The 72,089-nt window shown below is 34.0% G+C and overlaps 1 pseudogene; it reads right to left on the reverse strand.

The window, feature by feature from the left end:
• Positions 1 to 10,749: 10,749 nt before the first annotated feature.
• On the reverse strand, positions 10,750 to 26,168 carry LOC102511865 (annotated as a pseudogene).
• Between the last annotated feature and the right edge of the window lie 45,921 nt (positions 26,169 to 72,089).

The raw sequence follows: 72,089 nt of genomic DNA on the forward strand, positions 1-72,089 counted from the left end.
CTTAACTTTCTTGAATAATGCATTGCTAAACACATTTTATAATGGTACCATTTAAACAGTGAAACTAAGTTTAATCAGCAAAATATTTTGCTAGAGGAAGCTGTGCAGGAAAATGGAATATTTCTTGCCATAAATGGAAGAGTTATTTCCATGTAGTGAGATGCTAATTCACGTGAATTGATGATTATTATTTTAATTCAAAGCTAAACTTGAGTAACTAGTCATCTAAGAACTGTCTCGATTCTAACACAGTAGGTGACAGAGAGGAGAAAAACTGGGGAAATAGGAAAGGTCAACATTAGATAACTTTCATAAAAGATTCAGAGACTTTTCTGGGAGAAAATAGTCCAAATCTCCAGTAATTCCATGCCAATTAGACTATTTTGAATAAGAAAAGGAAATGGAGCTGAAATCACAACACAAAAGAATCTGGAAATAGTTACAATGTAAATTATTAAAATCTACGTCATTTGAACATTACCAGAGAATATAAGATGTCAGTGGTAAGTCTTGGCATGAGAGATCAAGTTTAAAAATGAATACAAACATTTAAATATTAAAATCCACCATACAACATTTATTGTGTAAAACACTGATTTACGTTGAACTTTGAATACATTATTTTACTAAGAAATTATGGAATTCCTAGCTGTCAGTCTGATTCATCTAATTACCTAAAATTTCAGGGAAAGATCTGTTGCTACCATACTATTTAAAGCTTGCAATAAGTAGTAAGCCTCAATCACTAGTAACCTATTGATTCTCATTAATCCTGTAGTGATTAAAATGCATTAAATGATCTTAATGCACTCAGTTCTTGAATTTCTAATGTAAATTGAAATTCAAAAAATTGAAACAGAATGATACGGCGGGGAGGGTATATAGCTCAGTGGTAGAGTGCGTGCGTAGCATGCATGAGGTCCTGGGTTCAAACCCCAGTACCTCCATTAAAAACATAAATAAGTAAATAAGCCTGAATACCTCCCCCCTCCAAAAAAACTAGCCAAAAAACAAAAAACCCAAAACAAAATGATATGTGAACTCATTTCAGATATTCTGAAAAGGGTTTTAATATTTTCTGCTTTTGTAATTCTTGGTGAACATCAATCTGTAAATGTAATATTAAATTTCAAAAGACTAAATGTAAATCTTTTATAAAAGGCTTTGTCATTTTATATGTGTACTTAGGAGATATTTAAATAGTATAGCTAAGAGTTTACATTTATTAAGACACAAGACTCTGTCTATTTAAGACTTTTTTTTAGAGCAGTTTTAGGTTCCCAGCAAAATTGACAGGAACTTAGAGATTTCCCGTATATTCCTTGACCCGACACGTGCACTGCCTCCCCCATAAGCAACACCCCACCAGAGTGGTATATTAGTTACAACTGATGAATCTACATGGACACATCTGTATCACCCAAGGTCCATCGCTTACATTACAGTTCACTCTTGGTGGTGTACATTCTGTGGACTTGGAAAACTGTCTAATGAGATGCATCAAGCATTATGGTATCATATAGAGTATTCTGACTTCCCTAAGAATCCTCTGCCCTTTTATCCCCACCCCTCCACAACCCCCCGCAACCACTATTCATTCACTACCTCCATCGTTCCTTTTCCAGAGCTCTGTAGAGCTGGCATCTCACAGTGTGTGGCGTTTGCAGATTGGCTTCTTTTCTCACTGATGTGCATTTAAGTTTTCACCATGTTTTCTCACAGCCTGATAGCTAATCAGCTTACCTCTTTTCAGCATCAAGTTCTATTTCTATTCTATTGTCTGTAGGTGCCTCTGCTTATTCATCTGTTCACCTACTGAAGGACGTCTTGGTTGCTTCCAAGTTTTGGCAAATATGAATTAAAGCTACATGAATAAACACTTCTGTGCAGGTTTTTATGTGGACCTAAATTTTCAACTGCTTTGAGTAAATATCAAGGAGAGAAATTGCTGGATCGCATGGTAAGAGTATATTTACTTTCATGAGAAACCACCAAACTGTCTTCCAAAGTATCTGTACCATTGCTGCATTCCCACCAGTAATGAATGAGAGTTCCCATGCGCCACATCCTCACCAACATTTGGTGTTATCAGTGTTCTGGATCCTAATAGGTGTGTAATGGCATCTTGTTATTGTTTTAATTTGCATTTCCCTGATGATAAATGATGTGGAGCATGTTTTTATTTGCTTGCTTTTCATCTGTATAGCTTTTCTCCTGCGGTGCCAACAGGTTTTGGCCCATTTTTTAATAGGGTTGTTTGTTTTCTCATTCTCGAGTTTTAACAGTTGTTTGTATATTTTGAAGACTAGTCCTTTATCAGATGTATCTTTTCCAAGTATTTTCCCCAAGTCTGTGGCTGGTCTTCTCATTCTCTTGACATTGTATTTCAGGGGGCAGAACTTTTTAAAGTTAATGAGGTCCAGATAATCCACTATTTCTTTCATAGATCATGCCTTTGGTGCTGTATCTAAAATCATTGTCATCCCCAAGGTTATTTAACTTTTCATCTATGTTATCTTCTAGAAGTTGTATAGTTTTGCATTTTATGCAAGACTTTCTTTTCTAGACACTTTCTCATTCTTAATGTCAATGGTGCACATGAAGGTGTTTGTGAACATGAATGAAACATGTTTTTATGAACATAAACACAATATAATAATGTTTTGATCTGTTCACTATCTCACCACATATATTTGTAAATATAGTTTAGTATTTGTATCAGGAAAAATCTATTGTAAATATGTTTGTAGAAAATGAATTTATTTAAATCTTAAATGTACTTAAGCATAAAAAATAGTGCAACACTTATAATTCTCATAAGATACACTCAACATGCGTATTTTAATTGAGACAAAAAAGCTAATTCAAATCATCATAATTTAAACTTTTTACTTAGGTATTTTCATTGACATCTTCTGCAAAATTATATCATGTACAGTTCTCAGATCTCAAGAATGCCCAGAGCTCCATGTCAAAACTAATTAAAGTTAGGTTATAAAGCCACAATTGAGATTGCTAAATTAATTGGTTATTTGGTAATTAAATCTTTTACAAAAATACTTTCTGAAGTTTTTATTTTTCTTATTTTAATATATAATTGATGTTTCAGTAGTTTATTTCATTAAGAAAAATGGCATTTTAATGTGAAAATGTTGATATGTATAAATGAGTCTAAAGTAGATTATTTTATAAATGCAATAATTCTCCTATACAGAAAAGAGTTATTGAAAGTAATGAACTGTGATGACATTAGAATTAGAATTAGAATCAATATGAAATATGGAAGCAAACAGAAGCAAATGTAGGAAAAGTAGTATCTTGTAGGTCCCAAATATCACAGCCTATTTTAGAAATATTAATGTATATATGAAAATAAGATATTTCTTCCAAAACATTTAAGTTTGAACTAATTTTAGATTTAAAGAAAAGTTGCATAAATAATAGATATAATTTCTGTATAATTTTCATCATCTTCCTCTAATAGAAATGAGTTTTTTAATGAGTATATAATTATCAAGAACAAGAAACAAACGCTGGTGCAATATTATTGACTAAACTGTATACCTCATTCTAATTTCACTATTTTTCCTACTAATGTTATTTTTCTGTTCTAGGATCCTACTGAGGATCTCACATTGCATTTCATTATAATTTCTCCTTAATCTCTTCCAGACCATACTATTTCTTCAGACTTGCTTGCTTATTATGATCCTGAAACCCAGGAAGAGTACTGATCAGTTATTTTTAAATGTCCTCAACTTGGATTTGTCTGATATTCTTCTATGATTGGAATAAGGCTATGCATTTTAAGCAAGAATACCACAAAAAATGATATTGTGCCCTTAGTATATCATAGCTTCAAATTCATAATGCCTGTATGTCTTGTTACTGAAGATATTTTATTGATTACATGGATAAATTGGTGTCTGTTGGGTTACTCAACTGTAAAGCTGCCACCTTAACATTTACATTTAATAAGTATCTTAAGTACATGGATGTATTTTTTCTCTTCCAAACCTTTGTCCACACAAAACAACCTGACTTCAATTATCTGCTCTTTGAGGATGCCCAGAGTCACAGTGATTATGGCCATGTTTCTTGCATTATTTTAAACCTTTTCAGCTCTAAAAGTGTCACATCTTACATCTGCACCCTGGGTATACATGTAGCTAGCTCACTTCATCTAAATGTATTTGAATAAATTAGATAATTCAAACTACAACCATGTATATTTCATCAAGATTTTGGAAGTTTTATATTTAAAATACATTTATAATATTATTTGAATATTTTTATTTGGTTCTGACATACACATGACAGTACAAAGTAGCTATTTATACCCCCTCTTAATAGTATGAGGTATTGAGACTTGCTAAAGAAAAATGAGATTACTAAAATCACAAGCATAGGTAACATGTGATACTGAAATTATCTGAAAATTAATTCATCTGATTATGTGATTGTGATTTTTCCTGATAACTCAATGTTCTATTTTTTTTTTTAATTTTGCATAGTAAAATGGATAGGAATAGTATGTGTTGCACTAGTTGGTTACTGTGTTACAGGATGAATGCCCTGGACAGGTACAGAGTTACACTGGCGGGTGCACATTCAGCAGGTGCACTTGTGTCCTCAGGGCTCCTTGCTGCAGATGTGCTGCAGATGTGCACTGCGCCTGGGTGGTTGAGGCGGACAGAGTCACAGGCAAATCCAGGCTGGAGCTTTAATCTCTTTATCATTTTTTCTCTCCTCTGTTCACTGTCACTTAGCACTTCAAATTTTTTTTCCACAGAGTCTGCTCCCATCACTTTTTCACATGTATTTTTTTGTGTGTCTTCTGCAAAATAATCACCAGACTTTATTATTTCTCTACAGTTATGTGGCCTTGATACCAAAAGCTACTCAGAACATTCCTTTCCTTCAGAGCTATAAATAAGACTTTCACTGTTTGTGAATTGTTCTCTATAATATTTGACAGGTTTTGAATTTGTAGATTGTTTAAATTCAGAACGTTTTAAACTGAATGCTTATGAGCTTAGTGTCACCCCAGACATGTAAATGTTCTAGATTTGGGACCTTCTTTGTCCTCAGGATTTTCCCTGTCCTTTAACTTCAGATATTTTCTGATTTGTTTCCTCCTCACTGATCTCTTCCTCTTTTTTTTTTTTTTTTAAACATTCATCTTTTCTGGCAATTACTTAGTTTAGTGATTTACAGCCTGTTTTTAAAGGATAATCTAGTGGACACCAATTTAGCTCTACTCTCTGCCTCTATATATACACAAACTTCTTCCTCAATGCTTTTATTTCTTATCATTTTTCACTGCTTTTTAGGCTATTTACCCAAGTTTGTTTGTTAATCATTTGTTTGATACCCAGTATTGCCTGCTTTCTTCTTTACTGCCTCCAGTGTATTTTAATTTAGCTATTTTGAGGGGTTTTTCTTTGAAAATCTTATGTATTTTTCCTTATTCTTGGTTATATTATTCTGGGTATTTTCATTGCAAGTTATTGTCTCATAGCATTCTGCTCCTTTTTATAAGGAGAAGGGTCTTCAGAGTTCTGTTGAGGTACTGCATGAGTTCATATCATTTTCCTTTGCATCCTTAAGATGGATGTTTTTTCAATTTAATTTTTAGGGGAAGGGTATAGCAGAGTGGTAGAGTGAGTGTTTTGCATGGACGAGGTCTTGGGTTCAAACCCCAGTACCTCCATTAAAATAAATAAATAAATAAACCTAATTACCTCCCCCTCAAGGAATAAAATATAACTTTCAGAGTTTCTGAGTCCTTAAGTTTCTGTTCTTTCCTTGCCCTACTGGGTATTCCATAGAATGCAAGTTGTTGTATACAGCACTGTTTTTCATTTAAATATCCCTTCATTTAACTCTTAGCCAGTTGACATGGTTTTCTGCGTAAACATATGTGTAACCGTGTGCATCGGGCTTGGGCCAATGTGGAGTGAAATAAATTTCTCAAATCTATAGATACAGGTTGTTGTGAATGGAAATCAGCTCATTTCTGAGTTTCAGATGCCTTTACCCTTCTCAGTTTCTTTTTTTCTCCTCATTCTTCTGGTACCCAGCAAACATTGCTACTATATATATTTTTTCAGGTTTAAATCCTGAACCCCAGAGTTTATTTATTCCATTATGTTTCCTATATATATATATAGTAGAAAATTTCATTCTTCCTTCTCTCAAACCTCTGTAGCAAGTCACCTCTGTGTCTGTCTTCTTTCTAATAGTATTTCTGTGTCAATGTAGAAAGACACTGGGAAAAGTGCTCTGGCAACAAAGCACGACTCACATGGAAAATTTATGCATACCAATATTTTTAGTTTCTAGGAATGACTGTCTTCAAGTAGAGGTCAGAGACTTAGAAATGTACAAGACAGCTTTGCCACTCTTTTTCATAAAATTTTCTTTGATAGTGTAAAAAACATCTAGGTGTGCTGTTCCATTTTAATATAGTATAAATAATTTTACAATTTTATGATTAATAGAAATCTATGTCTGCTGCCTCCTTTTGAATTCTAGAACCTTTATCCTTTATATTTATTAATTTTATGTTTCCTCTATTTTTGTAGGTATTTTTGTGCCAGTTTGAGAGCAGCTACTGTTAAGATGTCATATTTATCCAGAAATGTTTATATTTGACATTTATTGCACTGGAAAGTTATTCAATAAGCCAATAAATTTGTTTTGTTTTGCCACTATCTCATTGATTTGCACTAACTAGGCCTCTTTGAATGCTAAGTGTTTGCCTTTACTACACAAAAGAGTCTTTAAAATTCAAAAAATATCTCCTCTGGTTTTATTGCACAGTGTAACATAGTAGCAAAAATAATTATTATAAATATATTAATATATACTTTTAATAAACAATTGAATAGCAGCCTGCTATGCTAATTACTTTTGGTACGTGAAGACTGATTGCATTTTCCTAATTAAACATTTTTTCATAGTATTTTTTACATTTACATATTCATGAGTCATGACAAGTATTAGTTGAATTTACTTTGCTGTTTCTAAAATTCATATTTAAAAGCAAGAGGAAGTAAAATATGTAATTTTGTCTTCCTATAACTATCAGTAAATAAAATATGCTAAAAAATATAAATACTGCACACTAGATGATATATTGACCTAGGTCAAATTAAGGTCATAATCAAGTCATTTTAAATTTTATGCAGGTCTTAATTCTAAGAAGTGGGAAGAGAAATAACTTACAAGATTCTGATGAAACATAATACATGAGAATATTTTTATTTGTATCATCAGTATTTAACAAATAGTTTTGTAAATATAATTTGTCTAGGTGTTGAGAATTCAAAAGTGAAATAACATCTCAACTAGTCATGCTTCATAGGATGTGAAGTAGGAGACGCCTAAGTTTGCATGAGAGAGAAAGTAAAGAATTCCAAAGTATAAAGCTTATGGCCTGAGGCTTAAAATACAAACAGGACTTCACTGTGATAAAGGATGGTGGATTGAGAAAGGCAATTTTAAGATAGAGCAGATTTTGTGCAAACAAGCAAAAAAAAATGTAATTGCAGAAAATTTCTGGCAACTCAAGTATTTCAATTTGACTACAAGAGTAATCAAGCTAAGAAACTGGAGTTGTGAGAGGTAAAGGAGATATAAGAGGTCAGGTCATCAACATGTTTTCATGTCAATTAAATAATTTAAAGATTATTATCTTACGCATAATGAAAATAAAGAACACCTTTGAAAAACTTTTGAGTTGGTGATTTTATTATAGAAAATGTACACTACATGTGATGTGCAGAAAGTACAGAAAGGGTGGAAAGAACTTGTGGGAAAGAACAGATAAGAGCAGGGAAACTAGGAGAAATATCTTTATAAAATCATTGGTGAGACTACCCTTCATCCTTTCCCTATTGGATATTCTTGCAACTTTTATTGAAAATTAAGAGACTATATGTTTTGGTTTATTTCTGGGCTTTCTATTCTGTTCCATTGGTCTATGTGTCTGCATCTATGTCAGTACCATACTGTTTTGATTACCATCGCTTTGTAATATAATTTGAAATCAAGAAGTATGATGTCTCTATATTGGTTCTTCTTTCTCAGGATCACCTTGGCAACTAGTATTTTTTTGTGAGTCTGTAAAAATTTTAGGTTTGTTTGTTCTATTTCTGTAAAAAAAAAATCATTATAAGTTTTATAGGGATTGTTTTCAATCTGTGTATCACTTTTTAAATTTGGAATTTTTTTTACAAAAGAAAAATGGCATTTTGTTGAAATGTTTTATCAAATTTTATTAAATTTTCATAAATGTTATTAGAACAAATGTCAAAGGTAAGAAAATGCTAACTTAAATTTGTAATTAACTTACAGCAATGAGTTTATTTAGAAATAATTGATTTTTTTTTCATGATGTTCACCTAAATATCTAGACCAGGTTTCAGACAATTTAGAGAATCTTGACATCCACAACCATTAAAATCAAGTCCACATAGAGAAATGGATGTGAATAGGTGCTTGGTGGAGTGATAGTCAAAGGGACTATTTCTGAAACAAAAATAAGTCACCTCCCATTAACATGGTGATATCACCATCTGAGCCTGAGTAGAGGGAAGATATGATTGTGTTTTAAACTAATTCCATCTTTAAAGGGCATAGGGTCCAATGGACCTGAGACTTGATTCAGGATAGAGTTCTTCACAGTTGTGCTAGAGGATGGATTTTCCTCAAGATATTACAGGTCTTCTATAAAGGTAGCCAAGCCAGAGCCCATTAGGGAAAAAATGACTTAAAGTATCAGGAACACCAAACACAAATACCAGAGGCCAAAGGAGGGGTGTCAGAATTAAAATTCTAGTTTATCTATTCAACATATATTTATTTTATTAAGTGTTGTATGCCAGGAATTACGAAAGTTGTCCTACATTCTGGTGAGAATGTAGATAGTAAAACATTTATATGCATGCATATGTATTACATACACAGAGAGAGTTAAAATAGTTGAGAGAACAAGAGATGCACATATCCATAAAAATCATATTCCAGAAAGAGGAAAGGAATAAGTTCAAAGGCAAGGACACAGAATATGCTTGGAATGTTAAAGAAACATAAGCAGACGAATGTAGCTGGAGAAGAGAAAGGCAGAGTGAGTTGACAGATAAGGAGGTCAGAGTGGTGGACGAAATCAGATTCTGTAGGCTTTCTAATCCTTTATATTGATTTTGCCTTTTCCTCTATTAACATGGGAATCCATTTAAGTAACCAGAGCACAAGCACTACATGATCTAATTTAAATATTAAGACGATCACCTTGGACCTTGGCTGGCACAAAGGAATAGACTACAAGGGTAAGAATGGGAGCAGAAAGAATAGTCAAGAAGCTACCAGAATAATTATGTTATTAGATGATAATGTCTCAGAATAGAGTGGTAGAAATGCACATTATGAATAGTGATTAGATCCTCATTATATTTTGAAGATAAATTTGGCACAATTTACTAATTTTTTCATGTTGTTTGGAAAAAAAAGAAACAACTAAAGAATGACTCTCAGGCTTTTGAGCCTGAATAAAGAGATTTTACTGAGATTGAAGAGATGGGGAGGAGGGCAGGTTTTGGTGGAGAAAACTTGATTTTGGAGATATTAAGTTTAAAAGTTAAACACATAAGATATGACAGGGAAGGAGTTGTATAGATGTTTCTGAATTTCAGGATAAATATCTGGCTAGAGGTACATGTTTGAGAGTTGTTAACACATCGTTGGTATATGAAGCCATCATTGCAAGTGATAGGATGTGTAAAGATGGGGAGAGCAGTATTGATTGAGTCCCATGTCAGTCTAACATGAATACATCAGAGAGACAGTAAATAAAACAGAGCAGTCACTGAATTACAATAGAACTAGTTGAAAATGGCGTTTTGGAAGCTAAGGAAATAAAGTATTTCATGGAGGAGACCATGTCCAATTGTCACATGCTTCTGATAGGTCACATAAAATGACGACTGAGAAATGATTAACGGACTTGGAAAACTGGATGTCACCTGTGACTTTAATAAGAATACGTTTTCTGAATATCTAACTGCAGTGGTTTCAAGCATGATGCAGAAGGAATAAGGACATAGCAAGAGTAGAAAACCGTTCTGAGGAGTTTTTCTGCAAAGCTGTGCTGAGAAACACGTAGGTAGTTATAGATGGGATGTGAAATCATATGATTTAATATGAGGGATATTACATGGCATGGTTCTATGCTGATGGAAATGAAACAATAGGGACTGAGATATATATTACCGAAGAGAGCTGGAACAATTATTAGAACCATATCCTTAAGTAAGCTAAACGTGTGGAAGCTAGGACACTGAATGAGCCTGGCTGTCGATGAGAAGGGGGAATTCACCCAAAGTAACCAGCACAAGAGTGTATGATATAGTGAGAATAAGGGAGATGTGTAAAAAGGTTACTGAGAATCGATGGACAGTGAATGGAATAGGAATTATACAGAATTCCTAAGAAGTATTTAACGTTAGTTGAGGTATTTCTCTGGTGTTAAGCTGCTTATCCATAGGGACAGAGTTAGCCAAGAGTTGAACTGAACAAGGGTCAGTATTCTCACCATTTAAAGGACAGGGAAAGTGAGGGACAAGGAGATTGGAGAGCTCTGCCAGGGAATGATTATGGTCATGGACAACAGACCATATCCTGCATAGACAGGGAAATGAAAATGTGTACCGGGTTTGTGTGTGTAAAGAGGGAATCAGTTGGAAACACGGGGCAATTGGTGCCCCTAGCACATCTAGTGAGTGTTAAAAAATTGCAGCAATTAGGTTAGTAGAGGGGCTGGAAGGGACAGAGACGACGGATGATTATTTTTCCCCCCAAGGCCACTGGGTGAAGTTTACTGTGAACGCCCTCCGGGTGGAGGACGGAGTGGCCAGGCCAGGGCAGGGCGGAGGGCGCAGGCGGGCCCCGGGAGGCTGAGCCAGACACCTCTGGGCTGTCCTTGACATCAGTGCTCTCTGTGGTCTCGCTGACCTCGCTGAGGTCCTGGCTGTCACCGCTGCTATCCTCAGCAGTCAGGCCCTTTTCCTCACGACAGGCCTCTCCGGAGCTTGGAAGTGAGCTGCCCTTGCTCTCCACCTAGTTGATGGAGACCAGCACCACGTGCCTGCCCTGCTCGTTCAGCTCCAGGTGCGCCCTCAGCGCATGCGCCATCTGGGCGAAATGCCGCTTCGCCACTTGTGCTTCGTCCCCGTCTGCGCAGTATTCGGCCTCCACCTTGCTAATCTGAAAGTTGAGTGTGTCGGAACAGAGGTGCAGGGCGGCCCGGTTACTCTGTTATAGGGATGTTTGCAGTTCTAAATGTATTGATGCGGGCTAAGAAGATTGAGATGGGTAGCTAAAACAGGTTAGGGGCAAGGTCTTAGGGGGAGAAGACTTTGAAGTCTAGGCTGTTGGAAAATCATGTAGTAGAGAGATCTAGAAAGAACTGTATGCTAAAGTCTTTAAGAAATGAGTGTAGATAATCTCTGGCTCTGTGGATAACTGGAAAGAATAGGGTGTATTTCCTAAGAGGCCCTAAATATTGAAATATACTATTGGTATACACATTGGGAAAATAAATTATATAACAAGCTTTTAAAAATAGCATCCATATTCAAGGGATCTTGAAATGGCAATCAGGAACTATCCTGAGGGAATACATGTGTATTCTAGTAAGTGAAAGGCAAAGATGGGCTTAAGAATATATATTGTATATATTTTCAAGTTAAGAAAAAAATTCTCTCAAGAAGAAATTGAGTATGAAGGAGAAGTCTTAAGTGTATGAAAAAGAAATTTTTCACTGGAATGTAGAAACCGTTTTGCTGTTTATGACCCAAATTGCAGGTCTTCATAATTAAATATCTTTTAAGATTCTTATTAAGATTCGTCTGTCATTTTTGGTAGACTAAAGAAAAGCGAAAGGACGTATGTGACCACAAAGTTTCTTTGAAGTGTTCAAATATATTTTCTGAGTTCTGCATAAAGTTTTGTTACCTACTTACAACTATTTTAAGAACTGTAATCAATGTAATTTATTAATGTAATTTCTACAGTTAACATTGAATAATAGAAAAACAATAAACAGCTAATGTATATGGATATATGTCATCATTATAGTTGCTGCTTAATTTTTTTCTGCTAGTGGTTGCCCCTGCATAACTTCTTCAAAATATATCTAATGGTTTCTATTCCTCACTTTGTATTTATAAAAATTTCTGCTCTTAAAATGTTTTTGAACAGCCATAGCATTCATAATATATTATGGCTAGCTTTATGGAAAGACTAGCAGTAGGAATTTGTTATGAATAATTTATATGGTGTGATCTCCAAAACAAAGTTATAAAACATAAACTAAAAATAAAATGGTTTTGTTTGGCCTGAGGTAAGACAAAAAAAAAAAAAAAAAAAAAAAAAGGTTAGACAGAAAACTTGTAAGCTACTTAAAGTTACATAAAACAGTAAAAATACACCCTTCCTGTACGCTGTTTATATGTCCTTACCATAAAAACAAGTACAAGTTTTCCTCGTAGTTTCCTATAATTCAGTATTATTGAAATCTGTTTCAGTTTTCCATTAAACATATTAAAAATAGTGGGAAAATAGATGAATTGACTGGGGCAATTTCTTCTGCCCCGGACTCTTTAAATCACTGGGTGGGGGTGGGGGTGAGGTTTGCTCAAAATACCTGAAATTCTTTCCTGTTAGCAAAATGGAATCAGCATGTATGACTGTAAAAATAATCTGAGGAGTAAATGGAGCCTCCTACTCTAATGAATGTGCTCGAGAAAGCTGCCCCTGAAAAATGAAGTTTCCTGCTTAAAGCAAATGCACTGTGGGAAATGAAACTCTTAATCTCCAGTTGTTTCATACTTGGGCAGAAGCCCAGAGCTCCAATAGATAAATTGTGAAACTTCTCATTTTATGTTTGTTCTTTCAGACTGGGGAGACCCAGAGGCAGCAAGTGTTCCATATACAATCATTCTATACATAATCATGTCTAATTTTAAATTTATAATGATGATAATAATAATGATAATAAACCACAACTAATTATTTTTTTCCTCCAGCATGATAGCATCCCTTAGCTAGTGAACCAAAGGTGAGATATTTGATATGATTTGATGGTAATTTATTGTAATAAAAACAATAACAATAATACAGCAAAGGCTTATTAAGGATCCAGCATATGCCAGGTACTGATTTGTAAATGTTTTAACATAGAGTGTTTTGCCATCCTCATCATAACCCCACGAGATAGGTACTGTTATTGGCTATATTTTACTAATGTGGACACTGAGATTTAGAGATTTGGAGAAACCCATATAGTTAATCTATATAGTTAATCATTTCTTGATATTACATCTCAACTCTGGTAATATAACAACTCAAATCTAAATCTATGATTGTACTCACTGCACCTACTTCACTCTAATAAGACCATCAAATCAATTTAAAAAAAAATTTTGTATAGGATTTCTAACTACATAATAATAACTCTCACCTTTCCTTGATGTAGTTAGTATAAGTAAATTACTTCATGTTGGTCCAGAAATAGAAAACAGTTTCTTACAATATAATTTGTGGTAGCTGTCTTCAGTAATGTGAGACACAGTTAAGAGATTCAGTTTCCTAAGCTTCTCTGCTTAGCCTATGTAAATTTTTATCTCTAACTCAGAAAATCGTTTAAGTACTTTATAAATCTATTCCTATTTTTAGCCTGTTTAACTTGTTTGAAAAAATAGGACTTGAGTTTGTTACTTACTGTATAATCCTCTTTACCACATCTTTAAAAATTTATTTTAAGGAACACTTTCTTTGAAATGTGATGGTTTAACCAGGTTTAACCATAGGTCTTATGTTCTAAGACTTGATAAGCAAATTCATATTTTTGCATTCTTTCAACAAATATTCAGTAATTGCTGTCTTAGAGCTAATTACTGTGGGTTTAGTACTAAGAATGTGATTACCATAATTCTCTTCTACCATTGCCCTCAGATTCACTAATAGTGGATTTTTCATCTTAATGATCAACGAACTTAATGGCTATATCCATTGCACACTTATACTCTTCCCTAAAGCTTTTGGCACTGTTAATAACAACTCACTCCTTACAGGAATTTTCACGCTAAGAATCCATGTCACTATATTCATTTTCCTTTCGCCCATCTGTTGCTTCAAAATATCCATTCTGAACTGCTTCTTCTCTGTCTTTTGTAATGTATTGTCAAGACAGTTCTAGTCATCTTCCATTCTCACTCTTCTCACACTCAGTAAGAGATGCGATCTACAGTGTGGGAAATAAATTACTTACATACTGAGATGTGTTAAACCTGTATCTCCTCCCTAGAGCTCACTGTTGAACTCCAGGTCAAGTTCCTCTTGGACATCTCCACTTGACGTACAAAAAGCAAATCAAATTCAATGTGCTAAGGAGTGAGCTAATGAACGTCTCCCTCCGCAAAATAAATCTCCTCCTTTCCGCACACAACTTTAGCCTTTGCCCAAACCAATTCCGCATCCTTTTTTCTCATTCTCCATAGGCAATTTCATCACCATGCCCAGTTGATCCTACCACTGCAAACAAATCACCAGTCTCTTTACTGAAGTCTATTGCCTTCCAAATGATGACAAATCCATTTACTATTTGTTTCTTACTTCTTTCTCAATATGGCCGCCCACATATCGTGCATTTGACATTTCTACCGCGGTATACTACCCGTGGTTCCTCCAGTGAGTCCCACTGTCACTTTGTTTAAGCCTCTTCCTTGACATGGTGCACTCTTTTCCACCCCTCACCAACCCTTCCCATTCCTGTCTCTGCCTTTTATCCATACAGCTTTCATGCATACCTTCAGTCCACAGATAAGAATGTCTACCACAGAAGGCATTCCTTGATATTTGAATACTGCATTAAGTAACCCTCTCTAGTTCTCTAATGAAAATTAGTTTTTCATACATTATTGACTAACAGATACATTAGAATTACTTTTTTTGGCTATTGTGATTTCTTGGGAATCCAATGTCTTTTAAGGAAAATAGAATAGTTTGCCATTAAATCTTCAGTATCTAACCTAGCAAATTTTACATAACAGCTTTACAAATGTAATAAATAAATTAGAAGAATAAATGAGTCTCTTTCTTCAAACAATTCACAGCCATAGATTCTGATTTTAAATAGTCTCATAAACAGCACTGAAATTAATGTGAGGATTTAATTTCTTTTCTCTACTGAATTTTAAATGTGAAGTAGGTAAATAATTTAACCCTACCTCAGAAATCATTCTTTAAAAAAATACTGGATGATAAAATCCTTGTGTCTTTTCTTTCTTCCTTATTATTATTATTATTATTATTATTATTATTATTATTATTATTATTATTATTATTATTTTGGTGGGGGAAGGTATTTAGGTTTATTCATTGATTTATTCTTAGAGGAGATACTGGGGATTGAACCCAGGACCTCATGCATGCTAAGCATGCACTCTATCACTTGAGCTATATCCTCCCCCCAAATCCTTGTTTCTTTATTGCCAATGCCTCTATATGAACTTTTAAAGATTCTGTTATTATAGAGACTTCGCATTTCAGAGAAGCATGTCTATTTCCAGGACCACACAATTAACCAGTTTCCTTTCTTCCAACTTAACCCTTAAATTTTCTTTTTAGGACTGAATATTTACTCTCATCTTGATTACTCATTGCATATATACATACTATTATTTTAAAATTATTTTTATGATTTTTGATGACTTGAGAGTAAAAATTTTAGATTAAATTGTAGACAAAACTTTTAGGAAAAGAAATGCTCACAAAGGGCAGTTTTGTGTCAAATATTTAGAAGAAATCTTGTTTCTTTTCTTTTTTCTGGATAAAATAATGCCTAACTTTTTTCAGGTATAAGAAACACAAACATATGTGAATACATCGCATTAAATAAAAAATTTCTTTACACTCTGGATTCAAATATTTCCAGTACATTAAAAATTAAAGTGTTGTTCTAAATGTTCTTATGATAGCATTTGATAAATGCTTATGGTTATTTATAGTATTTGGATTTAATAAAATATGATATAGAATACATAATAAAGTTGATAGCAATAAAAAGGAGTATTTTATTTTCTGATATATGAAAACAAGTGTAACACAAATGCTCCCTTATGGACACACTAATTTGAACATCTCTAACCTAAAAAACAACGTGTAACAAATACTCATGTCACCAAATGTTAGCAGTTTCTGTGCAGTTGGAGATACTGGGCTTCACTTTTGACCAAAAATGTAGAAAAGGAAGATTCATAATTGTGGAACATAAAATTCCAACCTCACTTGGAAAACCAGAAGTTTCTACTGCTATGATATAGCAATATTTTTTCATTCTGAGACTTCTTTATATTTTATAAACAATTTTCACTCAAGAAAGAAGTTTTCACAAGAGTCAGTTAAGAGAAAGCAAACACAGTGCAATGAAAAGGGTGATTTGGTAAAGCCTGGCAGACGTGGATTTCTGTGTTTGCTTTTCCACAGACTAGTTATGTGATCTTGGCCAAATTATATAACTTCCCTATGCCTCCATGTCCTGTAATATAAAGTGAGAGTAAATTGCCTACCTCCACTGTGATGTGAGAATTCAACTAGATAGCGTGTATATTATGAGTCTTAACATAAAATGGGCACTTTCATGAGTCTCTGTTTCTTCTTACCCTCTTAATGGTCTGGATTTTAAATTCTAAATGGGTGAATAGATTTATTTTGATTTTAACTTCTGGAGAAACAATTACCTTTTATTAAGTGTAGAATTATAATAATCATCAAATAAGATAGCTGATAAAAATAATTGGCAACTACTTAAGTAATCAGGGACTACTTTTTAATTATATCCATTTACTTCTTAATTTTTATTTTTATCATTACTTTTGATACATACTTCTTAGTTCATGACACACTATTAACATAGTATTCTTAAGGGCACCCTGTTATTTTATTCTTTCCTTTCTTCTTGAGTCCCTAATAGCAATCTGTAAGCAAAAATAAGCAATAGTAGGCATCCATTTACTGTGAATTTATATATATATATATATTTACATATATATACACATTATATGTATAATATGTATATAATGTATATATGACTATATATAAAGGTACAATGGATATTCATATGTGTGTATATATAGATATATGTCACTCAAATATAAACACTCATGATTGTAGTGTGTATGTGTGTGTTTAATTTACATAAATCCTTGATGCTATGTTGTGTAAGTCAAATTAGTTGCTTCTTTTCTGCCTCTTTGCCACCATTTATTCACCCATTGTATTATTTAATCGCCCATTTTTATCAGTATAGATACTTGCAGATACTCATTTTATTCACTGAATTATAATCCAATACTATTGCCATTTCTTTGGGTTTAGATTTGGCCATTGGGAGCTCACTGTATTTGGCTCCCATGTCCTGGTTGTCCTTGTGGTGTTCCCCATGCCCTGTTTATTTTTTGGTTTTCTCTTGCTTTCTGGTATTACAAGATGCTCTATGTTCATCTTGTAATTTCCCTGCCTCAGCCCTTAAATTCTCCATTTCTCTAAGGGGGCCCATATCCTTTTATTGGAGAACTACCTGTGTTTAAAAGCAAGGAGCCAGGTGCTGGCATGCTGGCTGCCATCAAGAGGCTGTGATCTCTACATCCTTTCAGCAGATACACCTAGGAAATCTACGTGTATATACTAAACCACTATACATACAATTCAATGTGGATTTCTCTGTCTATTCATGTGCATGAATTCTAAAATTAATATGAATTTACACAGCTATGACTGACTCTGATTCATCATCACACAGGTCATTCAAGTTTTTTTTCTTATATTCTAACAATGTAAAACCTCTTGTCTTCTGTCACCTAAAATTTATTATCTTATTTGTTCTTTTTAGAATTTGAGTGTATGGGGATTGGAGGATAGAAAAAAGAAAATTATATGTTTTCTTTTCTTTAAGTTTGATATCAAATAATTTCATACTGTATATACATTTTAGATTAGGACTGTTCCACTGTGAATGAAGTTTTGGCTCTGTTCACCCAGCCATTGCTTTTTCCCACTCAGGTCTAGAATTCGAAGGGCTTTTCTTCGTTGTAAACACTGTGAACTTCAGACCCAGCATTTCTTTAAAAAGTTGCCTCTTCAGCAACTCAGGGGTTCCTTGACCTCATTATTTTTCCCTGCTTTCCCATCTAGACTTCAAACATTTGAACTTTGCAGTGTCCGAGGACTCTGCCACCAGCCATGGCACCAGCTGTCATCCTCTGGAGGTGAAACCCTCTCTGGACCCTCCATCTGAATCCTTCTCTAGATCTTGGGATCCAAGGTCAGATCTGGACAAATGACCCTGACTTCAGCAGGGCTGGTGCTTCTGAGTCTGGATTGAGCATCTACAACATGCAAAGAACACAGCACACAGGCCACCCTTTGTTCCAGAAACTCTGATAAATAAGAAAGAACTTTTTTTTAAATCAGGGCATAATGAGTGAAATACTATATTTGGACACCAGAGTTCTGCCGTATACCACCTCTCTTTGTCTGCCTCCAGCACACTTGTCAATCCAAAATGAGTGGTTTCTTATCCGTTTGGAGGTTCCTGCTTTTCTTTGCTCAAGGACTGTCATCCATAAAACGTATGGTTTCCTGCTGACATGTGTATGTGAATAAAATTATTTGATATAAAATTTTTAAATGCAAATATGTTATTTTCTTTGTACATACAATTTTACATTGTGCAATTTGTACATATAGCACATGGACATACTATTGTTTTTTATCTATCAGATTTATTCTGGAAACAGCAAGAGGTATTCTGCAAACTCACTTATTTATTTCAAGTAGATACTGTGTATATTCCATTGTAATTTCTTCAGCTATCAGGTCACCTGAAAACAGAATCAGTGCTAACAAAGAGAGTTTAATTATTTCTTATGAACCTGAATAATTTTTTACCTCAGTTGCACTGACTAGGTCTCCATTGGCACAATGAATAGAAGTAGGGAGAGCTAACATCTTTGCTTTGTTCCTGAGTTTAGGGAGAGATATTAACTCTTTTACTATTAAGTATGGTGACAACTATGAATTGTTTTGTAAATGCTCTTTATCAGTTTGAGAGATAGTCCTTCTATTTGTTGGGAAATTTCAGTAAGAATTGATGTTAGATACTTGATAATTTTTTTTTCTGCATCTATATAGGTAAACACATTTTTCTTTTTTTATTCTGTTTGTGTGATGAATTATGCTGATTTTTAAATGTCAAAATGACTGAATTCCTGGGATAAGTCCTTCTTGATCATGATGTATTAACTACATGTACTTGGGTATGATTTTCAAAACTCATATTTGTAATTTTGCGTATATGTTCATTTGGTATTATTTTGTCATCATTTCTTTAGTTTTATAATAAGGGTATCTCATTAATGGGGAAAGTATTTCTCCTTTATAGTTTTATGAAAAAAATTGTGTAGAATTGTACTGAATTGTATTATTAATTTGTTTTAAAGTTTGATAAAATTTATCAGTAAAGCCATATGGACATGGAATTTTATTTGTAGGAATGTATTTAAATAATCCAGTTTCCTTATAGTTATATTGCTACCAAAGTTATCTATTTCTTTTAAAAATAGCTTTATTAATAAGTGACATATCATAAACCTTATGTGTTATTATTTATTGTATACTGTAAGAAGTTACAAACATGTACGTACATATATATATGTAGTCAACACAGTGATAAAGATATTATAACCCAGAAGAGTTTTTTTGTGTGCTGATGATGTTCTCTAAGCTAGCACCTTCTCTAGAAAGTAACCCAAATCTTGCCTGGAGTGTGTTTCACACCTCTTGTTCCTACCTGTATCTGATTGCTCAGATCTTTTATTACAGTTTACTATCTGACTCTTCAGCCTATTGGTCCAGATTTCAGTTGACCCTCTTTTGGGAAATGCCAGTTTCAAATTCCAACTCAGGATAAGTCTTTTCATGCTCTCTTGTTGCAAGGACAGTAATCAAAAAGTTGAGAACTCAATATTAGACATGGTGATCAGAGGCGTCTCTCTCGCTTCCACCTATTGATTCCTCTGACCACAAAAGAAACAGCATCATAGTCCGTTCACTGATTCAGAATATATCTCCTGCTGCAAGAGAGAAATCCAAGCTCATACGTTCTTGTTTTCGATCTGTTACCATAGCCAAGTCCTATATGAGTAATTATATCTTTCTGTGTGATCACCTGTTTATCAATGATGGGGTATACTTTCTGCTATGAAATGACTTTCTTGCTCAGAAGCAAAGCTGTAAGAAATGACATACCTTAGAATGATGCTTTTCAGTAATTCAGTGGTTAACAGAGCATGGGAAGCATGGCAAGTAGGGGCAAGGCAAATCATACCCTGAACAAGTATGTATTCTAAGGTGAACATGTTATTGTTCCTTCCAAAACAGAAGACATTAAATAAAATCAACACTCAGTCACGTGGCTGGCTGTCCCCTCTCTTTTCCCTCCACCTTGGTTATCATGTCTTTTTGGTATTCACATTGGTTTATGCTGCTGGCAGAGTGGACAAGCAGTAGCAATGGTAATCGGATCAGCGGTCGCAAGGATGGTCCACCTGTTTGATTTCATGCAACTACTAAATGTCTGTTTCCGACACATAATGGTTTCATGTAGTCACCACAAAACTTTGGTGGATGCAGACCAAACTCCATTTACCACCTAAACCCTGTAAGTCCCCACTCTATGACCGAGGAAATAACATTCTCTAAAGTCAGCATCCAATAATCACTGGACTTGTTGACAACTACTTGTTGACATGGAATGAAACTTGGGTCAATGGTTGTCTATCCTTTGGAGAAGGCCAGGAAGAAGATTTTTGTGATATTCCGGGGGGGTTCCCCAAGAAGATAAAAAGGCTTCTTTCAAGGAGCTTTGCATGTATTAACCAACTCAAGCATGGAGATGTTTGAGGCACCAAAACTGTCACGTTAACTAATGATTATTTTCTGTTAGCCACAACTATGGATTTTTAAAAATTTTTTGTGCTGTTGTCTGTGTTTTGGGGACATTTGAGAGTTGTCTACAAAACTGGGGACATCATAAGCAGTTTGCTACTTTCAAATATCCCTCCACGTCAGAGCATAGCATTCTCATCATTGCACTGACACTGCTGTCTATGACAATGCCCATCACTACTGGTACTAAGGAGCTAAAACTTTACTTCTGCAAGCTGCGATCCCATGTTCACTAAAATCAGAGAGACCCTTTTAATAGTAATATCTCCTGTATTTATCTCAGGACTTTGTAGAAAAGTAACTGTGATTCTTCTTTTGTTAAATAAATTGTTTAGAATAATTTTAGATTTCCAGAAAAATTGGGAAGAATGGCGTCTTCGTATCCTCCATGCAGTTTTTCCTATTATTATTATCTTACATTATATTGTACATTTTCATAATAACTGAACCAATATTGATACATTATTATTAACCAAATTCCACACTTTATTCAGATTTCTTTAGTTTTACGTAATATGATTCTTTTTCTGTCCCAGGTCCCCATCAAGGAAACCACATTATAGTTAGTCCTCATGTGTTCTTAGGCTCCCATGACTCTGAGAGTTACCAAAGTGCTTTTCAAGGTTATTGAAACTACTCAAAATATCTATATACATGTTAATGCCACTATTAAGGGAGAGTCTTTTGACCTCTGTAATGGACATAATTAATGAATAGATTAATAAATTGGCTTTCACTCTCCCTTAGTTCAATATAGAACAAGGCTGAGTTTATGCTTTAATCAACCAACCAGGTAAACCATTGGAACCATTCCCCATTAATCACGCTAGCACAATACATGGAAATTCATCTTTAAGTGTATCCATATTGATAAAGGTCTTATATTATGTTCCTCTCTGTTTTGTGCAATATTCACAGAATCAACTCTTGTATATATTCCCTAGATTTTTTTGCCCGAATAAATGGGAAACGTGAAGTTGGTTTGCTATTCAAAATTTCTCCTGACATTGACTTTATATGGTTCATAGTGGGACACTAGGATCTGGGCTGGTGATGAGAGTTTGTTGTGATGAGGCCTGAGGGAAGTTGACATTTTCTTGTAAGATATGCCAGTGAAGGTTTAGGCAAGGAAGCAAAATCAGTATGAGTATTATAGAGTAAGGATCTTTTATGGGAATAATATCTTGCACAAATGTGGAAGAAGCTAAGGAAGTAAAGGTCTGCGAGGGAAGGTGAAGGATGAAGGGTAATTTATTCACCTGCCCTCCTGTTCCCAGGTATGTCAGAGAAGGATTCTGAAAGAGAAATGATGGACTTGTGAGTGGAAGCCCATTGCCCTGAGTTGTACATTAGAGTTACTGCTGATCAGCAGGGACAGCAGTAAAGGAGGACAATTAGATGTAGACTGTTGTAGACAGAGGACAAATGACAGTCCACTGGAATTTCTGCATCTGTCTGTCTCCAGGGAGACAGCAAAGACCAGCTGGAATCTGGTAGCATCTCCAAATCTGTCACTCATCACCTCTAACCATCATGGCTTTCAGAGAATAATATCGACTGTTACTCACTCCTGCTTTCTGAATCTCTTGCAAATTTCTGTTTTAATAAATTCTAACCTAGAAGGATGTAATAAAGGGGCTTCTGGGAATTTTAGTTTTATCGTAAGCAAATTGTCATAGTATTAAACCGTCACAAATTCCACTTTAGCACATCACATGAACTTGAGCTGTATCTGAACTACAGGTCTGCAAGCTCTGAAGTAGAATAACAGAATATTTTAGGACTGCATTCGAATGTCCATGGCTTTCTGACTCTGAATCGAGCTGACAATTAACAGTTTGAGCCTAACATCTTTGCTTTAAATCCTCTACTGTAGCTAGAAGCAAGCAGCCCACTCCACCATTCTTATATCCCTTGGCTCCACTGCACCAGCCCCTTTGTCCAGCAAAGCTTGTCTTCAATATACTTTATGTGGCAAACTATAGGTGTTAATTTAATAGTTTTATCCCTGAGTGTCCTGAACTTCCAAAGTACCTTTTTTTTTTTTTTAAGATTCATGGATTCTCACACCCTTCAAACAACCCAGGAAAAATAGTTTTCTTGAAATCTGTTACAGCGACACACTTCCATATTCTAGTTATTTCATTAATGGGCATTCTTGGTTTACAGGTTACATGATTCTATGTAGCAGTTTAAGCATGAGGAAGTATTTTGAGGTATGTACGGCTCAAATCATCATTAAGAACATTAAAAAAGGAGACTCAATATACGTATGTATATGTATGGTCCGGGTATTGTGCTGTACACCAGAAACTGACACGTTGTAACTGACTATACTTCAATTAAAAACGATTTTTTTTTAAAAGGAGACTCTAGATGAGCTTTTAGAGATGACTCACAAAATCACACCGTAAAGGTGGAGAGAGAAGACAGCTTCTGCCTCTCACCATCAGGAAACTGCTAAATCAAGTTACCACTTCCCAGAGCCACATCACCACTACATGATCTACACCATCAGTAAGGATGCTTCACACCCCCAAGTAACTCAGCGCTGAATCCAAGTCTCACGGAACTAGATTCATTGTCAGAATTAAACTGAGTACCCTTTCTGCACAGGAGACATCAGAAATGCAGCTTTTCCTTTTGCAGTCTCTTCACTTCTTGCCAGAAGGAATTTCAATTCAATTTCAAGTCCTGCCAGAAGGTAGTTTGGGGAGCATGCTGAGCGATCCACACCCTGGAGTTGCTAAACTAGGCTTAGCCAACCAAATACACCAGCTGCCTGCTGGAGTCCTGACCAAGTGATGCAAATAAGCAGAACAAGGACCAATTCCTTTCTAGATGTAGCGGTAGCAGCGTGCTTTTTTTTTTTTTTTTTTTTTTCTTTTGGCTCATCACTGCTGGCAAACTGGTGATTCAGAGCCAAGAATCCCAGTGTGCGTTGTAGTTTTCAGGGATCAGCTGCAGCTTCAGTCAGCAGTGTTCTCACCACCCTAATGTGCAGCCTCATTTGGCTGAGAGTCTGGCTCCTTTTTGTGATTCTTATTTTCCAAAATCTGTTCTTCAGGCTTCTTTAGAATTTTTTAAGCTACACAGTACTTTTTAAAATTATTATTAAATTGCTTTTACTGTTTCTGTTGCTTGCAAGTAAGTGATGTAAGTGTTATAAATTGCATATTTTTAACCTTTCCTAACTGCTATAGAAACCATCATCAACAGGAAACAATGATAGTTAACTTTCTCTGCACACAGATTATTGTCAGGAGAATGGGTTAGTAAAGCCACCAAAGACAAGCCCTTTAAAACACATGACTATTATTTTGTCGATATTTTATTGACACATGTTATATATTATTTATCATGTAGATTTTAGATCATATTTATGATTCTCTTAAGTTGTCATTGCATGCACATTTTGTACCGGTGCTGTTCCTACACGTAAGCCTCATGTATCATTTTTCTCAGAACTTTTAAAAGGGAGTAACAGAGTCATACAATGCATGACTGCAAGTAGAATGATGAGGGTCTGAGAAGTCAGTTACATCATACTGGTTTCAAATTTCCCATCTTTATGTGAAGTGAGCAATTGGCTGATCTTTAAAACATTCTCTCAAAAATTCTATAACAACGTGTAATTTTAATAATTTAAATGATTATTCACTAAAGTGAGTTTCAAAAACTACAAAGTTGTGTGTATCAATCCTATTGTGTATGTGCTATGGCTTGGGAAAGATACTTCTGTATCATTATTTTATAAGAAATACTTTGTTTAAAATGAGAATTTACCGATTTCCTGAAAGCAGTTGGCCAAAAGCGGATTGGTCACCTGTTCTAAGCTTAGCCTGTTTCCTCTGAAACCCATTTCCTTCCTTGCTGGTCGGCTTGGTGTCAGGAGCTGACTGGTTCCTACCGGCTGTCGCTCTTGAGCTGCTCTGTCAACAAGCGTGCAGCTGAACTCAGCCAGCGCCTTCCAAACCGTAGGGCGGGAGAAAGGTCAAAATGAGCTTTTCTTCCTCTCCGTGTCTCTGTCTCTCTGTGTGTGTCTCTGTCTCTATCCCTATCATCTCTGTCTCTGTCTCTCTCCTTGACCTTGAACATCAACTCTGGCAGCTGCCAGACTCCCTCCTTTGATTCTTGGCTAATTTCATATCGTGTAAATCTTTCAATAACTATTTTATGGCCACTTTTCACAAAAAAAAAAAAAATCAATTCACTTGGTAAATTTAACACTAGTAAATACAATAATTTTCAAAATCCTTTGTACAAATGCGTTTATTTAATATTTTATTCTTTATTACATCTGAGCATTTTGGTTCCAGCAAAGGAGTAATTAAATGTCTGGAATCTTTGATGAATATTTCATGGACATTATTTTCCTTAGAGAAAATACACTCAGCTGACTAGTAAATAATAGAACTGCAAAACGCTTTCCACAGTAATGATTTGTATCCTCTAGGGAGCAGTGTCGCCACCATCATTGTATCGTAACTAATCACTGTAGTGTAGGAAGGCTGAAATTCTCTTAAGGTTGAGCAATGCTTCATCCTTACAGTGAGAATATCAGTTAGTGCAAATGCAGTTAAACGTAACACCACTTAAATGTGTTAGACTAAAATTTATACTAAATTTTATGTGTGGATTCAGGTCCAAATTGTTCCTTATTTCTAAAGCAAAATCTAGAGTCATTCAAGAGGAAACATTTTCCAGAGTCATTTTACAGTTCAAGGTTACCGTACCACCCCTATTTAATTAAAAATGCACTTCTCTATTATTTACTCAGTGAAACTGTGTTAAATACTATATGCTTTCTATTGCCGTCCTAATAAGTTACCATAATGTGACAACTTACAATAGTACCCATTTATCATTTCACAGTTATAAGTGTTGGAAGCCCAGATGGGCTCAGACAGACATTCTGCTTAGGGTCTCCCAAGGCTGGAACCAAAATACCAGCCAACCTGGACACTTACTGGAGGCTTTAGGGAAGAATCCACACGTAGGCCTTTTCGGGGTTTTGGTAGAATTCGATTCCATGTGACTGTAAGATTGAAGGCTCCTTTGTTTGACCAGGGAACCAACAATTGGCCAAGGGTCATTCTTAATTTCTTCAACCCTCCTGCACCCCTTGACTATGGCCTCTTGCATCTTTACAACCAGCTGGGGTGCAGTGGATTTCTCTGACTTCCGTTTTTTCCACATCTCTTTAACTTCCTCTCTCCTCAGAGCCTAGAGACAGTTCTGCTCCTAAGAGCTCCTGTGAATACATTGGGCCTATCAGAATAATCTAGGACAATCTCCCTACTATATTAAGGTCTACTCATGAGTAAATTCAATGGCATCTGCAAAGCCCCTTTTGCTAGTAATGTAACAACATATTCACAGGTATGAAACTAGGGGGCAAAAGTCATGGGGGCCAAAATTCTGCCTACCACATATATAGCTTAGAGAAAAAATGTGTTAAAATAATAAGCTAGACAAATACTAGGAATTTTTTTTAAAAAAAAACAGCTAATATAATGGATTATTTGATGAAATGGGAGACTTTTTGAAGGATTTAGTATGTGATTATACAGTATATTCTAAGAGCTATTTGCTAAAGAAGCTTTTATAATATCTATTTTACTGTAGAAACTTTTTTTGACAAGTACATTTAAGAACATTTCTACGGCATTCAATTTTAGATCACTGGTTTCTGAATCCCATATATGAAGTGTATATGCTAAATTCTTAAATAAAATACATGTGTAAAATAGAAAAAAATCCCTTAAAGAAAGCATTGGCCATGGTTAAGTAGTGTTTCTTTAGTTCAAGATCCTAAGGATGATTCATTTTGGTCTAAATATCAACATATTACTGGTTATCAATGAATGAATGATTTCAACAGATGCTAAAAAGACTTTTAATCAAATCCAGTACTCACACTTAATAAAGAAATTCTCTTAAAAAAGTAAAGCATAAACTTATGAGTTTATGTATGTGAGGACTACATATCTCATACTAATAGCCAAAATGGTATTTAAGGTTGAAAAGGTAGACATATATCATACTAATATTAAGAAAAAAGCAATGAGGTATGCTGTCGCTATTATTAATTATTGCTGTGCAGAAGGTGTTCACCAATGTTAATAAAAGAGGTGGAATACAGATAAGGAATAAAAAAGACTTCCATCACATTCCACAACGCCAGTAAACCACCTTCTTTCGTGTGTTTTCATTGCTCCCCAACTCTCTTGAAACAGGATTTGCTGCGTTTCAACATTTTCAGCCTATGTAACTGTGTCCATTTATTTTTGTGATACTTGTACAACCAGCCTCACTTCCTTTATTACAAGTTTCTACCATTTATTTTCACTTTATTTCAAACTTGGACTTTCTGTTTTCTGAATACCTTCCTCTTGCCTGTAGGATTCTCCAGAATGAGAGAAGAAGTCAATAATTTCTGGATCTGAAAAAAAAAAATCTATTATTGAAAGAGATCCTCTCCATCTTCCCCTACCTGAGTAGAATTATCACACACGGTTGGGACCATCTATCAGACAGAAAGTAAACACATGCCTGGATCATATTTATTGTTGCCCTGTCTGTTCTCCTCTTTGGTTTTTCTCTTCTCACCTATAACTGTCCTTAGAGGCCAAACTCAATAAATTTCTCAGATGTGTTCCCTTGAGGGAATAAGCCAGGTTCTTCCTCCTTCCCCCTGTAGTAACTGTGTCATCTAGAATCTCATCTAACCTTGCTGAAAGTATTTCAGGTGATCTGCAAGCAATCTCTCACCACTCTGGTCTATTGTTAAACCACCCAGTATAGATTTCTCTCATCAAAGGGCAGACTGTCTTTTGTTTCCTTGCATTTCATATGAGGGTCTAGCAATAATTTATTGACTCCAAGTTTCCTCAGAGATCCCCAACCCATCCCTTTTATTGATACAGGCTTGTTTGAACCCTAGTCAACTTTCATGTTTTTTGTCATAGTGAAAATAGCCCTCTTTCCTAATTTAACCATTTAGAATAGTTAGATATGTTACCATTTCAATTTTTCTTTCTTTCCTGTTTAGCCTGGCCATCTAGACCTATATTTATTTATTTCTTTCTTCATCTCCTATTCCGAATTAAAAAGTCAAAACCCGTGTATATGTGTATTGTTTCTGCTTTTTTGTTTGTGTTTATTTGATTTTATAGCTCTGTTTCTACTCCCTTTTTGAAATATCTAATTGCTAGATTCATAGTATATCAAATGGAAGACCTTTTAAAAAGTTTCTAAAAATGAGTTAAAGTTTAATTTGTCCAAAAAATATGACTTTCCTTCATAAAAAAGGGCTTTTCCAATCAGCTCTGTGTTTTAATAAACTCCGTCACACATCTACTGCTAAAAACCACTAAAATACTGGGCATCACACTTCAACTTAGGTGCTGCTAATTTGACACTGTGGGATCAATAACTCTGCCCTGGGTATACAATAATCAAAAGAAAACCTCAGCACCACCTGTACGTTTACTCTCTGCATCCTTAAAACTAGCACCGTGATGCCTGGTGGGGCGGGGCAGGGCAGAGCCCATGGCCTCCGGGTCTTCTAATCAGGAGGCATCAGACTGCACAATGCCTTTCAGGGAAAATTAGCAGCGCAGTCTTCCAGCACCAGGGTTAACCATCTACACACGTCTTCACCATATGAATTTTGTGTTATGAACTTTTAAAATCTGTTTCTACGGTAAAGGAGTTTGAATCATTTTTCTCATTTTTAGAAATCTGTATAGAATAAAAATCACCTGCAAATTCCATCAAGGCAAGAAAAATAACTTGGAGAAGAGGGCTGAAATCCTTCATCTCTGGTCATCATGGCAATCATGGAACAACTAAGGTAGAGTTACTGTACTCTTGATGATTTTTTTTTTTTTTTTGCCTCAATCAGAAGCCAGGGACAGAATTAAATGTAACCTGATAGCAGTCATGAAGGAACCATCCCCATTTTTTTTCCTGAAAGGGGCAATCTTAATTTTTGAACTTGGGACCTTAAACCCAAAAGTTGGGAATTCTTGAATGAGAATTGAGCCACATTCTCTTTTGGAGTTGCAGGCCAGGTGCGCACTTAAATCCAGCAGGGGATTCTACTTCTTTGGTATAATTCCCTTAGAGATTTCTAGCATGTGCAAACATCAGATAATTCTCAGAAATGTCACTTCATAGCAGATCTACCATATTGCATACATCGTGTGGGGGCCCCCTTCAGATTATAACCTCTGTGAATAATATCACCTGCCATTGTGCAGTGCAAAACCTTCGTAGCTAGATACAGGGTTCTTGCTTGGCAGTCCCTTTACAGTAAGGATATCATGGTTGCTATAAATTGTAATTCAAATGATTAAAAAAGGGCAGAGCACACAGGGGCCATCTAATGCCGCCACTTGATGAAGTATTTAAGCAATAGATACAGTTAGTTGCCATACTCACATTAATTAACTTTTAAAGAGAATGTGAAAAGTGATCCAATGTCATCAGATTATTATTAATAATATAATTCACATTATTATCTTTATTACTGGTAATTATAAGGGTGTGTATAAGCCCTTCAAATGATTTTTTGGGTATAATAATTTAGTTTGCAATAAAATATCAACATGTCACTTATTTTTTTTAAAAAAAGCATGCCCTTACTAAAAGAAATGGAAACAACACAGAAAAATACAAAAGAAATAAACAATCAGAAAACTTGACAATTTTGTCATTGTTATTTTTTGTGAACATCTTTTCAGACATTTATATATGAGTAGATAGTCAAATAAATAAATATAAATATATTTAAATTGTACATAGGTATATTTATAAATACCATCTGTTGAATAACCTATAGTTTTGACAATCTGTATGCATGGAGATCTATTCATTTCAATAAATAGCATTATTTTAAATAGTTGCATAGTATTGCATTTTCTAATATTTCATACATGGTCATCTACTCTTTAATTATTGAAAATTTAGCACGTTTCACTTTTTGCTTCTGAATTAGTTAGGCCATAATGAGCATTTCAGAATACATACACATTTTTTTTGAAAATTTTCATTTTATGTTTTCATACATATTGCCAAAGTGGATTTCAAAAAGGTTAAACCAATTTATAATTAAACCCAAGGAAAATAAAGTGTCCATTTCTAAATTAATCAACACTTGATTATTAATACAATTCTATAATTTTTTTTCCTACCCAGATGTTTCAACTGAGGCCTCAAAATGAAAACAGAAAGTCCTAAAGAATGTACTTTACCATCTTTGCTAGATATGAAAAACAGTAGCTTAAAACAGGTTTGGCAGCCCATCATCCAACCTTACATTAAATATGATTCTGCAAAAGAATTACATCGAGATGAACAGTGAAATGAGAATTTCTCTGAAGTTGGTGCCCTGAAGACTTCCCACCACACCAGGTTGGGCTGTCTGTCAAGCCAGAATAAAAAAGCAAATAGAGGGCTGGGGATATGGCTTAGTGGTAGAGCACATGCTTAGCATTTACAAGGTCCTGGGTCCAATCTCCAGTACCTCCACTAGAAAAATAATATTGATAAAAAGTGAAGAGGGCCAAGTAGGATGCAACCCACATTTTCAGTTTCTTGTTTTGCAAAGGTGCAAACTTTTCCCCCCAAGGGTGCAATGGGCAGGACAGAAAGCTATTATGCAAGACGTTTTTTGAGAAACACTTTAGAAGAGACCTGCCTGCCAGCAGAAATCAGAAAGGCTGACTTCTTCTCCCAGGAGAAAGGCTGTTCTTGGTGTCCAAGAGAAGAGTGGGGACAGTTTAAGACATTAGCTGGCAACACTAACCCTAACCGTGGATGCACCATCACAACAGCACCAGCCACGTAAAACTGTGCCCTTTTCTACTCACTGCCTGTTCCCCCTGAGCCTGGTTCCACAGGAGAACTGAAACAGTACCTACTGAGGAAGGCAGGATAGAAACTCTGCGCCAACAATTCCTCCTACAAATTTCTGAATCTAGATCAAGCCTGAGCTCGGGAAGACACTAAGGACTGAAGAGGAATTTGAGAAAGTGGAGAGCACTTTAAACTGAATGAGAGATTGAACTTTTGGTGTCAATTATATTGAATTTAGTAGAATCTGAAAATAAGATTATTAATGAATAAAATTGACCATGAACGTCAAGACCTCTGCCAAAGCTATCATATTAGAGAGGATTTTAATGTAGTGATGATAAACAATATCTGATAATTTGCTTCATAATTTGAAAGACTTGCCCTTTGTCAATCAGCAGGCAACACAGTTATTAGACTTCTGATATCATATTCTTCTGCTACCAAATCTTCTTACTTTGGCTTATTGTTCCAAATTTATTTTCTTAATTTTGTTAAGTTTATTTAACTTTGATTTCTTCTTTTTTTATAGAATAGTCTTGACATTTTCTATGTTGCTAGAAAATATGTAAAAGTTGTTTTAATATCTCCTTTTTTCCTAATAGTAAGTATCCCATACTATTTTCTTTCTCTGGTTCTTATGTGCTCTATGACTTACCTTGCTTTTTGCTATAGATTTTTAAAATAAATATCCGATTTTTTTTTTATTTTTTTCCTAAAGGGGTAAACATTTCTAGAGCTGATCATTTGCCCAAAAAGAACACAGATATAATAGCTTCATAATCTTCTCTCCTTCCTGTTTGCCTGGTGTGCACTTAATTTGCATTCATTTTTAGAGCTGGACAATGATTTTTATATCCTGTTGTCTGCAAGAGATACAAAGAGAACTAGAAAGTAAATGAAAATTGGGAAAACATTATCCAGTAGTTTTATACCTGTACTGTCTTCTCTAAAACATGTGAGACTTCTGAGCCTGAAACTCACCATGTGGGAAGCTTGTCCTGTTCAAATGGAGACAGACTTTGACTGGGTAATGGAGAATTAGACATAGCCCGCAAGTAGGTTTATTAAAATCTCTCCTTGCCCATGCAGGAACTTAAGACAAAGGAAAATGAGTAGGCTCTGTGGTTGGGCTCTATTTCTTTGCCCTCAGTTTCTTTGCTGCTGCTGATTATTTCCACAGCTACCTTCTTCAGCTGCAATGGCTAAGTAGATCTAAGTGACATTCCTCAAGATGAGGTCACATGGCAGCTTTTCTTCTCCCCAACTCCAAGTTTAAGAGCCTGATGTCTATGTATTCATCATGGTATATTCTCTTGAAATCATGCAGATTAGAATAAATCTGGTTGTGGTATGAGATCTGGCAGTTTCCTAAATGAAATGAAATTTTAATCAATATTTTGTGTTCACTAATTTCATCACACTGAATATAAGAAATTGACATTTTTGGAAATATGCATTAATTTATCAATATTTGCTGAATGTGCAGTCACCTAAAAATTAAAACATGTATTTTTCACATTTATGGGAAAATTGATCACATTTATGATACTTGTATGTTATTTTATTTTATTTTTTACATTTGAAGACGTGCAGAATAACAATTCAAAGATTTATTAGATATAACTGATGGACTGTTCTGAGAATTTATCCCAAAAGTTGGCTAGTATCTAAATAAGTACTTTTTCCCAAGTAGGTAGTATATTTAGTTCTAGGGAAAATTTTTAGTGAAATACATCAGATATATTTCCAGCTGGATTCTTTCTTTCAAAATTCTTGGTATTGTTTTTCAAATGATTCAAAATGTAAGAGCTTTAGTTGCATGGGTAATACGGATTTTTATATTCTGTAATAAATTCTAGGAGATCTTGGGGACAATTCTAAATGAAAAAGTAAAGGGAAATCAGATTTCTTCAATGATACATAATTTTCTGAAAAAGGTAGAACTAAACAATTTCTCAAGGTCTCTTCTATGATCATTCAAAATTCCCCGTGTTATGACATCTATGCTGCAGAAGTCGCTACCAATATCAGATATGCCCAATTTACAAACACTAGTGACTTAGACCTTGATTAAGTGAATTCAATCATGACATCACTTCGCCACAGACTATAAGATCATCCGGTCTTTTCTTTCCAGGTAGCATTTTTCATGTGCTCTATTGCTATTTAATGCAAGTTTACATTTTGGAACTTAGGTTTATATAAAATATGTAGGATTTGTCTTTAAATATGAAGCATACTCACAAATCATTTTGAACAATTTTCTCTAAACTGGACCAATCTGAAACTGTCATTTAAAAAATTTATTTTCCAATATGCATGATTAAATGAGACCAACGTTATCTTGCATCATTTATAGTCTATGTATCATAAAAACTTACAAACATGCAGCGCCTCACACAAGTATGTATATGTGAAGGTGTCTATATACATATGTGTACATATGTGTGTGTGTATATATATATAAAGCTATGTATATGTGAAAGCAATAAAGCTATTCATGGATAGTTTACACTTTGTAGTCAAATCCTGCATACTAGATCATATCAGGCACACTTTAATGCCAATATGGGTGCAGCTTAAATGCTTCACTTTTAAGTTTGAGAGGATAATTCTGAAGAATATTCTGAGAACAATAAAGCTTATATCAAGTTTAATGTTTTACTAGTTACTCAAATCAATTTGGAATAATCAGACCTTCCTAAGTCTGTCTAATCAGTGGCTATCTTCTGTCTACCTACCTAAGTACCCAGCTAGCCATCTTTCTGGCTAGGCAGGTAGTTAACTGACTATATACACTACATAATTTTCAGGTAAAACATGATTCAGGGACATAAGCAGGAAGTGGAGAATTTCAGTCGCACTCAAGCTCTGCTGCTCTCACATATATTCCACTTGACACAAGCATTTTCCCTGGATATGTAGCCCTGATATTCTATAAATAACATTTATTGAAAATTTTCAACCAAGGTAAACAGAATTTATTCTTCCAAAGTACATCATTGTTTGAAGGACATTAGCCATGAATAATTGGTAGAGACTCTGGTCTTCATTCATGACTCTGTTTTATAAGCTGGTAGATATGCTGAGGTACTAATTTATAACCCCAAATCGTGAACTTCATGCAATTGAGAGGAAAGACATTTATTCCCTCACACATAATATTATGGCAATTTCTGAGGAATCAAAGTGTGAGTAAATGCAATAACTTAAGTTTATGCACCTTCTATTACAATGCTGAAGAATTAAAAGGCCATGTGAGCTGCACTGAGTGCCTGGAATGTTTGGTAAGGATCAAAGCAGAGTGGAAAACAATATATATGTATATACATATACACATTTATTTATACACATTTATATTTACTATGGTAGTATAAATATTGCTATATTAATATATGTAATACTATTTAATATATAGTAATCAAGACTAGAGCTGTATTAGAAGACAGGAATGCATGTAATGGGTTTTATATACAATGCTTTCTCTAGAACAAATTACTGCCTTGCTTCCATAACTATTCAGCCTTTCTAATTAATTTCTGAGCCCCTAAGCTGGTGCTTTGGTGTATCATGCAAGAAATTATGTAACACATTGTTACATTGTAAAGACGTTATATGTTTTTTGCACCTAAAATACATTATATGTTTAATACATGGTCTTTTGGCACCAAACACTCCCTATAGTATGCAAACATTATGCCAATTTAATGCTACATGAATTGTGTATTATTTAGAAACATGTTGAAATCACTAAATATGTTGAGTGTAAACTTAGCCACTGTAGATCAGTAGCTCCCAATTACAAATGTAAGAACTATAACAAAAAGTTTGTGTGAAAGCACTAAGTATAATATCCTATTAAAATGAGAGAAAATTATGTTTATGATAGTAAAGAATCCTGACTTTAAATAGGTACCAGGTTTGTACTATGAAGACTTATAGTGAAATATGAAGTTTAATAGTGAATTTTAAAGTATAATCTCAAAACGGTAACTAAAGTGCCATCTGTATATATTCCAAAGTAGTTAGATGGAGTCTTTTTCATGCCCCTGATAGCAAGTTCTTTAGAAAATTAAAGATCAAATTAGAAACAAAGGGATATTGCGGCATTTACTACAACACAAATGAGGAGATGAAAATATAAAGCACCGTGACTTTCTCAGTTACAAAACCTGGGAAACACAGATCTAGTGATGGAATTCAGTGTTCATGCACCATAAAGTTGACAGTCTTTTCTAATCTAAAATCCATATCTTACAGGTCTTTTTGACCCTAAGAAAATCTTTCAGTCTTAGGTTTCCTATTTTAAAAAGGAAGCAAAAACAAAAACAAAGAACAAGAGCAACGATAATGCACCGTGAGATTTTGTTCAACATGAGCTAGGGAAATTAGTGGGTTAAGGACTTAATGTAATGCTTCGCACATGGAAGTATTAAATAAATATTTTTTAGCTACTACTTTTTATTGTATTTGCTCCTATTATTATTATGGCTTCCAGTGCAGTAGATTTTTCACTAGACCTGATGGTCCATCTTAGTCATCACTGTAAAAGTTCCCTAGTCACTATATAAGTGTTCACTACCAAATAACTCAAAGGGAGGAACACTTGACCCTCAGTGTCATGACTATGTGACTCACTGGGACCTTGAATATATTGACTCTGCATTATTAAGTATAATTAACCCATCACAAGTTCCCTTAAATCCTTCCTCCTTCTTATTCTTTTCTTTATTTAAAGTAGAAAAATTCCAAACTGGTTTCCAATCAAAATGTTAACTATTTTGATGCTTGTACCTGGTTAAACAGTGGAATACTGTCTGAGAAAAATCACACAGCTACCTTATTCATCTCTCAGTACATTAGGACTTCAACACTGCTTGGGAATTCTCCTATGCTTTTCTAGTGTGTTCTTTCTCTCCATCTCCAGCGTAATGACTTCATACCTTCTCCCCATACCTCAAACTTCAAGTTCTGCTCTCCGTGACTTGTCACCTGCAAGGGCTAAAGTCATTGTCTTGAACTTCACCATGAACATCGAAGCAATCATGAGCTTCTCCACGTTCTCACCTGTAAATCTATATGCCTCCCCAACCTGGACCCATGCTCTCTGCATTTCCTTCAGTGTAGGTAGTCAAGGTGGTTCCTCTCCCATGAAAAGCCAGCTAATTTGCTAATTTATTCTCTCTACTGAATAAAACTATGCTCTTGCGTTTACTCATTATAAACAAAAACAAGTAAATATAACAAAACAAGGCAGGACTACAACTTCCATTCACCCCACGTTCGCCTCCATGCAACACTCTATTTTTTTTAACTTTTCACAGAAAAACTCTTATTAGACTTAACTAATGTCATTAAATTTACTTCTTTCATTTCTAATTTCCTTATCCTAATCAAATTTATTTTGCCCTAATGATTCCACTGATACTAATCCTATCAAAGTTAGCCATTGCTGTTTTCATTTTAATTGACATCTGGGCAGAATTTTTCGCATATATACACTCCTTTTCTTTTAAAAATACTGTTTTTCCTTGTCATTGATGACACCACATACACCTGTTTTCTTCCTTCTACTCATTGATTGTTTCTGACTTAATCCCCTGTCTGCAGAATTGTAAATGTTACAGTTGCCCAGATTAGGACAGAGACCTTACCTTTTACCTTTTTCTGGCCCAAGATTATATAAACAGCCCCATCAATTTAAAATTGTTTACTGGTATACATATGGAATTGACTCCCAATTTTGAATTTCTAATTTTTCTATTTTACCACAATAAAAATTAACATGCAAAGAAAAAAGCATCCCATGCTAACACTAAATAAAAGAATATTACAGTGACTATATAAATGTTAGAAAAAGTAAAACTTGTAGCAAATAATATTATCAGAGAAAAATAAGGTAATTTCCTGAAAATACGCCAGAGAATAAATACATCAAAATGCATCATTAAGAAAACAAAACCACTTTAAACATATGCACCTAAAAACTGAGCACCAAAAATACATGAAGCAGACACTGTTGGACTGGAAGAAGAAACAGACAATTCTAAAATTATAATTGGGGCTTTCAATATACTTCTCTCAGTAATGCACTGAACAAGTAGACAGAAATTCTGTATAGCTATATCAGATTTAAGCAACCTCATCAAACAACGTGACCTACTTAACTTTCTAGAATATTCTACCCAACAACAACAGAATGCATACTATTTTGAAGTGCATGTGGAAAAAATATAGACAATTTTCTGGGTCATAAAATACATTTCTTAAGATTGAAAGGGATCAAGTCAGACAAAGTGTCTTGATATTGTATTGAAGAATTCATAGTAACTACTTGTTAAAATCTAAGTTAAATGAAAATAATGTAAACTTATAAAATAATAGATTGTATTTATAGTAGTTCCACATAAACTCTACACCAACTATGTCTTTATGGTTTATTTACTTCTGAATTTCAGTTACCGCACTGAGTAGTCTAGTGAATGAAATGAAGGCATAATGTAAAAATAAAGTATATTTACCTATTTTAATTTTAATCAAGAAACTTAGATGAAGATGGCAGAATACCCTAATAACTGCTAGGTTTAACCTTATTTTCTCTTAAGAAAAAATATTTTAAAAATATCTTTCGTTGTTTGGCAGAAACTTGTTGGTACGATTTCCATTTGAGAAAATAAGTTTTATTTTACATATTACTCTAGCCGTATTCTGACTGAGTGAGTCCACCAAAGCAGATTCATGATCATCTCAAATCTCTATTCTGCTTTCATTTAGGCTCCAGGCCCTTTTATAGTCTCCGTTCACAGCCTTTTGGAAATCAGTGGAAACTTTCTGCTCAAACCAACAATTTGAGGGTATGAAACCAAACGAAGAAAGCAACCCTTGAGATAGTATGGCTCTTGAAATTGAAAAGTTATCTTGGTTATTACAGAACTCAATGCAACACATTTCCTGTTTCAAGGGCAGTAAAGTTATGTGTTTAAAAGTGTTTCTGAAACAGCCTTCATATTCAGCCACACATTGGTATGTCAAAACTGTATTGAGATCTTAGGAATAAAGATAATGAAAATGAAAAATAGATAAGATAGCTTTAAAATAGTTACATATACTGGCTATTAAGTGCCATAATGATTTTGAAATTACTGAAACTACAAAGAAAATGAAAAACTACCATTTTTATATTATGAGAAAATTAACAGCTAAAACTTAGAGTAACGATATATTTTATACTTAGTAATAAAAATATGTCACTTAAATTTGACATTTTAATCATTTTAATGTAAAATACAGTGGCATTAATTACGTTCACAGTGATCTACAGCCATCACTGCTATCTACACCAAAACATTTTCATCTCTCCGATCAGAAATCTGTACTCATTAAGCAATAACTCCAGTTCTCTCTACCCTCTAATCTACATTCTGTCTCTTTGAATTTGCCTGTTGTATGTATTTCAAATATGTGGAATCATGCAATCAATATCTATTCTTTTTAAATATTTTATCAATATATAATGCCCTTTTTGTACACTTTTTTTTAACTTAAGATCCCTTTTGTTTGGTAATAATAAAGCCATCATAGCTATCTTTTAGTTAGTATTTACATAAAATACCTATTTTCATTCTTTACTTTCCACCTTTTTATGTCTTTGTACCTAAGCCTCTTACGGACAGCACACAGATATGTATTTTTAAGCTGTCCAGCCAATCTCTGCCTGTTAATTAGCTAGTTAATCCATTACATTTAAAGTAATTACTGATAATGAAAGACTTATTTATGCCATTTAGCTATTTGTTTTCTGTGTGTCATATTTTTGTTTCTTAATTAATTACTGCCTTTTTTGTATTTAGTTTTTTTTTTTTTTTTAGTATACCACTTTCTTTCCCTTTTTCTTTCCTTTCTGTATATATATTTTTACTTGTTTTCTTAGTGGTTACTTTGAAAATTCTATCTTAAATGTATAAAAACTTAGTCTAAACTAACAACTTGGTTTCTATAACTATACAAACTCTTAACAGCTCTCCCTTCTTTTTTTAATGTTGGTAATGACAGAGATTATGTCTTTATACATTGTGTCAATTAGCAGAACTATAATTTTGTCTTATTCATTTGCCTTTTAAATCATAGAAAAAAAGAGGAGTTACAGACTAAAAGAATAGTAATTAAGCATTTATATTTACCTATGATATTATATTTATAATATTCTTTATTTTTCCTTATGCTTTGAGTTACTGTGTAGTGTCATTCATTCCAAACTACTCCAGTGTTACTTAATAAAGAAAGGAGTACACATTCTTCTTTGGAATATTTCTATACATATTTTAAAAATTAAATATATTTCCTTTGTAAAAATTATGACAATATCAAATAAATATGGCACTCTAGTGCATAGTTTTAATATGTGCAAACTTATTTCAGTCTACAGAGGAAAGTGATTAAAAAATTACTATCTAATTATACAGTAGAGTTTACTTAATAACTTCCCCATTTTAAATTTCATTGTTGTATGAAATGCATACTGCCGCAGAAAAGTAGTTCCATTTGATCCAATTAAATTACTGACATGCTTGTTTTGAGTACATTGTTAATTAAAAAAGAACAGATAATCTGAGTGTCTATCAGCGGAGGAATGTGTGGATACTCATCTTCATACTAACTTTGTCAACTTTTAATTACATATCTAGAAGTGGATTCTATTTCCCACACACCCTTACAGATAGGATTCTCATTTACATTCATGAAAAGTACTTGTGTAATATTTAAAGGCAAAGAGAAGGGAAAACCATGATTCTCTCCTGGAAGAGATAAGACACTTTGGCAGATGTGAAATGTGAAGCAGTTTCCACGTGAGGTTTGTTAAGGATCTGCAGCTGAGATCACTGGTAGGCACTTCCTGGGCTTTGGGGATTCACTGATTTCTCGGAAGTTGTAATGGGGAGTTCTTTGCCTCCCCTCCACCCCAGTACTTCTAACTGTTTTTTAAACATCTAACTTCCTTTATCCCATACCCCTCCTAAAATATGTCATTCCTGCCCTTGAGGCAAAAATACAATCATACATCTTTTAAAATTAATGACAAATCTCTATGCACTGACATGCATGGAGAAAGGTTTAAAAAATAACATTCCATGAAAACGAAAGAAAGTTACAGAATGATAAATGTTTTCATTTCCTTTTGTGAAATTGTGACACTCTGTTTTAGTAAACTGTGTTCTCACAAAATCTGTTCGTATCATGAAACATATGTTTATATGAACACGGATATGGGAATAAGATGGTAGCAGGGCAAAAGGATAATCTCTATGCATTGTAAAATTATTTAACTTGATAAAGGATATTTCTTATTTTTAATAAATAATAATCTTAGTAAAATACTAGCATAACTCCATTTTTTAAAGATTAGTCTAAATTTTATCAACATTATAATTGTCTAGAAGGGATTAAATTATTTTAATTACATAGAAGTACACAATTTTTCTAGTTTATGAAGATGCTTGCAAATTTTGTTTTCCACATCTATGTACCCTTCCTTTTTGTTGTTTTATCTCGATTGTCAATTCTGTATTTACCACTCTTACAAGGATCAGATACTTTGAGACAAGCCAACATTAGTACTAACTTCAGGATTAGTCCCTAGTTGGCTTCGTTTAGGATGTTGCAAGAAGCCCAATTCAGGCAAATGAGATCCATAAAATGTATTTTGACATACTGAAACATCGTGGCTCACTCTTTTACTATTTCCTGCAGAAGCTTTCTCTTTCCATCAGACAGGAAACAGGAAGCCTGTAAGTCCTGAAATTTTCTGGAAACCATTTTATGAGTTTGAGAAAAATCAACAAGAAAATATACACTCTGTATGAAGGTAGAAACATAAGACACAATGAAAACAGGTCTTTGATGAGGGGAGGAATCATGGAACATGCTGCCTGAGCCTCATCCTAACTCTGGAATAATTTTCCATATTCTTAATGCCTGTGTGAATTTTGTACTCTTATACTTGCAAATAAAAAAAATCTTAACAAATGCAGAATAGGCAATTAATTTTAACTTGTGGCCTTGGGTAACTTAAGGATTTATTCTATTTTAGGTGGAGAGGTTGTAAATGTCTTTAAATAAAAAAGTAATTGTTAAAATTATTCCCTATGGTAATACTTAAGTCATAGTATTTGCCTTCTAAGGGTATAGTTTAGGATATTAGGAGAAAAAAATGCAGGCTTTGGGGTCATATTTTACCTTTCAGTATTGTAATACCAAATAATGGTGGAAATGTGATCAAATAGGATTCCTCAATTACAATAGTGGGAAAATTAATTTACATATCCTTTCTTGAGAGCAATCTAACAGAATTTCATCAAATTTGGTTGTATATATCATACGGCCCAACAATAACTCCTAAGTATATATTTTAGAGAAATTCTCATATAGGAATTTTCATAAAGGACTGTGCAATATGTATGAAGAAGCTCATAACAGCAAATAATTGAATATATATGAGTATAGATTATTAGAGAAAATATGGATTTCTAATGGATAAGTCTAATGGGGTAGGTGAACACCATGGAAAAGAGTAAGGAACAAGAAACTAAGTGTAGATGGCAGGCTATGTAGGACCTAAACATTTAGAGACAAAGGGAAATCTGTAAGAGAATACTGTTTGTGTAAATTTGTATGATTTGTGTAAATTATCTATAAATACATATGCAAAAATACATGTTTTTAAAAGTTACATACAAACTCAAAAGTCCATACCAAGAAGCCTCCAATTATTGTCTAAGGAGGATGGGGTGGGATGAAAGTAGAGAGTAGGGAGAAAAGGAAAGAAATGCATCAATAAGGGAAATAAAAAGGGATTTTTCATGGATTGACAATATCTGCCACGAAGTGAGAAGAACATTTAACTCAGACTTTGTCCCAGTTATAAGAAGTAATACTAATAATACTAAAGTACATCTCTTGAAGATCAAGAAACTGAATTTAGACTTATTTGATACCAAAATTGGTACTTGTTTCACTGCACCACCTTATTCTTAAAATAAATCTCATTTAATGCATACAAAATTAATAAAAATAATGCCATGAAAACTATATTAAGAGAGAAAGGATCTTTTCAAAACATCCCTTACTAGTAACTTAACATCGCCTAATGGCTGGGTTTCAAAGCTGGTAATCATAAGTATGAGATGTCACAGTCAAAATGTTGAGAATGATTGGATTGCAGGAACAGCAAAGGAAACATACTTTACAGAGATTTATTATGGGATTTTAATTAAATTTTCCCTAGGCTATTAGTGGTAACAAAGCTTTGCTCCACATATTGAGGGGGGTTATGGTTAGCAATATATCATTATTTCTCCCAAATATGTTTTTTATTATTTCAGTTTATCTAGACCTTGGTAGGGTAATCTGTGTCTTCTGTGAATTATATTTTAAAGTAAATAGATAAGCACACTTACCATATGTTTATAAATACAAAGGAAAAAAACCGGTATAAATAATTTAGAATTGCCTGGTTGTAATTTGAATTTTTTTACAGTTAGAATTTGTGTTGAAATCAATTATCATTTCAAAGTTTAAATAAGCGATAGAAAGTGCCCCTGAGCATTTTTGTTGCCTTTTGTATATGTGATCTCTCTTTTTCGCCACACCCTTCTTGTATCTAGATAACTTTTAATTACTCCTTTTTAACCATTCCTAACATTCCAGTACCTATAGACATTATTACCTGAAATCTCAGGCCGATATTTGAGCCCCTCCTCTGAGTGACATGCAATTTTATGCTTACCCTCAGTACTTATATTGTTAACTGATCATTTATTTTCTTAATCCTTAGCTAGAGCATGAAGTATGTGAATGGAGAGGTGGCTATCTTGAATGCTCAGTGTATGATAAAAGTGCAGTATGTGTTGGTTGATTGGCTATGTCATGGTTCTGGATGCGAACAGCTTTCTAGTCTTAACATTGGTAATATCAACGAACAGTACTTATTATTAAAAATATGAGGTACACACTACTATGTATAAAATAAATAAGATACAAAAATATACAGCATAAGGAAGATAACCAATATTTTATAATAACTTTTAATGGAGTTTAAGCTATAAAAATATTGAATCACTATGTTGTACAACTGAAACTAATAAAATATTGTAACCAAATACACGTCAAATAAAAATTAGAAAAGGTAAATTATCATAAGAGTGAAATAAACCATTGAAAAACAGTCTAGTAGTGCATGGGATATCTTCATTCTTTATACAAAATTTTTGATACACAATTAGCAGAAAGAAGAATGGCATGTTTCTCTATGTCAATCTTCCATAGCTCTGGTTGTTAATGAGATTCTTGGTAAAATAATTTGTTTATTTCTTCTTACTTTTTTCTGCCACCTAAATTGACCTCCAAAGTTCTTTCTAGCCCCTCAATGAATTTCAAAAAATACAAACTGCTTCCATTGTATTATAGTGACTAAGACCTATGCAATAGAAATATTTTACTTCTAACTATGACACTTTGCTCTAGGAATATGTGTTCCTATATGCAGATTTAGCAATTTCCTCTAAAATTTTCTGTCATCAACTTTTTAACCATGAAAGAAGATTTCGTCCCTTTAAGACACTGTATGTATTTTATATTGTCTATGAGATATTTTAATTCATAATCTTTCATTATATATCTGTGTCAGAGGTTGCAATTTCCCTTTTCTTATAATGCCATTTTTATACTTTAGCAACAAGATTTTGATATTCTTGTGAAATAAGTCAGAACATGAGCCCTCCCTTTTCTATTCTCTGTAAAATATTTTTGAAGAACGATGTTATATCCTCACTGTGGAGTCATTTGAGCCTGGATGTAATTGCAGACAGTTTTGTTATGGATTTGGATTTATTTTAATAATAATAAGACACTTCAATTTTTCTCTTTCACCTTGTGTCAGTTCTGGAAAGTTATTTTTATTTTTAGGAATTTGTCCATTTTCTCTACATTTTCACATGTAATAATATGAAGATGTTAATAATATATTCTATTTTTCAATCTCTAGATTCTGTGTTGATGTCCACTTTTAAATTTCTGGCATTGGTTATTTGTGCTTACTTTCGTATGTTATTGCTCTGTTTTCTTGAGTTTTCATAAATTGTATTTTACTTTTCAAAGAACAATTTGTTTGTTGATTCTCAGGATTATATTTTCATTTTATTCCTCCCTGATCTTTCTGTTATTATGCCTTTCTTTCCACATTTGGTAACTATAATTTGTTATTCTGGTTTTCCTTGTAGAGTTCTACAATTCCCCTGTAGATCTCACTTTGTAATATATTGTCAGACAACATTCATATGTGCATTCAAAATGAGAATTATATTCTCCTGGAGAACAGAATCATTTGTTATTATGAAATATTCCTCTTTAGTTATAGTATTGTTTCTTGCCGTGGATTTACTGTGCTTAATATTAACATAGTGACACAAACCCCATTTTGCTTAGTGATGGCAATGTTAATATAAAGAATTCCAGATGGCCAGGTTAAAAAAATAATGGCATCTTTTATAACCATGGTACAATGATCAAATTAAGAATCTAACAATAGTACAATACTGTTAGCTAAATTACAAATTTTATTTAGATTTCTTCCATTTTTTCCACTATGGCTTTTTTTCTGCTCCAGGATCCAACACCGAGATACCATAGTGCAATTAGTTGTTACTTCTCCTTACCTTCCTTTTAACAGACAAGTGACCATTTACTTCCAGTTCATCTTTATTTCTAGTTGCAGTATATTATGGTCCCAAACTAAAATGTGGGTGCTTTACTAGACAACTTTTCCTTTTCCCCAGCCCATCAAGTCCTGAACTCTAACTGTATACTCCCACTCCCGCAATGCTGTCGAAAGTGTCATTCATCCTTTTGTCTGTTAGGCTTTCTGGCCTGGCTCATCCTTATATTTCCATCTTTTGGACCTTGGCTGGGTGATATTTTACAACACTGATACTTCTTCTTTCAGTTCTAGATGCTCTAGGTGGGAGAGTTGGTGCAAAACATCTTGTCTGCCATTAATCAAAGTTGAAGTCTTTAACATTTTTATAACTAATCAAAACTAAAATGGTGCAGTTACCCCACAGCCAGGATCCTTTCCATCTGCAAAGCAGTTAGACCTGTTAAAAACATATGTACTTGCTTTAATTCTCTAAATATTTATTGAAATTCTACAGCATATGATTAATTCATCACAGACTAAAATCAAGACTCAGTGTGAGTTTATTTTCCCTCTGAGCACATCTCATACACACATATTTTCTGTACTAAAATAAATTTATCCACATCTGATATAATGAAAGAGTGAACAAATATACATCATTCAGCAGATTTTTTTTAGTATCTACAGTTCTGCCATGCATTGGACATACATCAATTTGGGGACTGGGAATTTCAGGGGAAAAAAACCTCATAAACAATTAGCAATAATAATACGGTTATGAGCCAGAGTCGAATTATACAATATGTTCAAAATGTGGGGCTATAAAAAAGTAGAAGCTTGGCAATTTTTCTAGTTTCTATCTAGGATCGAAGGATGTCACTGCTCCATCTGGAGTATTTAGCAAAACGTATTTCAGTAGTTTGATAAAGATGGCATGGGACGAAGGGAAAACAGGACAAAACCATAAAGCAAAAGTAGTAAATGTCAAACAGACAAGACTTTTATGTGCCAAAAAGTCCAGAGAGGAAAAAATGTCTTGTCTTCCTAAATCTTCTTCTTTCACTACACCATATATCTCTCTGGAACATGCATTGCCAAGTTCGACCAGAAAGAGAATTCAGCTCTAAGTGTACCATGTAACTGAAAATACTCAGTGCAGATAAATATTTCTTGGATGAAAAAGAATGATTGGTGTGACATTAAATGATCTACTGTATTTGGTTACTCTCCTCATAAGCACAGGCTTTCTGTGAAGTAACTTCATAAAGATGGGCTTAGATCTGACTCTCATTTGCAACTTAGAAATTAATTACTTCTATCTATTCTGTTATAAACATTATGTTTTAAGATGTCCTGTCAGATTAGAGACAAATGAGTTTAATTTCCAAAACTAAAAATGCTATATAATACAATAACAGAACACTTGAAGCAGAACCTAACAGGTAAACAATTCAAAAGGTTAAAGAATGTATATTATTGAAAAATGTAGGCCATTCAACACAGCCCATCACTTATGATCTATAAAGTCAAATTAAACACTAAGCACATTGGTAAAATCCAATGAAATCAAATTTTGTCATATTTCTTGGGGACTCACAATCTTTGAAAACTAGTTTTACAATTAACTATTATCTGTATCTATCAAAAGGGTGCCTTTATTCCTAGTGAAGAATTTAGTTACATTGTTTTATTGCTAATGTTTTCAGTGCTATTAACTCCAATATATTACTCCAGGACTTCACTTATAAAATAAGCCACTATCCCAGGAAACAACGCCGATGGAAAAGACATGGCACATTTATTTGTGCCACAAAAACTACTCAAAGTGTGTTAATATCATTTCTTTTATCATGACAGAATAAATCATTGAGTTTGAAATGCCAGAAATGCCTTTGGTTTTACAAATAATAATAATAGTAATAATAATAATAGTTTCTTTAATCTAAAAGTTAATTTTAAGCGATATAAAATAGACAACATAGTTTTGTAGGTTCTCAAAGTCTTTTTATTTAATGAACAGATTTCACTCATCTTTTCTAGGTAAAAACATTTAAAAAAAAAAGCTTATTGAGAGAAAAGTAAATTATGCACTGTTTTAGTAGAGAGATTTGATCTGTGCTCCAGTTCTGTCCACAAAATACCACCACAATACCCGTCAGGGCTCCAACAAGATGTGTGTCTCTCAAAGACTTCTGAAACTAAAGTAATTTTTAGAAAAAAAAAAAAGAAAGTGGCATATTTTGAAAACACCATACTTACTTAAATCACAATACCCCTAGGTCACCAAAAGCATGTTTCCTTGTACCCTCAACCCTTATGTAAGGTTTTGCCCTCATCCTACTACTGTTCAGAAGGATCAGCAAGTTATCTTCCCAAACATAGTCTTTATCCCCATCTCAATTCATTTCCCTGAGCCTCGCATATATATCCCCGACATTAATCCCCACGTCCTGGCTATGTATACACACAGACAACACTCCATGCTCCTCAAGACTCCTCCCTCAGTAGCTTCTTACACATTGTGCAGGTGATATTGACTTTTACTGCACAGAAAAAAAAAAAAACAGAATGGAAGCTATGAGACTTGAAATGATACTTTATCATCTAATTTACAAATAATAACATGTGTGTGCGCCTGTGTGCGTGTGTGGTGAAAGTAAAGTGGCATCCAAGAGACGCCCACCTCCTCATCCCCATAAATTGTAAGTATGTTATCTTACACAGCAAAATAAACTTTGCAGATGAGATTAACGTGTGAATTATGAGAGGGAGAGATTATCCAGGAAGCCCAAGGTAACACATGAATCTGAAGAGGGATAATCTCCATCTGGATGCAGAGGTAGATGTGGCTACTGGAGAATGTCAGAGAGATGTCATGTTGCTAGCTTTGAAGATGTAGGAAAGGGAACATGAGCTGAAGAACGTGGACAGTCTCAGGCAGCCTAAGAAGGCAAGACAGTGTATTCTCCCCTAGAGCTTCTATGATGGAATGAGGTCTTGCAGACACACTGATTTTAGCCCAGTTAGACTCATGCCAGATTTCTGACTGTAAAAGCTTTAAAATAATAACATCGTGCTGTTTTAAGCCATTAAGTTTGTGGTCATTTATTATGGCAGTGTTACAAAAATAATAAACTCATATTCCTATACCAATTATTATACCTGTGACAGATAAATATATATAAAAAAATTAATAAGAAATTTGAAATGATACACACTCATTCTATTAATGGTTATCTCTGATAGACAAGGTCATAGAAGTTGAAAGTAGGAATAAAGGGAAACGGCTTTGTCAGTAACTAATTTCAATTCTTTCTAAGGTATTTTATTTTAAATAATATTTCTTGAATAATGAGTGTAACAAATACATTCAATTAAAAAAATCCAAGGGGGAGGGTATAGCTCAGTGGTCGAGTGTGTGCCTAGCATGAACAAGGTCCTGGGTTCAATACCCAGTACCTCCATCAAAAGTCAAAAATAAAATAAATAAATAAATAAACAAACCTAATTATTTCCCCCCTAAAAAAAAAAAAAATTAAAAACAAATCCAGAAAGCTCTAGAGAGCAGAGAAAATGAAATAAATGTAATTGAGAAAATAAACCTATTTTCACTCTTCTGAGTGCTCGGCAGTGATTTTGGTCCCCATGGTGAATGTAGATTCAAAGTCACTAAATTAACTATTTGTGTAGAAGAGATCAGCATTCGCACCATTATTGTATGTAAAATTACAGGTTATTATGGAAGTTCAATGAGTTAATACCATGCCTGAAGGTAGTATATACTAAATGAATTTATTAAATAATTATTAATAAATAACTATTAATATGATTAGTATATACTACACAGAGTTTTGCTTGGGAGGTCCTCACTTGTATGCACTCAGATCATTTATTTAGATTAAAACCCAAACTCTTTTGTGTCTTTGATTATAAGAAACTTTTCCTTAGTTTGAACAAGTCTGTCTCACCACTGCTTTTATCACTAGTTCTGAATTGAACATTTTCCTCAAATTGTAGCATCTCTCCATAATTATATGGAAGTGAATTCTATTTCCTTTTCATTATGCTGCCAATTTTGTGTTTCTTTTTGAAAGATGTTAAGATCTGTCAGGAACTGAACCTACTTCTGGAACTTAACCTTAATCCTTGTAGAGGTAGACAGGAGGCTGTCTGGAATCTTGCCTCTTATTCTCGAATAATTGGAGTCTGCATATTCTGACGAAGTAGGTCTTCCTCATTCAGTGCTGAGTGCAGGAAAATTGGCTTCCCTCACTCCCTTATTCTAACTCTGAAATGACTCTGTTCTTACTGTAAGAGTAGAATAAACTCACATATAAGCATTATTTTCCACCTTCCATTCAACTTGAAATCCGAAACATAGGAATTTTTATCCTACATTTTATTTGAATAGTAAAAGACCTTTTTTGAAAGCCAGGTCAAGAGAAAGATTTTCATAAACTGGGTATGTTTAAAGCACTCTGACCTAAAGAAGTTCTCTGCTTGAGAGATTAGAAACCTGATTATCTTATTAAATATACAAATTCAGATGGCTATAAGCACCCAGTGTTTCTTTACTTTAAAATTAATATTGTTATTTAAAACTCACTCAATATCCCCAGCAAATCTGGAAAGCAGGTTTCTTTCCAACTCACTTCTTTCTTTTTGAAGATGTTATGAACATACCAGCTTTATCCAAGAAGAAACAATTTAATAAGATACACACACACACACACACATATATATATAAATACTATAGCAATATGGTCAAATCCAAATGGAAATAATAATGCAGCAACTTTGTTTAACTATAGAAAATTAAGAAAGAACAAATAATTTCTAATTAGAGGAAAGAAAGAAGGGGAAAAATGGTGGTAAGCATCAGTAAAAGTTATTACCAATGAAGTGGACATTCTCACTATTATGAATATGAGTAATAAAAATAATAGTTACTGGCATTTAATGAGAACGTATTATGCACCAGGAACTTTTCTAAATTCACTCATTCCAGATTGTAATTATGCTTTCCAAAAAGAGAGTTATAAATACATTCCAGAGCAATAAACATTATCATTAAAGGACTAAAAGTTTGGGGTACACAAATTTGAGTCAAAAGTGTGGGGTGTGGCTGGAAAACAGTAGAAAAGAAAGTTGCACCCAGATAGCATCGTTCATAACTTGGAATGTCATAATAAGACATTTGAATTTGATGACTTTGTGGTAAGAAGATAGCCAAATATTGTAAACAAATAGTTTACAAAGCTGACCGATCTTTTAAAAATACAACTTTTTCAGCAATGTGGAGGTTAAATTCGGTAGTCTGGGCAAGATACTGAAGAAATAAAGATAAGATGGGAATGGAGAGTAAGGCTGAATTAAGGAGTCATTCAGTGGTACAGAATTTGATCTTCAAAGACTGAGATTGAAATGCCAGTGGCATACCTTGGAGAGAAGCTAGAAATAAAGATTTATAATCATAAAGATATGAGTGATGCCTGAAAGTAGTGAGCATATAAAGTCAAAGAGAGACAAATAAATAAATAGAAAAAGACAAATGCCAGCGATAAGGTCATTCTGGCAAAAGAGACTGGGAAGAGTAATAAGAGAAGTAGATGAGAAGAATCTTACATGGAAAACAAAGCCAGGAGAGATTTTCCAGTAAAAGAATCCACACTGTCAAAAGGGGCAGGTGTTAGCTGGTATGATTAATTACAGTTGGGTTTTGAAAAATACAAGACACTGATGAGCCTAGAAAGAGCATTAAATGGAGCAATGGGAATGAAAATTGGACTATAGAGGGTAAAGGAACTCAATGATTAATTTTTAAAATTTCTTTAATACACTTAAAAATAAAATTTCCAAATAAAGGAAGGAAACTGATGGAAGCAATTGTCTGAATGGAGGAGGTGGAGTTAAGTTGGAGAAATTTTAATAAAGGTAGTTGAAATACTTTCTAATGGGCTACAAATTACTTAGGACCGGCCAATACCCAATGCTCAATAAACACACCTCTGAATTATGCTGAACTGTCAATAAGCTCTTTGGAGAAAACAAATTTTTAGTTTCTATATTGCCCATATAGAACTTTTTTTTTATTTTGTATTTTTCAAAGGTAGGAAGAGATGGAGACATAAAAAAGTGACTAACATTTTTAAAAAGGTTATTCAATGAAAACAAGAACTATTTACCATGGATATTTTACAATTAGTCTCCGATAAGCAAATCTCTGTCAAATGTGCTCATTGTGTCTATATATTTAATGAAACTAATAATAAATATAAGAAAATCACTGGATTATTTGCTGTCCCTAACAAATGTAACTAAAAATATAGCCCAAGTGCTAAAATTAAATAATATATAGACTTTAAATATTAGCTCAACTTAGATATAGACATATTTCAAGTATTTATGTTGTATTTTGTACGGTAGTAATAGACACCATTGTGTGAAGTATCCATTAATGTATCTAATAATCTCTGTGAAACACAACAATTTATTTAATGTTAATACATATTTTACCGTTTATCTTATGGTAATATTTATGTATTTTTCTATTCTCTATTCATGTATCTATTTATCTCTTAATATTATATTATTTACTTTTAGCTTATGTTACTATATTTAGTAAATATTTATTTACCTACTTATGTTACCTGTAACATTTTGGAAGTTTGAAAAATACTATAGGACTTGGTCCTAAATTTCTGTAATAAATTTGGCCATCATGCCACAATTCATCACTTTTCAAAGAATAAATTAGATTTTTAAAGACATTTCAGAAAAAAATGGCAAAATTCAATCATTACTCAGTTTCCCTTTGGAATCACTGATGTAGCTAAATGCATGTGGGATTCTGCATATCTGAAAGTTAAAATACTTTTCTATAAGAACTAGAGTTTTGATCTTTTTCTATTCTCTTATGGTTTCTTAAAGTACACAGATGAAAATGTGGAGGATGACAAAGGTAAAGCGTGCTAATTTATAGATGGTTCTTTCTGTAGAAAGAACTTTGGATTTAATCCCCCACTAGCCAGCATAAACAAAAAATTCTAGAATGTTACAAAATATCCTTTTCATTCATGATTTTTCATCTAAAGCAGTGGCTTTTCCTTGGAAGCAATGCGTCCTCCACTCACATAGCATCCTGAGCCCAAGACCCAGAAATACTGATAAATTCCCTCCTCTCTAGAGCACAGAACTCAATTCAGATGGCCCCGCATCTGCCTGCAAGATCACAGCTTTCCTGTGGGTTTTATTTCATGCAGCTTATCTTTTCTATCTCAAAATAATTTAGCAGTGGCAATTTATATTTAATATATTATGAACAAGATAAGGACTACAAAAAGCCTACATAAAAAAGTAAAAGGCAATAACAAGCAATTAAGGGTTTCCTGCTATATTTTTCTGTCTGAGTTGCCTTCCCAAGTCAGAGGAATAAACACTTGGCAAAACTACCAGCAGACAGAACATACTGACAATCAGATGAAAATTTGTTAACACCCAGAATGTGCTTCTCATTATTTCTAGGCAGAGCTTTTTCTGATCCCTGCAAAACCTCTATAAAAGTAGCAGTGCTTATGTGGAGAGATGTGTGGATACGGCAGAGGAGCACATCATACAAAATGCAGCCTGTGACTTCTCATTTCATCTCATTTCAAATGAATCTACATAATGTTTTCTGAAAACTGTATTCCTCCATGTTTCTTCCATTCTTTTCAGGCTCATTGCTTCCACAATAGTCTCGTGACTTAAATGGGGGCAGGAAAGCAAAAGAGAAGTAAGTTTTCTGGGAAAATGTACATGTCCTCTTGTGATGTACAGGTATCTTTAAACAGCCATGAAGCTCACTGTGCCCAAGTCATAGCCCTCGGTAATAATCCGGGAGCAAGGTAGATATTGTAGCCTCTGAGTTTTGGGGAGAAGTGGAGAGGTTGTGCTTTAGTAGATATTCTTTCAAATTTTCTATCAAACGGACTTGAGAGCTTACACGCACACACACACACACACACACACACACACACACACACAGAATCTCCAGAGACTCTAATTTCTCTCAGAGTAAAGCCTAAAGTCCTTACTTTGGCCTGTAAGGCTCTAGGTGATCTGCTCCGTCCTACCTCCTGAGCTTTATCTCTTATCTCTTACCTTCTTACAGCTTTTTCAACTCTAGCCACTCTGACATCCTTGCATTCTTGCCATTCTTAAGACTCTAGCCCTACTTCCTCATTAAAGCCTCTGCACCTGTCCTTTCTTCTGCTTGGGTCACTGTGCAGACATGACCCTAATTCACTTGCCTATCTCATGCATCTGCTCAAATGCCTCTTTATAATGATGCCTACCTTACCCTCTCCTTTTAACTTTAACACCACTTCCGTCTGCAAACGTGGTCCTTTACTCTGTTTTTTTTTTTTTTCCACTCATCTTGTTTAATGTATAAAGCACTCATTTACTGTGTTTACTTTTATTGTTTGTTTTTCCTCCACCATTATGTAAGCTCCCCAAAGGCAGGAGTTTGCTTTTTTGTTTTATTCTCTGATAAAGCAAAAAGGAAGGAAGGAAGGAAGGGAGGGAGGGAGGAAGAGAGGAAAGAAAGAAAAGAAAGAAAGGAAAGAAAGAAAGAAAGGAAAGAAAGAAAGGAAAGAAAGAAAGAAGAAAGAAGAAAGAAAGAAAGAAAGAAAGAAAGAAAGAAAGAAGAAAGAAAGAAAGAAGAAAGAAGAAGGAAGGAAGGAAGGAAGGAAGGAAGGAAGGAAAGGAAGGAAGGAAGGAAAGGAAGAAAGAAAGAAAGAAGAAAGGAAGAAAGAAAGAAAAAAGAAGGCATAGGTTATTGAATGCTTCAAGTAATGGAAGAAAAGAAGAAAAGGGAAGAAGAGTAAGAAGGATGATGGAAACGAATCGAGAAGAGAGAAGATGGAAGGGGACAGCCAGGTAAAGGGGAGAGGAGAGAGCTAGGAAAAAGCAAGGAGCAGAGATGAAAGGAGTTTGCTCTCCTCATCAGCATGTTCGGTTTCCTTGTCACAAATGCTGGCATGAAGCACCTGCCCTGTGGACAGCTCTAAGCCGGAGACAGGTGATCAAAGTCTTTCTTTTTTTTTTTTTTAAACATTTTTTATTGACTTTATAATCATTTTACAATGTTGTGTCAAATTCCAGTGTTCAGCACAATTTTTCAGTTATTCATGGACATATACACACTCATTGTCACATTTTTTTCTCTGTGAGTTATCATAACATTTTGTGTATATTTCCCTGTGCTATACAGTGTAGTCTATTCTACAATTTTGAAATCCCAGTCTATCCCTTCCCATCCTCCACCCCCCTGGTAACCACAAGTCTGTATTCTCTGTCTGTGAGTCTATTTCTGTCCTTTATTTATGCTTTGTTTTTGTTTGTTTGTTTGTTTTTGTTTTTGTGTTTTAGATTCCACATATGAGCGATCTCACATGGTATTTTTCTTTCTCTTTCTGGCTTACTTCACTTAGAATGACATTCTCCAGGAGCATCCATGTTGCTGCAAATGGCATTATGTTGTCGGTTTTTATGGCTGAGTAGTATTCCATTGTATAAATATACCACTTCTTCTTTATCCAGTCACCTGTTGATGGACATTTAGGCTGTTTCCATGTTTTGGCTATTGTAAATAGTGCTGCTATGAACATTGGGGTGCAGGTGTCATCCTGAAGTAGATTTCCTTCTGGATACAAGCCCAGGAGTGGGATTCCTGGGTCATATGGTAAGTCTATTCCTAGTCTTTTGAGGAATCTCCACACTGTTTTCCATTGTGGCTGCACCAAACTGCATTCCCACCAGCAGTGTAGGAGGGTTCCCCTTTCTGCACAGCCTCTCCAGCATTTGTCATTTGTGGATTTTTGAATGATGGCCATTCTGACTGGTGTGAGGTGATACCTCCTTGTAGTTTTGATTTGCATTTCTCTGATAATTAGTGATATTGAGCATTTTTTCATGTGCTTTTTGATCATTTGTATGTCTTCCTTGGAGAATTGCTTGTTTAGGTCTTCTGCCCATTTTTGGATTGGGTTGTTTATTTTTTTCTTATTGAGTCGTATGAGCTGCTTATATATTCTGGAGATCAAGCCTTTGTCGGTTTCACTTGCAAAAATTTTCTCCCATTCCGTATCAAAGTCTTTCTTGAACTCCTTCATCCAAAAGACTCTAACCCAGGATGTCAAAAATGTGGACATTATCAATTTTAGACTTGTGTATTAGCTCAGGCAGCTGCTGCTTCTGCTGTCATCTTTGTACTTCTGTCAAAAAAGAAATCATACTGACATGTCTGTTTTAGAATTCCTTTGAATCTCAGAAAGATCTTGTTCTTCTGTAAGTTTTACTTATAGGCTGGTTAGAACAGAGGTGTATCCGTTAAAGGATTAAGTTGATGCTTCTAACCTTACAGCCCACAAGGTGCCTACATCACCTAGTTTTTACCATAAAGACAGACACAGAGCTAAGGTCTAAAAGGAAACACCAATTGGGTGATGTCAGTATATATCATCTTTGGGGGGTTTTAATCTCATAAGAAGCTATCAGTATGTCACAGTTGAGACTTTGAAATTCAAAGTGAAATATTTAACAGCTATAATTTTTAAAGTATTAAAAATGCATTTGAACTTGTAAAAACAACTCAATCATATGTATGACAAGTAACTTTTTAAAATACAGACTCACTTCATTCATTATTTAAATAATCCATCTTCCAAAGTATTTCAATAAAATATGGTTTATAAAAACTGAGTTTGCATATCAACTGTTATATGACATGTATTCTAAAATGTCACTTCATATCCTTAAAGAGCACAAAATACTGAAATAGTTTATAAATGTTATTTTGAATGTGAACATAATATAAAAATAGACAGGTATATGTTGGTTTAAACTAAATGATTGCTATTGGTATACATGCCATATTTAATTCTGTGACCCTAATAATCTAATCTGAGATTAGAATTTAAAGTTATGCTTTGTGTATTTTGGAAACAAAACAAAAACCATTACCTTGGATTTTTACACTCTAATAAGAGAGATTTCATTTTGTAATTTCATTGATCATTTAAAAACAAAATGGTATCTAAGACTTTAGTACTCAACTTCTTTATGATGTTTAAATCAAAGACTCAAGGTTAAAAATAAAATCAAAGTCGAATCAGAGACACAAAGTTAATAAATTATAGTCTAAAAAAATCTAGCTTCTTATTTTTAATTGCTCCCAGATAATATGATTTTCTTTCTTTTAGAAATGCCTGTGACTGCAAGCTCATGGTAGCTTTCTAATTCATTATTTTTCTATAATTATATCACAGTTCTGGGTGTATATGGCTTGAGAAAAGGCAAGAAAAACTAACATCCTTTTGGAGGGGAAGTTCCTAGCAAAGGTAGTGTTAGGGTAAACACAACACACACACATACACACACACACAAAACCCCACCGATACAGGTGCCTACTATAAAAATCCCTTGTTTCTCCTGTCTCCTTCCTCTCTCTCTCTCTCTCTCAAAAGCCAGATATCATTCTACAGCAGTTCTTTTTTGTTAAAGCATTTGACTCCCCGCCCAAATCTAGATGTGATCAGGTTCAGATATATCTAGATTATATTTTAATCTCTTAAGGTAAAAAGGAAGATGAAAGGCAGAAATTAAAACACACACACACACACACACACACACACATTTCTTAACTTGCCCTCTTTAAAATATAATCATTCATAAATTGAGGAAAGAAAGATTTCCTGGAAGGTTTCACTGCCTTCTTAACATGACTTTTGTTGTTTTGTTGTTATTTCTATACAGAACGTGCCTGTGAATCGTTTGACTAAAACTATTCAACAAAAGAATGTCAAGGAGGGCAAACTTTTCAGAATTTGAATTGAAACGTTAATCATTTTCAACTTAGAAGAGATAGGAAAGAAAATTTCACTGGCTACCCTATTTTCACATTGCTACAGTGCAAGGAAAATAAATTAATATGTATGTAAGTATATGTTTTAAAATATGATCATATAATATATTATAATAATATAACAAATAAAACTATATCCATATATTTGTGTGTATATATACATATATATATGAAACAATACCCTAAATGTTTAACTGAAGTTGCAAATAATATGTTCTTGATATTCAGAATTAATACAAGCCATTCACTTAACCTTTCCAAATTTAGAAGTGTCAAAGTTTCTATCAATGTTTACACTTGATTTTGTCCTTATTATATAAATGTAGCATTATTTATGAGCTCTTCCTACTGGAGGAATTTTTTTATGGTACTAAGACATCCTGCTGTGAGTTTTTAGATATTTATTGGCATTATAAGGTTTCATTACATATGTTTATAGATCTTTCTAATAGCACATTACAAAAAACAAAAACAAACAGCAACCTTTTACAGTATGGTCTTATTTGACCCTCACAAAATTTTAATGAATTAAATCGCTGGGTACCATCATTCTTCTTACGTAGTTGAGGGAACATACCTTGAAAAAGGCTAAGCCACATGTCAAAGGTCAGACTGAAGCAAATATCAGTGCTGAGTCCCAATGCCTGGTGTTTTTATTTTTTGCAATTTTAGGTTAATCATCTTTTAAAAATTTTAATTCAGTAACAAACTGTTAAGTGCATATTTGCTTAAAAACTTTTTTATATATGCTAATTCATTAGACTGTGGTTTTTAAGCATGAATTATGTTGATATAATAAAAATTTTGAGAAATATTATGGCTTTATCACAATTTATTATGATATAATTTGGGGGATGTTAAAGCAATGACTTAAAGACCCTCACACTATTATTGATAGAAATGCTACAGTGACCAGCATTTGGAAAATTTAATGTGCTTTTCCACTTGCTCATCTTAATGCTAGGGAGCTACTTAGATCCTTAAATCATCCTGATCAATTTATTAAATGCTCTTGTTTCTTAGGATTGACATGTGCTTTAGTATACCTTAAATGCAAGATTTCTTAAGGAGTAGGACAAGTTTTAAAGATAGCAAGTTAAGTCATTTCTTCCAACATTCAAGAAGCTCATACTAGGGGTTCTACAGATGGCAATTCTTGCTACATGTTGAATCAAATAACATTCTCATATTAGGATTGTGGTTGCTTTAGCCCAATATTAGCATAATGTTTTCTCAAGAAATAAATCAGTATACACTCATGGAATACCATGATAGTAGCATTACTTATATTATCTTTATAATTAACAGTTCTTAAAACATATGGCAAGTTAATTAAATTTACATTGCTTTCTCTTTAATCCAGTAAATAGAATAGAATTGCTATTTTTCAATGGTTTGTATTCTGCTAGCTTGATGACTTACCACATCTATGGGCAGAATAAGCAAGCAGCAAATTAACTTCTATCCTTAAGTAAGAGGACTTAAAATCCAGTAGACCAGATCCATAAAGCAGCAAGGTAATTCTAGTTTGTCTATCCATACACAGACCTTGATGATATAAAAATGAATCCCTTTCCATGTCTTTTAGAAAGAAATATGGAGCCAGATTTATTTGTTTTAGTCAATTGTTTGTTTTGATGTTTGTGATAAATTGGCCAATTATACTTTCCACTCTCAAGGGGGAAATTAGGCAAAACTTATGTTTCATACGGCTTTAAGTCTGGTGATTTCTATTGGGAAACATGCAATTGCCTGTGTGCAACCTATCGGCTATAGTCAATGTGCTCTTCATGGATTTTAGCATTGATGAAAAACAGTAACAAACTGTTGCCAGACCATTTGCAAACTATGAGCTTAAACTGGTCATTTTCAAGTGCTCTGATTCTTCTCCAAGTAATTGTGATTCTTAGCTTTAATATAAATTATTACACAAAAATTTTATGTCATCCTTTGCTTATTTACTGATTTGCCAAAGAAAGATTCGGTTAATTCTTGCTTTTATCTATCTCCAAAACTTTGTTGCAGAAATTTGTTTTAGCTGAGGTCTGGTTAGAATGCATTGCCATAAACGCAGTATTGTAAATCAACTATACTTCAATTTAAAAAAATGAATACATTGTCAGATCAGAGATCATAATCTTTAACTCAATTTAGAATTCCTGGTACTCTGTAGAAACATCTAGGTAATCCATTTAGCCCATTTGTTGATCCCTGTAGATACAGCACAGATGAAAACAACAACACGGTGTACTAAAAATACTAGGATATGTATTTTATAACGCTCCAATATTTAATATTTATAGAATTTGTAAGGTAGAAAGTAGTATTCCCATCTCATGGCATAAGCAACTTAGTATCTGGTATGTGAACTCACTTCAGTAAAGTCACCGAATTTCTAAGTGGTATATTTGAGGTTTCAGCCTGGGTAAGCTAGACTAGTGTACTCCAGTCGTGGTCCCTAGACCAGAATTACTAGCATCATTTGGAAACTTGTCCAAATCATTCATAACATCTGGAAACTGGAAATACACATCCTCAAACACCACTCCAGAACTAATATAGCAAAATCAGACACATTGGGAGTAGAGTTCAGCCTTACGTATTTTAACAACCTCTCGGGTGGCACTGAGACATACTCAAATTTTACAACTGTTTCAAATTATAAAACCTATACTTTTAAAAAGATTCAGATAACTCCCTCCAAGCAAGGTTTTGAAGTTGCATGAACATTAGTTAACAAATATTAATAATAGGTTACATAAGGAATGGAAAAGAGAAAATGAAACTGTAAGTATTAGATAATATGATTGTTTTCACATAACATCCAAATGAATTTATTGAAAAATTAGTACAGCTAATTTGAAACTTTAGAAAAGGAGTTGTGAAAAGATCAGTATGTATACATCTTCTGTATTTATATATAATCAAAAAAGTTAGAGACATAAATATAACATATTTTACCTAAACATTTTTAAAAAGTCAAATTCATCGAGAAAAATCCAACAAAAATTTACATGAAACTTAGAAAACTATAAGGCAGGACACTAAAGAAGAGAAATAATCAATTTAGTACTTAAAATTTGTGCAGAGAAAGGTTTACTATCATAAGGATATCACCCTCTCAAAATTGTTCTAGAAATTTAATGGCAGTCTAATAAAATCCTAAATAGATTTTTTATGGCCTTGCCTAGTTAATTCTAAATTGAACATAGGAGAGCAGAGATCAAAGAATATCAAAGACTCTCTGAAGTATCAAGATTTATTATAAATCTATAATAAACACACACTATTGTTCAGGGATAGAAAAGGCAAATTGATTAAAGGCAATACAATAAAAAATATGAAACAGACATACATATAGAGGAAATTCTGATATCAGACAAAGATAATGTGACATATAGTCAAGACTATAATAAACTGAATAATTAGGCAAATAGAAAAAAATGTTTCTTTTTATAAAAAAAGGAGGAGGAATTAAGAATGGGATAGGGGAGGGAAAGGAAGGAGGGAGGAAGAAAAAGAATATATCCAAACCTCTTAGAAAAAAAATTCAGGTAAATATTTTACAATCCTGATGTAGAGAATAATTTCTTACCCTCCTCCCCCTCATCAAATGTCAATATAATATAATCAATATATATGTATGCATATATGTATAATGATTTCAAATACATTAAAATTGAGAAATTCTGTTTATCAAAAGACATCCTAAGAGAATGAAAAGCTGTAAACTGAGAGGATAATTATATATTTTATGATTAATATTAAAATATTTTAGCAACCGGTAAAGCCTAGATGTGGATGTATAAGAATGAAAAGCATTTGTACATAATCAGTATATACATATTTGCTCAGATCAACTGCTCAGTCAACAAAGAAGTAGTATCAAGAATATATAAATAACCCTTCCTAATTAATTAAAAAAAGAAACCATGTGTAGAAAAATGGCAAGTGACAGGATCTGACATTTGATAGAAAATAACATACACATGTCTTTAAACACATGCACACACACACCCAGGAACAGAAGCCCAAACACACCATTAACAAGAAAAATACAAATGTAGATCAAAATGAGACTTTCTACACATACATCTGTAAGGAATTAAGACCTATGATAGTCATTAGATGATGGATTATTATTATTATTATTATTATTATTATTATTATTAAATTATTTTTCTAGCAGATGTAAGTTGTTAGAACCACATCAGACAAAAACTAGCATTATTTAAAAATTTGAAACTATTAGAAGTCATTCTACTTCTAGCTATACATGCAAGAGAAAATGCTATGCATTCAAACCAAGAACAGGTACAAAAATTTGTACAGCATTGTTAACAGTAGTGAAAAATGGGAAATAACCCAAATATCATAGAGTAGATAACTGAGAAATTAAACGTGGTATATCCATATAATAGAACATTAGGGAATAGTGAGGACTAAATATACGGTACATAAAATAACACAGATACATTTTAAATAACAAGCTTCAAGTGATTAAAGCATCTCAGAAGAAGATCATTCAATATAGTTCAAAAATAGGCAAAAATAACTGTACACACACAAATGCATAGGTAGCTGTCAAAAGTCATTAAGGGGATAATCAGTGGTATGCTGGCAAAATTTAACAACAACCTCTCCAGGGAAAGCACAAAAAGTCCTAATCTGTAGCACATGTACATTTCTGTGACGTAAATCTTATGACCACAATGGTGATATCAAACTATTTCGGTGAAGAAAGATTCTAGGCATAGTAATAGAAGAACACCCCATCAGTTTACTGTCTGCATGGGTCCTCCTTATCAACAAGAAACTGAAAGCTAAATATTTTCCCACCAACGCTGCCTCCTTACAGCCAATAACTGTCCCTGCCTTTCAACTTATTTGCTAAAACTTTAACTCCAGAAGTACATAGGACCATGTATGTATGTCATCCAATGAATCTTTCTCTTCTCCTTTTGCTTCACCTCAGTGTAAATGAAACTGTCAACCAATCCTAGGCACTTCTTTTCCTCAACTTTGTTGATTCTTTATTTTCTAGTGCCTATATTTCCTTTCAAATTCACATCAGGCCATTTTTCCCTAAATTTCAAGTAGGCTCTGGGCCTCGTTAGCTACATTTGATGTAATATAATAAGGTGTTCCTTTCAAAGACTACAAATCAGAAAAAGTGAGATGTATATTCAAGTGTATCTTTAAAATACATATCATAATTCTAATTATAAATCAAACTCATGAGTCCCTGTAGAAATCAGCCCAGTACCTTTCCCAAAATAGATACTCAAAGTTTATAGAACAAACATGGATATTTAAAGGACCTCAGTCTTCTGCTGCTTCTTAAAAGATTTCTTGAGGTATAATTAATACACAAAGAACTGCACATATGCAACCACCTGTGAAGACCTCACCGCAATCAAGGCAAGAGGGAGCCAACACCTCCCAAAGTCTCCCCCTGTCCGCTTGGTGTGCTGGTGGGGTGTTTGTTGTTGCCTTTGTTTTGTTTTGTTTTGTTCCATGGTAAGAAGACTTAACATGAGCTCTTCAACGGAGATAATCTCAGTCCTAGACATTCTGAAGTTTTATTGAATTCTCACTCATCCTTTGAAAATCTAATTAAATAAATTTGCATTGCAAATTAGCCCAGCTACAAGAAGATAGTCACATACCGTGGCATCTCTTATTACACTTGTGGTGTCTATTAGAATAGTTTATTATTTGCCTGTGCTTTCTGGGAGGAGTGCACTGAGGAATATGATTTCTTTGGGGTCAAGAGCGCAAATGCCTAACTTTGGGATAGTTTTGTTTTTCCATTTGCATTTAGTTTCTTTCTACTTAGTATGCTCTCTCCATGTCACAGTTTATCACCTACCATTGACTTCTGTAAATTAAAAGCCAAGCTGTGTGATTTTTGTCAACTGGACATCATCCTTAAATTTTATAAGCATAGATACAATAATTGGGTGGACATATATCACCCAGATGCCTTAACCAGGTAACCCAGTTTTTAATTGGCTTCTTGAATGTCAGGTAGTGATTCTTTCCTGCAGAGATTCCTGTTCTGTGCATTTTACCTATTTTCTTTTTCTTTTCTCCCTATTACAGGGTTAGTTACAGTATGCAAATGCAGACTTGAAACTTTAAAATTAACATTTATGTAGAAAAAATTAAAAGTGAAATTAGACCTTGTATTTAATTAAGCAAATATGATCACATAAAATATGAATATGAATGCATATTTTATCTCAAGGTGGAAATATGGTAAACATACACATGGTTATATATGTAATTTGGTTCCCAATTGGTTTTGACAAAATGAATTGCAATTTTTAAGAACTCCTACATATAATTCACAATTCATTACAACAAAATTTAAACCATTGCCTTACCCATGAAAATCAATTTGCAAATTCATGAAATTTTGACATGGAAATCAATGGCTCCATTGGAAATAATCTTTATTCTAGTAGTAGCTACTACTTTAGATAGTAAGAAGATGCAATTCTCAAATACCTTTTAGAATTATCTCCTTTAAAGATAATACAATGATAGGATAGATGAGCAGAAAATAATTTATATGAGTTGGATTTTTTCATTCATTCACCCAACTATATATTTTACCATACTCAAAATACTCAGTTGATTATGTAGCTGAACTCTTCTATGCTGCAAAATTTGTGAGGGACTGTAAAGAAGACTAGAGATTGAATAAGATCAATTTCTTACTATTTAATATCAAATAAGCTGAAAGATCTTCAGATTTTGTCAATTATCAGCTCTCTACTTTAAGTATATTATGCACACCCTCCAAAATCTTATTTATCTATAAAATAGCAAAATAAAGAATTTAGCATCAAAGAGTTGTAGCAGACAAAAGATAAATGATGCCAAATCATATGTAAACCTTAATGTAAGGCTCAATGGCTTTAAAATGCTAGATGCAGTGTACATATGGTAGCCAGTATTCATGGAGCCATTAAATATTTTTAATTGGTTAGGGACATTCTCACATTTGTGCCTTATAAAGATGGCTTTGCCTAGAGATTAAAAGCAGAAAAACTATTTAGTGGGCCATTCATTGCAGCCACCTGTGGGAGAAATGACGCGCCAATGGCTTGAACTAAAGTGGGTATTGTGTCCATGAAGATAAGTGGGAAATGCACAAGTCATGAGGAGATTTGAATGGGAAGACCACGTACGGCAGGCTGAAGAAGAAGGCTTTTCTCACCTGGGCAAGTGAATGGTGATTTCGGAGACAGAAGGAAGGCAGAAATGGTAGAAAGATTTAATTACAATGGGAGAAGAGTAGTGGTGAATTTTTTTTTTTTTTTTTTTTTTTTTTATGTATTTAAGAGGAACTATCCAGTTGTGGAAAATCTGACAACTTCTTAGCTATGTAGAGTGTCCTTCCTCCTGTGAAACAACATCATGGTGTGATCCCGTTCCTTATTCTTTGTGAAGCCGACTATAACTTGTGCTTAGGCTTTTGAAATCACAGCAGAGACTTCGCACCTCTCCTCATTTTGCTGTTATCAGGAGTGACACACAATGTGTCAACTTCAGGAAAGTGTAGAAGAAATAGGCAGAGTTTTGAGAAATCAGACATTGGTAGTTTCATGTCACTAAAAATAAAGATAAATCATCTTCAAACAGTTGAATTATGCTACCGAATGAGTGAGAATATTTTTAATGAAATGTAAGTAATTTAAGAAAATGTAATGATTATGGAATGCCTTGCTCATTAAAATCAAAGTGATCATTTTTATCAAAAATTTAAAGTCTTATTTTCCACTTACTAACTCTCTAATTATACAACATTAGGCAGGATCTTGATCTATTTTGCACTTCATAATTGAACCAAGCAGAATTACAGGCTATTAATTCCCTGTTTGCTGTTTCACTTCACGTGGCAATATTTTCAAGTTCAGAAGTTTTGGAAAACATCAAAACTGCCAGCCATGTAGTGGAGTGAAAGTTATTTTTTAATAGTAATTGGGAAATAAATGGAAGCCTTAGACTGATTTGCCCCAGCACCCACAGAGCTCCCTTACTAACCTCTCAAAATTTTGAATGTATTTATTAAATTCTGAACCATGTAGTTATTTGTAGTTTGAAATGCATAGCATCCTAAGTGCAGTTCTGGTGATACTGCATTAATGTATTTATGTGACAGAACTAAATCTCATATCATTTTCTGCTATGTTTTTGATTTAGGTTTTTATTTTATTATTAGACATTTTCAAATCAAAATAGGTTATTTGTTATATATTGAGATATAATTTAATGACATTAAGAAAAAAATTTTACTTCTGGTGGAGGGTTCAGATTTACCCTAATAGAAAGTATTGGAGCTATTATCTCTAAATGAATGAACAATGAGAAATGAGCACAAGGGTCTTCTCTCTTATGTTAGTTTACCACCATCTTCAACTCATGTTTGCTTACTCTTTGCTTCATGACTTTAGCATTTTTATGACAATCCTTTAAAACTTTGTTAAATATGCAATTCAGAACTGAAACTTCAAGCAACATCAAAAGCAAAGCTCGGAGGTTGAGATTTTCTTGTTTGTATTCCTAACTAATGGCTCTGAGATGCACTATGATCATTCAAATAGAAGTGATGGTTATGAATATATTATCTTTTCCTGTTTGCCTCCACTGGGGATGTCTAAGAACCTTGTTTTGAAATGTCAGCTGGAACAAGCCAGATTCAACATTAGACTGCAGACTTACTGCTCTAGTTATTATGAGAATGTCTAAAAGAAGATGCACGTAGTAAAGATTCCTCTCGGTAGTGAGTTATTGAAATGCCACGTGATAGAACTGGCAGGAAAGATAAACCTATTGCAACATATAATAATGTTCTGTCTGCCAGCACTGACAGCCTTTGTTATCTGGCCTTTTCCTCGCACAAGGGTCTCTCAATAAATTTGATAACATTATTACATTCTATCCTAGATACATTTTTCATAAGCAACTATTAACAGCTTTATTTTTTAACAAGAGTACCATGAGTATCATAGCCTTCTTGCATACATTTAGTGGTGCATTTACATATGTGTGGCTTAAAGACTTTGCAAGGCATATAGCACAGTAATTCTTGAAAATAGCACGTAATTCTTGAAAGATGTGGTTAGAATTTATGCCTTTAATTTCCTGGAGCTCTTACTTCCACCTATATAGGTAAGCATCTTATCACTTTAAGTCGTTCATTATAAATTCATGCGTGTTAAATTAGTTTTCAAACTGAATTCAGGAATCACCCAATTGATAAGCATAGTAAATTACTGCACAAAGAAGCAGGTTGCCAACCACAGCAGTAGTTGTTTACCGAGATTTTTCTGCACAGATCTTTGCCCACAGAAACAGAGTCAGTTTACCCATTTATCACTTTAACTGCTAAGGCACTACACAAGTGCTATATGTCATTTCTACACTGTGCACATTGGACGAATTTGGTTGGTTACACAGTTGCGATAGTTCCTCTGTTTTCTCCCTAAAGCAAATGTAATTCACTCCCTTAAATGCCAGATGGAAAACTAATTATCTCCAAAACAAATACAGCTGTAGCTAAGTAGCACTACCTTCACAACCAGCATGTCTTAGTCTGGCCTGAAGGTGTATACCGAGAGGAAAAGCCAGATATAATATTTCCATGTCTAGTTTGTCATCCAAGACTGCAAATAAGGAAGCGTATTGTAGGAAAGGTATGAGAAGTTGATTCCTGGTTAGTTTGGAGGGCAGGATTGAGGTTCAAATGTCATGTCCACGGCCAAGAATTATAGTTCCCAGGGTAGCTCTTATTTTAGGCTGTATTAGAATTAGAACGTAGATATTAAAGTTTCCTATCTTATTGGGTTCCTATTGTTGTAGCCATTTCCATTGATCCTTCTAAGTGTATAGATACCAAAGATGAGTAGTCCTTTGTTCATACACTCAATCATTGTTCATACACTGTATTCAATGTATCAAATTTATGTTGATTGAACACTTACTATGTGCTAGGCAAATATTGGGAATTTGTGATTCCTGAGATCTTTCTAGTAATGACTGGGAATTTCAAGTCAAATGTAAAGATTAAAAAAAAATTTTTTTTCTATAAAACTATATAGCAATATTTTAATACAATCTGAGTAGAAAAAAATGTAATTTCATATTGATGTCTATGGTCAGTGGGGTCTATGAATTCAATGATTGCCATCATAATTTTCAACAATGTTTTTCTTCATAATTGTATACTTTGAATCTTCCGCAAAATAAAAATTCTTTTCAAATTAAAAGTATTTTGACTTAGTAGACACTAGCCATGTGGGTAGCTATTAGCCTCATATGGCTATTTAAATTTAAATTCATTTAAAATAATAAAAATTTAAAAATAGTTCCTTAGTCACCATAGCCACATTTCAACAGCTTAATAGGCACATGTGACTAGAGTCACCATTTTGGAAAGCATAGGTGTATGACATTTATAGTGTTAGTAAAATTTCCTTTGGATACTACTGATACAGACAAAATTTCATTTTTTATGTCTTTTTTAAATTTTTGACAATGGACTATGTTAAATCTCGATTCCCTAAAAAAACTTACTAAGTTGGCTCAAAAGGCATATACACATGATTTTTAAAATAATTATATACATATAATAGGTTTAATTTACTTTAATTTATAATTAATACCTAACTTACACAATCACTGTTTCTTAGATTGTGATTCAGCCATCGATATTGCACATGGTAAATTCCAAGGGCCTTATGGTGAACCAGCTCTTTGCGCCTAGAAATACCACATGGTTTGGAACAGTGAGGAGAGAGGCAGAACATGAAGGCTTTGAGAATTCTGACTGCAATTTCCCATCTCAAAAATATACATCATCCATTAAAGCATTTTTAAAATTTTCTTTTGGGAGTGGAGAGCCAATTAGGTTGATTTATTTAATTATTTAATGGAGGCACTGGGGATTGAACCCAGGACCTCACACATGCTAGGCATGCGCTCTACCACTAAGCTATACCCCCACCTCCCATTAAATCACTTTCACTGGGTAATTTTGCAGTAAAGTGTGATCCTCAAATATATGGCAACAGTAGGCTTATCTTCCATATAACGTTCAGTAAGATTGACTTACAGTCTCCTACTTTGGGAAATATTTATTTAACAAAACTCTGAAAGATTTGTCCAATGACATTTTAAAAGAGAGGGAATAGCACCAGATCTGGTGTGTAGATTGGTCTCTCCTGCAGACCTACACTGAGTACAGGGACAAGACCATCATCCCGGTAGGAAACTTCTGGGGGCTCCTTGGCTCCCCAGTGCCTTGGCATTTGCCATTGCAGCAGAAATGATATCAGCTACATCATGCACATTATATGGTTTACTTGCCATTTGGCTCTGAGATTAGCTAGACATCTTACTTTAATAATGTGGCTATTTCCAGTGAGTAGAGATATACTAAATCCAGCTGGCTTCCAGACACATAGCTTCAAGAAATAAATCCAAACAGCTTCAAGCCACTTTTACTAAAATGAAAATGACTTCTAGGGTCTTTTATTTATTCCTCCAGGGTAGTTTCTTCCCCAGGGGAAAAAGAGAAGTTTCCCCTCTAACAGCAAAGCAGTCACATCATTCTCCCAAGATTCGGTCTAATGGAAAATTATCTTATAACATCAAAATAAATTTTCATCAAATCCAGTGAAATAAAGGCTCATATTTAGAGAAAACAAAGTCATGGGTGTGCATATTCGTGAGTCACTGTCTCAGATGCTTTTTTTCAAAGCTGAGTTCACACAAGTCATCTGTAGTTAACAGAATTAAACATAAGCAAACATTTCTTGGAAGAAGATAGAATCACTTGGAATCAGTCCCTTCAAGCAACAAAAGTGCTTCAATCTATTGCAAAAATCAAATTACACATTTTCACTTTCTTTTACTCTCACTAGTTTAAAAATTATTTTGGAATTAAAAATATACAACATATTTCTAATGTGTTGGTGGTATGCTAGCTTGGAAGCACCTCTTATTTCTGCTTTGTATATAGGAATTTTGATTTACACATTTGGACTAGAGCACGACCATTATTTTGAACTCGGTTAAAAAAAAATAGTAAACTCTTTGCTTCAGTATTCTGGTACCATGAGCAAAAGAAGAAATTGATTTGCTTAGATGCACAGCCAGCTTAACTTTTCTAATAAAACAAGTGCCTGGTTCAAGGGAATTTTTTTCTGTCTTGTATGAGTAGGTGTCTTTGTTTTTCCCTTTTTATGTCCCTCTACAGAATAGAAAATCTGTCTAGAAACTAACTTATATTTTCTGTTTTCAAAATTGTCTCTCTAATGTTCTTTCAAGTATAATGTTCTTTTTCCTAATGATACTAAGGAGTTTGCCAACCTATTACAGTTTTGCTTGTAACCGCACTAAAAACGTTAATTAATTTTGAACGACATATTAAAGATATTGACTCTCCCTCTTCCATTTACTCCTATTTCATTTTATGTTCATCATTGTATCTAATTATGAATAGAAATGATTTAACTTTTGATAAAAAAGTAAGCAAGTGGAGGAAATTTTCTAGGGCTAATCTGACTTCTCAGTACAACTGAAGTAATTAATACTTATGTAAGGCTGACCTTTATGAAATGAATGTTTGGATGTTATGCATAGTATTTAGAGGACTGAGAGCGGGTCAAATTTGATTCCTCACCCAAATTTAACCATATATGTTTATTGTCTCTATTAAACTCTTGTGGTAGTTTGCAAAAGTGGCACAAAACATTCTCCTTTATGTATCCACACTAGTCATTACTTTCCTCTCATCAAAAGGTTTGGAGTCTTTTTCCATCCTTTGAATTCAGGCTGACTTTGCCGTGCTTTGACAAATGGCCTAGTAGCAAACATGACCGAAGCAGAACCTTAGAAAGGGACAGCACATCAAGGCTTGTCATCTCCTGATGCTTTTGAAATGTTGCTACCACATATACGAGCCTGGGATTACCTTCCCGAAGGATGAGAGACAGCATGGAGAGAGGACCTAATCTACAGCTACCCACACCAGATCCTTCATAAATCAGCACCAGCGGATTGCAGATTCATGAGTCAACTGGACCAGATGGAGAACAGTGCCTATGACCCCAGGTGGCTCACCTGCAAGTTGTAGACTAAAGACATGGTTTGGAGGATACGTTATACTGTAAAGTCTAACTGATGCTGGTGTGAGTTCTGGTTATAGCAGATAAATTCTAATTTCTTTAAAGCCATTGATTATGTTGTAACATATCTTGCTTCAGAATAGTGGAATTTCAGGAAAAACAAACAAAACAAAAACTGCAGTGTGGTTTCCTTTTTCAGTAAGATGAAACCCTGTCACTCTCTTTACATTTGAATGTCATGTGCTCCAAAACTCCAGATGCCTGATATTCAGAATCATTTTCAGCTCTTCTCCCTCATTCAATCAGCTGTCTGTGATCTGGATTTTTCTCACTGTCATTCATTCTTACTATGCAGAAATGACGTGTCCTTATAGCGACCAGGTCTCCATCCCACTTCCAACCCTCGGTATTGCCAAAACACACAGGGAAATTATCCATAATTCTATAGCCAGTATATTTATGCTGCCTCGAAGGACACATTGGGAACATGGGAAGCTGAAAAGCAAATAGTAACTCTCTTTAAAAAAGATTGTTGTCTACCCATCCTCAAGTAGGTAACCATAGGGAGTGAGGGGTTATCAGGAACAGTAGGACTAAGTGAAGTCAGCCAGAAAGAAAAAGAAAAATATCCTATGATATCACTCATATGTGGAATCGAAAAAAGAAAAGACACGAATGGACTTATTTACAAAACAGAAACAGACTCACATAGAAAACTAACTATGGTCACCAGGGGGCAAGGGGGTGGGAAGGGATAAATTGGGACTTTGAGATTGGCAGATACTAACTACTATATATAAAATAGATAAACAGCAAGGTCCTACTGTATAGCACAGGGAAGAATATTCAATTTGTTGTAGTAACTCACACCAAGCTCAGTCTTTGTCTGATGCCTCCCTTTCTAACCCTTTTCATTTCCTTAGCAAAGAACATTCTCCAGTTACTTGTGCCAAGTTTTTTTAAGGGCAGTAAGGAAATTACAAATGAAGTGACAAGAAAAGAAGAAGGTTTCATAAAAAAAGAACTCTTGGGAAGATTCTAAGAACTAGTCAAGAGATGAATGACATATTTATTTATTCATTATTATGTAAGAAAATGATAAGCTATTCCTTTCAGCAGTAGAAATTAGTACTCACTTTGTATTCATCTGGATATGTCAAAGTTCTTTCCAATTTATATCACTTCCATGTGTCCTTATATGAAGTCTCCTCTCTTTTCGTCTTTGAATCAAACCCGACATTCTAAGCATGCCTTTTCAAAACATCAGATGCTCCTCCCCAAAATCAAATGACAGATGCTCATAATTACCATAAGTATATCTTATAAGATCTAATCAAACTTAAAGTAGAAATAATCATTTTACTGATATTCATCAGCTTTAAGATGGTTTAAGTCATTACCTGCAACACCTGCTAATTTAGCAGTAAAAATGAAGTGTTCATGTTTAACGAAATCCCTGGGCTTTGGTGTGGTGGGCAACTATGTGAGAGGCGATGAGTATTATGGATTTCGGGGAAAGGTTGATGCTCAGAGATGTCACTTGCTTTCATTTCTTGGTAAGAAAAGCCATCATTTATTATAAAGGAAAAGAAAAAAAGTGAGAGGGATGTGGTGAAAAAGTTTATTTGTATTTATAACCTATATTATAAATTATAGGGTTATAATATAAACAATTCAAACAAATAATTCAAATTATATTTTCTCAATATATCAAAATATCCCATTTTAATATAACCATGAAAGCTGGTGATTTCAAGAAGACCATGTGGTTTGCAGCATCATTTACAGTAGCCAAAGTTTGGAAGCAACCTAAGTGTCCATAGAAAGATGAATGGAAAAAGAAGATGTGATATATATATATATATATATATAGGAATATTACTCAGCCACAAAAAGAATGGAATCTTACCATTTATGACAACATGATGCTAGAGGGTATTGTGCTAAGTGAAATGAGAAAGACAAATACCATATGATTTCACTTATATGTGAAATATAAAAAAACCAAAACAAATGAAAAAATATAACAAACAGGAACAGAGTCAAAGTGATACACAACAAACAGGTGGTTGCCAGAGAGGAGGGGTGGGGTGGGTGAGGAAATGGGTGAGGGAAACTAAGAGGTACAGCTTACAGTTACAAAATAAATTGGTCATGTGGATGAAATGTACAGCAAGGGGAATACAGCTAGTAATACTGTGGTAACTTTGTTTAGTAACTAGACTTACTGTGCTAATCCTTTTTAATGTATAGAAATATCAGATCATGTTTAATGTACAGAAATATCAAACTAACATAATGTTGTGGGTCAGTCAATGAAAATAAATAGAAATAAATATGTTCAAATATTTTGTATTTCACAGTGAAGTGTTTGACATTTTGTTAATTTTTTTTTTTAATCTCATGTGGCCAC

The sequence above is a fragment of the Camelus ferus genome, chromosome 29 (assembly GCF_009834535.1).
Source record: "Camelus ferus isolate YT-003-E chromosome 29, BCGSAC_Cfer_1.0, whole genome shotgun sequence".
NCBI lineage: Eukaryota > Metazoa > Chordata > Mammalia > Artiodactyla > Camelidae > Camelus > Camelus ferus.